This window comes from Salmo salar, chromosome 11, assembly GCF_965601325.2.
Source record: "Salmo salar chromosome 11, fSalSal1, whole genome shotgun sequence".
Lineage (NCBI taxonomy): Eukaryota > Metazoa > Chordata > Actinopteri > Salmoniformes > Salmonidae > Salmo > Salmo salar.
In genome coordinates, this window is record NC_138301.1 from 107,091,341 (window position 1) to 107,147,221 (window position 55,881).

General features: G+C 42.1%; 2 long non-coding RNA genes across 3 annotated transcripts; one reads left to right on the forward strand and one right to left on the reverse strand.

Moving 5' to 3' along the window:
• Positions 1-19,372: 19,372 nt before the first annotated feature.
• LOC106563425 (uncharacterized) lies at positions 19,373-33,774 on the reverse strand. The gene is made up of 4 exons (XR_001319256.3): positions 32,982-33,774; positions 22,830-22,889; positions 22,380-22,573; positions 19,373-22,200 (listed from the first exon to the last, which is right to left on the reverse strand). It is a non-coding gene; the product is annotated as an uncharacterized LOC106563425 (long non-coding RNA).
• A 12,386-nt stretch (positions 33,775-46,160) lies between these two features.
• On the forward strand, positions 46,161-51,187 carry LOC106563552 (uncharacterized). 2 transcript variants are annotated; one of them, XR_001319272.3, is made up of 5 exons: positions 46,161-46,921; positions 47,365-47,514; positions 48,658-48,747; positions 50,505-50,588; positions 50,947-51,187. It is a non-coding gene; the product is annotated as an uncharacterized LOC106563552 (long non-coding RNA). The 2 variants fall into 2 exon arrangements; XR_001319273.3 differs by lacking the exon at positions 46,161-46,921 and having other exon boundaries at positions 46,964-47,514.
• The last annotated feature ends 4,694 nt before the right edge of the window (positions 51,188-55,881 follow it).

Here is a 55,881-nt window from a genome sequence, read left to right on the forward strand (position 1 = left end):
AATGTATATGAGCAGTTCTGAGCTTAAGTTTTGTTAAATGTGGTGTCTCTGAGCCTATATACTGTATACTAGTGTCTATTTGTGTTAGTACTTCCATAAAGTCTCATTTCTAAGTTTATCTTTTTGTTCCTGTTTAAAATGTAGACTTGGGCAATTGCTGATTTGCTAATTTGCATGTATAATTAGCATCGTCTCAACAAAAGACCTGCTCCCTAATTAGCTCTGATCAATTATGAATGAAGTCTCCATCACAACAAATCCCCCACTGGCTATCTGTGATTCTGTGTCCACTGTTTTTCTCTCGGGATGTGATGTGAATCTTTATTGGGGATCGTAGCAGCATGCAGTTAACAGGAATAAATGAGCTCCCCGAAGTACAGCAGCTTAGTCTCCCAGCATGTTGAAGTCCATGTCGGTAAATTATAGCTGCTTCTGAGTTATTAGGATTTAGGGAGAGACTCAGATGTGCGATACAAGAAAGGATGAGCGTGTGGAGAGGAATATAAAAGGGATAGAGAAAATTGTTATGGTGGTATAGTACTGGAAGGAAATACTGAGAACATCAGACCATAATGTCTACCATGGCGGCATGTTTAGTGTAGTGAATTAAAAGCACCAGGACTCGGATGTAGAGACAGAGACTGATAGACGCTAAGTCTGTTTGAGTGTAAACAGGGTTGTGGTCTGTGGTCAGTGAGTGTTTGTGTTCCTCTCCTTGAACCACTTCCTGAGGAGAGAGAAAGGGAGAAGGACAACAACACAAATGCTGCTCCTGTGGTTACGGTGATAAATCATTAAATCTGCACTGACCATAACAACATCTCTTCCTACAGCTAAAAATGAACCTAATCGCTCTCTCCTTATATACAGCGCATTCGTAAAATATTCAGACCGCTTGACTTTTTAAAAATGTTGTTACTTAACAGCCTTATTCTAAAATGGATTACATTTCTACATTTGAATTTTTTTTTCTTCTCATCAATCTCCACATAATACCCCAAAATGACAAAGCAAAAACAGGTTTAGAAATTTTAGCAAAAAAATACAAAAAATATATTACATATATTAATTACATTTACGTAAGTATTCAGACCCTTTACTCAGTACTTTGTTGAAGCACCTTTGGCAGCGATTACAGCCTTGAGTCTTCTTGGGTATGACGCTACAAACTTGGCACACCTATATTTGCGGAGTTTCTTCAATTCTTCTCTGTAGATCCTCTCAAGCTCTGTCAGGTTGGATAGGGAGCGTTGCTGCACAGCTATGTTCATGGCTCTCCGGGCTCTCCGGGCTCTGTCTGGGCCACTCAAGGACATTCAGAGACTTGACCCAAAGCCACTCCTGCGTTGTCTTGGTTGTGTGCTTAGGGTTGTTGTCCTGTTGGAAGGTGAACCTTTTCGTCAAGGATCTCTCTGTACTTTGCTCTGTTCATCTTTCCCTCGATCCTGACTAGTCTCCCAGTCCCTAATGCTGAAAAACATTCCCACAGCATGATGCTGCCACCACCATGCTTCACCGTAGGGATGGAAACAGGTTTCCTCCAGATGTGATGCTTGGCATTCAGGCCAAAGAGTTCAATCTTGGTTTCATCAGACCAGAGAATCTTGTTTATCATGGTCTGAGAGTCATTTAGGAGCCTTTTGGCAAACTCCAAGCGGGCTGTCATGTGCCTTTTACTGAGGAGTGGCTTCTGTCTGGCCAGTCTACCATAAAGGCCTGATTGGTGGAGTGCTGCAGAGATGATTGTCCTTCTGGAAGGTTCTCCCATCTCCACAGAACTCTGGAGCTCTGTCAGAGTGACCATCGGGTTCCTGGTTACATCCCTGACCAAGGGCCTTGTCCCCCGATTTCTCAGTTTGGCTGGGCGGCCAGCTCTAGGAAGAGTCTTGGTGGTTCTAAACTTCTTTCATTTAAGAACGATGGAAGCCACTGTGTTCTTTGGGACCTTCAATGCTGCAGATCTTTTTTTTTTCTACAGAAAATTCCTTCGACCTCATGGTTTGGTTTTTGCTCTGGCATGCAGTGTCAACTGTGGGACTTTACATAGACAGGTGTGTGCCTTTCCAAATCATGTCCAATCAGTTGAATTTGCCACAGATGGACACCAATCTAGTTGTAGAAACATTTCAAGGATGATCAATGGAAACAGGATGCACCTGAGCTCAATTTCGAGTCTCAAAGCAAAGGGTCTGAATATTTATGTAAATAAGGTAAAACTGTTTTTGCTTTGTCATTATGGGTTATTGTGTGTAGATTGAGAAGGATTTTTTTTATTTAATACATTTTTGAATAAGGCTGTAACGTAACAAATGGGAAGGGGTTTGAATACTTACCGAATGCACTGCATCCTGTCTCTGACCGCCTCCCTCCATATCTCTCCCCCTGCTCCTCCCTCCCTCCCTCCCTCTCTTTTTCTCCCTCCTGATCTCTCCTCTCTCTCACTCTCTCTCTCTCTCTCTCTCTCTCGACACCCCCACTCTCTTTCTCTCTCCCTGTCTTCCACCGTTGCAAATTCTCTGTAAAACACGAAACACAAAGAATATGAAAGGCTGTAATTAATGTAACAGGAAGGGCTCTCAAGTGTGTGTAGATAATTACAGACCTGGATGAGCCTGTAAAATGATACAGAAACCTCAGGTCTGTAGTCTAGGTATGTAGTAGTAGTAGTAGTAGAAAAAGGTCTGTAGTCTAACAGGTCTGGATAACAGAGGTCTGTAGCAACAGAGGTCTGTAGTCTGTTCTCTCAGGATTACTCTGCCTTTCTCCCTTAAAGCAACAATAAGCCCAAGGCAGTGGGAGCGGAGCCTGAGAATCAGTTCAATAAAAAACAAGGCAATACCAGAGGAAGAGAGGAATGTGGGTTTTCGCTGAATGTAAATATTATATGTGAGCTCTGAGTCAGTTTATATGGTTCTGTCACAAAAAGACAGTTGTAGAAACCATACTTTCAAGCTTATACAATTAGAAATATACAATTAGATAAAAATCCATTATAAAGAGCACAATCCACTTGGAATCCCTTTTCATCTTGCTTGCTTCCTTTCCCATTATCTCTGTTGACTTCACTTTGCTTCATAAACATAGTAAAAACACTTCTCAGCCAAAACCTCACTTACAGCTAGAGAGACTAGCAGAAAACCTGGGAGGCAAGAGATAACGATATGACGATATCTTGTTTATTTAGCAACGTTTATAGTGCCCTCTAGAGTTTTATCCAGGACACACGCTATGTAGACCTTCAGACAGCTAGACATGAACCCATTTATGGATATTATCCTATTCTCAAGGTCTCAACTGTGAGAGGTTTTTCAGTGCCAGAGTAGGTGTTGTGTGTTTAGGTATATGCACGCGCTCGCGGCTTGTGTGTTTGGTGACCGTTCACCCTGTTCCATTGTATTCATTTCTGCTACATTGCAGAGTGTGAATAATACCTGTGTGTCTATCCTGGCAGTGTACATGGTGGGAAAGGAGCTATCTAGAGATCTGCCTTTGAACACTATCTAGGTCAGGGTGATCGCTCCACTCCGCCTGGAAACCATGGAAATACAAGACCAACACATTTTTGTCAGTGACCATCTCTCGCTCTAATCTCTACCACCTCTACTACCTCTCTGGCCTATTATCAAGCTACTGTAGATTTAGCTAATTCATTTACTCCGAACAGTGGTGTGGATAGAGCAGCTTGCTATGGAACAGGTAAGCTACACTATATATGCAAAAGTATGTGGACACCCCTTCAAATTAGTTGTCTATTTCAGCCACACCCGTTGCTGAAAAGCTGTATGAAATTGAGCACAAAGCCATGAAATCTCCATAAATCAAATCAAATTGTATTTGTCACATGCACCAAATACAACAGGTGTAGACCTTACCGTGAAATGATTACTTACAAGCCCTTAACCAACAGTGCAGAGTGATAAAATATTTGCTAAATAAACTAAAGTTTAAAAAAGTAACACAATAAAATAACAATAACAAGGCTATATACAGGAGGTACCGGTACCGAGTCAATGTCCAGGGGTACGGGTAAGTCCAGGTAGTAGAGGTCATATGTACAGTACCAGTCAAAAGTTTTGACACACCTACTCATTCAAGTTTTCTTCATTTTTACTATTTTCTACATTGTAGAATAATAGTGAAGACATCAACACTATGAAATAAAATAAATACACTTTTGACTGGTACTGTAGGTAGGGGTAAAGTGACTATGCATAGATAATAAACATTGAGTAGCAGCAGCTTTAAAAAAAAAAAGAAGAAGGGGGTCAATGCAAATAGTCCAGGTAGCCATTTGGTTAACTGTTCAGCACTACCCTCTGTAGTGCCTTGCGTCAGAGGCCAAGCAGTTGCCTCCAGGCGGTGATGCAACCAGTCAGGATGCTCTCGATGGTGCAGCTGTAGAACCTTTTGAGGATCTAAGGACCCATGACAAATATTTTCAGTCTCCTGAGGGGGAATAGGCATTGTTGTGCCCTGTGTTTGGACCATGATAGTTTGTTGTCTCAACCCGCTCCATTACAGCCCTGTTGATTTGAATGGGGGTGTGCTCAGTCCTCCTTTTCCTGCAGTCCACGATCAGCTCCTTTGTCTTGTTCACATTGAGGGAGAGGTTGTTGTCCTGGCACCACAATGCCAGGTCTCTGACCTCCTCCCTATAGGCTCTCATCATTTTCGGGTGATCAGGCCTACCACTGTTGTGTCGTTGGCAAACTTAATGATGGTGTTGACGTTCTTGGGCACAGAGACTATGGTAGTCTGCTTGGAACATGTAGGCATTACAAGCTCGGTCAGGGACAGGTTGAAAGTGTCAGTGAAGACACATGCGAGTTGGTCAGCGCAGGCTCTGAGTACAACTCCTGGTAAATTTTTTGGCCCTGCAGCCTTGCGAATGTTGACCAGTTAAAAAGGTCTTACATTGGCTACAGACAGCGTGATCACACAGTTGGAACAGCTGGTGCAATCATGCATGCTTCAGTGTTGCTTGCCTCAAAGCACGCACAGAAGTCATTTAGCTCATCTGGTATGCTCGTGTCACCGGGCAGCTCGCGGCTGGGCTTCCCTTTGTAATCTGTAATAGTTTGCAAGCCCTGCCAGATCCGATGAATGTCAGAGCCGGTGTAGTAGGTTTAAATCTTTGTCCTGTATTGATGCTTTGCCTGTTTGATGGTTAGTCAGAGGACATAGGGGGATTTCTTATAAGGATCCGGATTACTGTCCTGCTCTTTGAAAGCAGCAGCTCTACTCTTTAGCTCAGTGCGGATGTTACCTATAATAAATGGTTTCTGGTTGGGATATGTATGTACGGTTACTGTGGGGACAACGTCATCAATGCACTTATTGAGAAATTATGTGTTGTACTCCTCAATCCTATCTGATGAATCCCGGAGCATGTTCCAGTCTGTGCTAGTAAGCAGGAATCAGGAGGATAGAATTATGGTTTTGGAATGAGATGTTCAACGAGCAGGTGTCCACATACTTTTGGTCATGAAATGTAGTTTAACATGTTTGATGGACAGATAAGTGCAGGCGCGAGAAGAGACTGAAATTTCACTGGTGGGGAGAGAGCGGGAGAGAGGGGTGGACATGGAGGAGGCTTGGCTTGAAGTGCTGAACATGATCATTACGTGACGTGAATTGGAATGTTTTTAGGCTATTACTAGCATCATAACTTCACCTAAATGACATCATAACCGCCATCGATAAGAGACATTACTGTGCAGCCGTATACATCGACCTGGCCAAGGCTTTCGACTCTGTCAATCATCACATTCTTATTGGCAGACTCGACAGCCTTGGTTTCTCAAATGATTGCCTCGACTGGTTTACCAACTACTTCTCTGATAGAGTTCAGTGTGTCAAATCAGAGGGCCTGTTGTCCGGACCTCTGGCAGTCTCTATGGGGGTGCCACAGGGTTCAATTCTCGGGCCGACTCTCTTCTCTGTATACGTCAATGATGTCGCTCTTGCTGCTGGTGATTCTCTGATCCACCTCTACGCAGACGACACCATTCTGTATACTTCTGGCCCCTCTTTGGACACTGTGTTAACTAACCTGCAGACGAGCTTCAATGCCATACAACTCTCCTTCCGTGGCCTCCAACTGCTCTTAAATACAAGTAAAACTAAATGCATGCTCTTCAATCGATCACTGCCCGCACCTGCCCACCCGTCCAGCATCACTACTCTGGACGGCTCTGACTTAGAATATGTGGACAACTACAAATACCTAGGTGTCTGGTTAGACTGTAAACTCTCCTTCCAGACTCACATTAAGCATCTCCAATCCAAAATTAAATCTAGAATCGGCTTCCTATATCGCAACAAAGCATCCTTCTCTCATGCTGCCAAACATACCCTTGTAAAACTGACCATCCTACCAATCCTCGACTTCGGTGATGTCATCTATAAAATAGCCTCCAACACTCTACTCAACAAATTGGATGCAGTCTATCACAGTGCCATCCGTTTTGTCACCAAAGCCCCATACACTACCCACCACTGCGACCTGTACGCTCTCGTTGGTTGGCCCTCGCTTCATACTCGTTGCCAAACCCACTGGCTACAGGTCATCTACAAGTCTCTGCTAGGTAAAGCCCCGCCTTATCTCAGCTCACTGGTCACCATAGCAGCACCCACTCGTAGCACGCGCTCCAGCAGGTATATCTCACTGGTCACCCCCAAAGTCAATTCCTCCTTTGGTCGCCTTTCCATCCAGTTCTCTGCTGCCAATGACTGGAACGAACTGCAAAAATCACTGAAGCTGGAGACTCATATCTCCCTCACTAGCTTTAAGCACCAGCTGTCAGAGCAGCTCACAGATCACTGCACCTGTACATAGCCCATCTGTAAACAGCCCATCTATCTTCCTCATCCCCATACTGTATTTATTTATTTATCTTGCTCCTTTGCACCCCAGTATCTCTACTTGCACATTCATCTTCTGCACATCTACCATTCCAGTGTTTAATTGCTATATTGTAATTACTTCGCCACCATGGCCTATTTATTGCCTTAACTCCCTTATCTTACCTCATTTGCACTCACTGTATATAGACTTGTTTGTTTTCTTTTTTTGTACTGTATTATTGACTGTATGTTTTGTTCATTCCATGTGTAACTCTGTGTTGTATGTGTCGAACTGCTTTGCTTTATCTTGGCCAGGTCGCAGTTGCAAATGAGAACTTGTTCTCAACTAGCCTACCTGGTTAAATAAAGGTGAAATAAAAATACATTACAGAATTATATACTTGGAACAAAAAGGAACGTTAGTAACAAGTTCTCAGGAAAAAAAATGAATGGTTCAGTTCCTGATCACTTTCGTTTCCTGTTCTGTTTCCGTTCCTCAAAAAAGTTTGTTATTTTTTGTCTTTTGGTTGTGTTCCGTAAACGTTTTTGAACCCCTGGTCGTTTTCCTCCTTAACTAGCTTTACCAGTGTGACACTGTGAAAAATATGCGTACCGTCTCATTAGAACACAATTTTCCAACACCATTTCCAGATTTTTTGACAACTTCCGGATGTTGCACCTCACGTACAGCCAATCAGGTTGCAGCAGTCTGTTGTTTACCCCTGGCTGAATATGGTGGCCAACATCAGGAAGTAGCATTAGCCACTCTAGCATGGTGGTGGAAAATTGTGTTCTATTAAGACATATTTTTTCAGTGGCACACCGTTAAAGCTAGTTCATTTGTAGTTCTGACTGTGCTCTTCAAGAGGTGATGATATTGCAACCAAATAGTTATAACGTTTATTTAACAGTCCTTTGAAAATGGCACGCAGTTGTCAATGCTTTTAGCAGAACTGGGGATCTCCTTACCCCCCAGCAAGCAAATCAAATGTTCTGCACCTTACTGTGATGTTCAGCTTACAAACTAATGAATCAGTGATTCCTGATGCTGTTAAATCAGATGGACTCTGCCTTACAGATGCTTATACCATTATTATTACTACTGCAGTTATTACAGTACTTTAGAAGGGGATTACTGTACTATCAGGGCCGTAACTAGGGTTTGAGTTTTAGTGAGGTCCTCCTTCCAACTTTTTGAAAGTTGAAGCTCATTTACTGCATTTCTTTACAATTAAAATGCTTTCAAATGCTATTTGGAGAACAGACCCCAGCCATTATCACCTTGACTGCTGTAGGTTCATTCACCTCAGTCGATCTACAAACACATAGCCTATTAGCTATACAATTGTAATGTTATACCCCTTAAAGGGGGTGAAATATGAAAAATTATTCACATTGACACGTAGCACCAGCGACAAAACGATAACATATTACATTTTTAGAGCTGTGTTGTTTGCATCTTGCTTGCATTTTAATGTCGGCCTAATCTAGGTTACCCAGAAGTCAAATTCTCACAAAGTTGTCACTTCCCGTTTGTCATGATGGAGACAAGGCAATGAATTATCCGGTTTAGTTAGTTTAATAACTCTTAAATCAGACAATTAACATGCAGTCCACCGAGCTACTATATGGTAGCCCTCATTGCTAGGTTAGACATATCCGATTATGACGATGACACGCATAACCAATCCATTATTGAGATATCTATCAGACATCACTATATCTCCCCTTTTCAGAGAGAAATCAAAACTATAACTTCCTCTCTACCTAATACAAATATTCACCCTGTGGACCGTTTCAATACAAACTATTTATATTTCAATGACATTTTTTTTGTAACATACATTTGGTTTTTCTTTAACATCAACAATACATATAACTGTGTCAACTAGGACATCGGGGTAGACAGCCCTTTGTCCACAGCAACATAAGGATTATTCTGCCCTGAAACAGTCGCTGTTCCTATACCGCTTTCCTTCTTTTCTTTTCTTTTCTTTTCAAGTGTCTCTGAACCTCAGTGGTAGTTTTACCTCTTGACCTCTGGAGGTCATTCTCACCAGTTGTGGTGAGGCTGGCTGAGGTGGTGGACTGAGTGAGGGGATAGGAGTTGGCTGACTCACAGGTGGGGCCTGTGTGCCCTCACTAGTATACTGGGTGACTCCTTTGTTGTTCTGCTGCAGTCTCTCTGGAGTAGGTGGCTCTGGAAAAGCCTGAAGGTGTCACCTGTTTCTCCGAGCGATGGTGTTGTTTTCAGTTTCCACAACGTAGGATCTCAGCTCTGGAGATTTGCTGATGATAACTGCTGGGGTTTTCCATCCTTTCTCTCCATTCAGCTTGACTCTGACTCTCTGTTCAGGGTGTAATTCCGGTAGGGGGCGCACTGAATGCCTCCTGTTATAGAAGAACTGGTAAGCTACATTGGCTTTCTGGTCAAACAAACAAACAAACAAATGTATTTATAAAGCCCTTCTTACATCAGCTGATGTCACAAAGTGCTGTACAGAAATCCAGCCTAAAACCCCAAACAGCAAGCAATGCAGGTGTAGAAACACAGTGGCTAGGAAAAACTCCCTAGAAAGGCCAAAACCTAGGAAGAAACCTGGAGAGGAACCAGGCTATGAGGGGTGGCCAGTCCTCTTCTGGCTGTGCCAGGTGAAGATTATAACAAAACATGGCCAAGATGTTCAAATGTTCATAGATGACCAGCAGGGTCAAATAATAACAATGGTCCTTCTGTTTAACACTATTGTGGCTGATGCGTTTCCCATCCAGTAAGGCGGCCGTCGTCTAGATCTGACGTCCAGTCATGAGTTGCGCTGGTCTTGCTCCTGTTGCGCTGATGGGTGTGGCTTGGTAGCACATCAGAGCCATGTGTGGGTCTGATTGTTTAAGAATTCGCTTAGCTGTCTGCACAGCTCTCGACGCAGCTCCATTTGCCTGCGGGTACTATAGGTGGTATGAGCGAAACCATTCTTCTTTCTGAGCTCCTTGAACTCAGTGCAGACAAACTAAGTAGCGTTGTCGCTAACGAGCTCGGTAGGTATCCCCCATCTTACAAACATACCTTTGAGGTGGGTGATGACCTGCTGGCTAGTCGTAATGGGCAGGTGAGCTATTTCTATGTCCCTAGAATAGTAGTCCACCACCATGAGGTATTTCTTGCCCTCGAGCTCACATGGGTTGGCTGCGATCTTCTGCCACGGACCCTTGGGTAAATCAAATCAATCAATCAATCAAATTTATTTTTATATAGCCCTTCGTACATCAGCTGATATCTCAAAGTGCTGTACAGAAACCCAGCCTAAAACCCCAAACAGCAAGCAAAGCATGTGAAAGAAGCATGGTGGCTAGGAAAAACTCCCTAGGAAAAACTCCCTAGAAAGGACAAAAACCTAGGAAGAAACCTAGAGAGGAACCAGGCTATGAGGGGTGGCCAGTCCTCTTCTGGCTGTGCAGGGTGGATATTATAACAGAACATGGTCAAGATGTTAAAATGTTAAAATGTTCATAAATGACCAGCATGGTCAAATAATAATAATCATAGTAGTTGTCGAGGGTGCAACAAGCACGTCCGGTGAACAGGTCAGGGTTCCATAGCCGCAGGCAGAACAGTTGAAACTGGAGGCATTAGCAATGCGTTCTGCTTTGTGTGGTGTATACATTGGATTTATCGAACGTATGCATCAACTTGTATGCGTAGACGGCTTGACAGAAATGGTAGCAGAAGGTGAATGTTGAACTTTGTTGCATACATATCCAGATGATGCTGTGTACCATTTGGCAATGATGTTGTAGGTGTAATCCAGGCGTTAGGCTGCTGCAATAGAAGTCTCTGTCTCAGAGAGTTGGTTTTTGTTTTGGGGATGTCTGTAGACATGACAGCAGTCGCGGGACTGTTTTAAAATTGCCTTTTGTCTGGCATCAAGCAAACACACTGTCATCAGCTTTCTTGATGACTCAAACTGAGTTATTCTGCTGCTTGTTCACTACATTGTGGAGAAGAAACTAACGCCTCGATCACACCGACAGCATCATTGCGTTTTGGTACACCAGAAGTAGATTAATTTCCAATGGGACACTGTGTTTGCCTTGCGTTCTGTGTGGTGCATACATTGGATTAATCAAAGGTATGCATCAAATTGTAGGCTATGCGTAGACAGCTTGACAGAAATGGTAGCAGAATTTCCATCAAGCCTTCTATGCATACAATTTGATGCATATGTTTGATAAATCCAAAGTATGCACCACACAGGATACACTGCAACTGCCTCTGCAACGCAATGCTGCAAGGCAAACACAGTGTTCCATTGGAAATGAATATATTTCTGGTTTACCAAAACGGAACGACGTTGTCGGTGTGATCAAGGCTTAATGTCTGTGGGCTTGGCAAAGCATTTGCCCCGAGCAGGGGGTTTGGGTAGCCAGGCCACTCAGGTATAAAAAACTGGAGACAGCATCCAAGATGGCCAACCGTTGTTTTCAACATCATAATGTACTCAGTTTCGCATGGGCTGTTTTGTGGCTGGTGGCATCTTGCTAATTCTGGTTTTACTGGGACTACTCCACCTGCACACTAGTACCAGAGCAGCATGAACACTAGCAACAACATCATCATGAGCATGAGCGCTGAGCACAGGAAGCTTTTGGCCATTCTGTCAGTGTTGCCAGGGGGAGGTGAATCTGTGTGGGTTGCTGGATCTGGGTGGGTTGCCAGGGGTAGGTGGAGCTGCGTGGGTTGGGGGAGGGGAAATCTGCTTTTGCACCACCACCAGTGGGGGAGGGGATCTCAATCACAACAATACATGTGACTTGTTATAAAATGAAAAGTTGGTGAAAGAAGTTTCTGCTAAAGTTATGCCGTTATGATTTGCCTGTTAATCATTTGAACTGTGTCCCAATGAAGCAGTCAATTAATCAGTAAAATGTCCTGGTATAACAACATTAACACAAATTTAAACCATGCATTTCTGTGACAAGCTGTACATCCAGTAGTGCTGCATTTCAGCCTCAGCTGAGCTCCTTCATGCATAGATTTTTATTTTCGCCACTTGTTTGCCATTCCTCCTTCATAAAAATAGCCTTTATTCCAATGAATTACATTTATCCGTTGACTTATCATTGTTTGCTTTTGTCAGTCAGCTGTTTAGAGCACTCATCACTGGGTATAGCTCTATTTGAAGTTCCTGGTAATACACATTGTAGCCTAGTTCAGTAAGTTGACAGTGTGTGCTAGGGTGACCATCCTATTTTCTTAACTTTTTGGAGTGATTTGTTTGACAATCAGATTAAACTATAATGACTGGTTGTGTTCATGCCCCATTAAAAGGTCATTCCTTTTTACCGTTGAAATTACGTCTTTATTACTACGGCCAATTATTAGGGCAAGTGTGTGCACTCAATTAGGGGGTCCAGCCTTTCTAACCCCTGCCAAGACATCTCTTCAACTTGTCTTTTCAACATGACTACAGCATGAGGTACTTTATTTCTGTCCTGCTATTCAAAACATCAACTAGTGCTGCATCAGAGTTAACAGGATATATACACAACCGTTCAAACGTTTGGGCTCACTTAGAAACGTCCTTGTTTTTTAAAGAAAAGCACATTTTATGTCCATTAAAATAACATCAAATTGATCAGAAATACAGTGTAGACATTGTTAATGTTGTAAATGACAATTGTAGCTGGAAATGGCAGATTTTTTATGGAATATCTACATAGGCGTACAGAGGCCCATTATCAGCAACCATCACTCACTCCTGTGTTCCAATGGCACGTTGTGTTAGCTAATCCAGGTTTATCATTTTAAAAGACTAATTGATCATTAGAAAACGCTTTTGCAATTATGTTAGCACAGCTGAAAACGGTTGTGCTCATTAAAGAAGCAATAAAGCTGAATTTATTTAGACTAGTTGAGTATCTGGAGCAAAAGCATGTATGGGTTCGATTACAGGCTCAAAATGGACAGAGACAAAGAACTTTCTTCTGAAACTCGTCAGTCTATTCTTGTTCTGAGAAATGAAGGCTATTCCATGCGAGAAATTGACAACGCTGTTTACTACTCCCTTCACGGAACAGCGCAAACTGGCTCTAACCAGAATAGAAAGAGGAGTGGGAGGCCTCGGTGCATAACTGAGCAAGAGGAAAATTACATTAGAGTGTCTAGTTTGAGAAACAGACACCTCACAAGTCCTCAACTGGCAGCTTCATTAAATAGTATCCGCAAAACACCAGTCTCAATGTCAACAATGAAGAGCCGACTCCGGGATGCTGGCCTTCTAGACAGAGTTCCTCTGTCCGGTGTCTGTGTTCTTTTGCCCATCTTAATATTTTATTTTTATTGGCCAGTCTGAGATATGGCTTTTGCTTTGCAACTCTGCCTATACATTTTCACAAAGTCTGCTGCCTCTGTTTGTAAGACGGCAATTTGCATATACTCCAGAATGTTATGAAGAGTGATCAGATGAATTGCAATTAATTGCAAAGTCCCTCTTTGCCATGCAAATTGCTGAATCCCCCCAAAAAAACATTTCCACTGCATTTCAGCCCTGCCACAAAAGGACCAGCTGACATCATGTCAGTGATTCTCTCGTTAACACAGGTGTGAGTGTTGACGAGGACAAGGCTGGAGATCACTCTGTCATGCTGATTGAGTTCGAATAACAGACTGGAAGCTTCAAAAGGAGGGTGGTGCTTGGAACCATTGTTCTTCCTCTGTCATCCATGGTTACCTGCAAGGAAACACGCGCCGTCATCATTGCTTTACACAAAAAGGGCTTCACAGGCAAGGGTATTGCTGACAGTAAGATTGCACCTAAATCAACCATTTATCGGATCATCAAGAACTTCAAGGAGAGCAGTTCAATTGTTGTGAAGAAGGCTTCAGGACGCCCAAGAAAGTCCAGCAAGCGCCAGGACCATCTCCTAAAGTTGATTCAGTTGCGGGATCAGGGCACCACCAGTACAGAGCTTGCTCAGGAATGGCAGCAGGCAGGTGTGAGTGCATCTGCATGCACAGTGAGGCAAAGACTTTTGGAGGAAGGCCTGGTGTCAAGAAGGGCAGTAAAGAAGCCACTTCTCTCCAGGAAAAACATCCGGGACAGACTGATATTCTGCAAAAGGTACAGGGATTGGACTGCTGAGGACTGGGGTAAAGTCATTTTCGCTGATGAATCCCCTTTCCGATTGTTTGGGGCATCCAGAAAAAAGCTTGTCCGGAGAAGACAAGGTGAGTGCTACCATCAGTCCTGTGTCATGCCAACAGTAAAGCATCCTGAGACCATTTATGTGTGGGGTTGCTTCTCAGCCAAGGGAGTGGGCTCACTCACAATTAGGCCTAAGAACACAGCCATGAATGAAGAATGGTACCAACACATCCTCCGAGAGCAACTTCTCCCAGCCATCCAGGAACAGTTTGGTGACGAATAATGCCTTTTCCAGCATGTTGGAGCACCTTGCCATAAGGCAAAAGTGATAACTACAGTGGGGCAAAAAAGTATTTAGTCAGCCACCAATTGTGGCCAAGACCAAAGAGCTGTCAAAGGACACCAGAAACAAAATTGTAGACCTGCCCAAGGCTGGGAAGACTGAATCTGCAATAGGTAAGCAGCTTGGTTTGAAGAAATCAACTGTCGGAGCAATTATTAGGAAATGGAAGACATACAAGACCACTGATAATCTCCCTCGATCTGGGGCTCCACGCAAGATCTCACCCCGTGGGGTCAAAATGATCACAAGAATGGTGAGCAAAAATCCCAGAAGCACACGGGGGGACCTAGTGAATGACCTGCAGAGAGCTGGGACCAAAGTAACAAAGCCTACCATCAGTAACACACTACGCCGCCAGGGACTCAAACCCTGCAGTGCCAGACGTGTCCCCCTGCTTAAGCCAGTACATGTCCAGGCCCGTCTGAAGTTTGCTAGAGAGCATTTGGATGATCCAGAAGAGGATTAGGAGAATGTCATATGGTCAGATGAAACCAAAATATAACTTTTTGGTAAAAACTCAACTCGACGTGTTTGGAGGACAAAGAATGCTGAGTTGCATCCAAAGAACACCATACCTACTGTGAAGCATGGGGGTGGAAACCATGCTTTGGGGCTGTTTTTCTGCAAAGGGACCAGGACGACTGATCCGTGTAAAGGAAAGAATGAATGGGGCCATGTATCATGAGATTTTGCGTGAAAACCTCCTTCCATCAGCAAGGGCATTGAAGATGAAACGTGGCTGGGTCTTTCAGCATGACAATGATCCCAAACACACCGCCCGGGCAACGAAGGAGTGGCTTCGTAACAAGCATTTCAAGGTCCTGGAGTGGCCTAGCCAGTCTCCAGATCTCAACCCCATAGAAAATCTTTGGAGGGAGTTGAAAGTCCGTGTTGCCCAGCGACAGCCCCAAAACATCACTGCTCTAGAGGAGATCTGCATGGAGGAATGGGCCAAAATACCAGCAACAGTGTGTGAAAACCTTGTGAAGACTTACAGAAAACGTTTGACCTGTGTCATTGCCAACAAAGGGTATATAACAAAGTATTGAGATAAACTTTTGTTATTGACCAAATACTTATTTTCCACCATAATTTACAAGTAAATTCATTAAAAATCCTACAATGTGATTTTCTGGATTTTTTTTGGTCATTTTGTCTGTCATAGTTGAAGTGTACCTATGATGAAAATTACAGGCCTCTCTCATCTTTTTAAGTGGGAGAACTTGCACAATTGGTGGCTGACTAAATACTTTTTTGCCCCACTGTAAGTGGCTCGGGGAACAAAACATCAATATTTGGGTCCATGGCCAAGAAACTCCCCAGACCTTAATCCCATTGAGAACTTGTGGTCAATCCTCAAGAGGCGGGTGGACAAACAAAAACCCACAAATTCTGACAAACTCCAAGCATTGGCTGAGCTCTTTAAACACCACTTTATTATGTCAGGAGTCCTATTTGACTCAGCCATGCCTCCTTGCCCACCCAACATTTCCTCATCTCCCACACCTTCTAATGCGACTAGCCCCGATGCTCCTTCCTCTTTTCCCCTGCCCCGCTACAAAGTTTCTCCCTGCAGGTGGTCACTGAGTCTGAGGTGCTAAAGGAGCTCCATAAACTTAATTCCCCAAAAAACATCTGGGTCAGATAGTTTAGACCCTTTCTTCTTATGGTTGCAGCCCCTATCATTGCCAAGCTTATCTCCAACCTTTTTAACCTGTCTCTTCTCTCTGGGGAGGTTCCCATTGCTTGGAAGGCAGCCACGGTTTGTCCTTTATTTAAAGGGGGAGATCAAGCTGATACTGTTATAGGCCTATTTCTATTTTGCCCTGTTTATCTAAAGTGTTGGAAAAACTTGTCAATAATCAACTGACTGGTTTTCTTGATGTCTATAGTATTCTCTCTGGTATGCAATCCGGTTTCCATGTCACTGCAACCTTAAAGGTCCTCAATAATGTCAACATTGCCCTTGATTCTAAGCAATGTTGTGCTGACATTTTTATTGACTTGGCCAAAGATTTTGATACGGTAGACAATTCCATTCTTGTGGGACGGCTAAGGAGAATTGGTGTCTCTGAGGGGTCTTTGGCCTGGTTTGCTAACTACCTCTCTCAAAGAGTGCAGTGTATAAAGTCAGAACATCTGCTGTCTCAGCCACTGCCTGTCACCAAGGGTGTATCAAATCAAATCAAATGTATTTATATAGCCCTTCTTACATCAGATGATATCTCAAAGTGCTGTACAGAAACTCAGCCTAAAACCCCAAACAGCAAGCAATGCAGGTGTAGAAGCACGGTGGCTAGGAAAAACTCCCTAGAAAGGCCAAAACCTAGGAAGAAACCTAGAGAGGAACCAGGCTATGAGGGGTGGCCAGTCCTCTTCTGGCTGTGCAGGGTGGATATTATAACAGAACATGGTCAAGATGTTAAAATGTTAAAATGTTCATAAATGACCAGCATGGTCAAATAATAATAATCATAGTAGTTGTCGAGGGTGCAACAAGCACGTCCGGTGAACAGGTCAGGGTTCCATAGCCGCAGGCAGAACAGTTGAAACTGGAGCAGCAGCACGGCCAGGTGGACTGAGGACAGCAAGGAGTCATCGTGCCAGGTAGTCCCGAGGCATGGTCCTAGGGCTCGGGTCCCCCGAGAGAGAGAAAAAAAGAAAGGGAGAAAGAGAGAATTAGAGAGAGCATACTTAAATTTACACAGGACACTGGAGAAATACTCCAGATATAAAAGACTGACCCTAGCCCCCCGACACATAAACTACTGCAGCATAAATACTGGAGGCTGAGACAGGAGGGGTCAGGAGACACTGTGGCCCCATCCGATGATACCCCCGGACAGGGCCAAACAGGCAGGATATAACCCCACCCACTTTGCCAAAGCACAGCCCCCACACCACTAGAGGGATATCTTCAACCACCAACTTACCATCCTGAGACAAGGCCGAGTATAGCGCACAAAGATCTCCGCCATGGCACAACCCAAGGGGGGGGGGGGGGGGGGGGGGGGGCGCCAACCCAGACAGGAAGACCACGTCAGTGACTCAACCCACTCAAGTGAAGCACCCCTCCTAGGGGCGGCATGGAAGAGCACCAGTGAGCCAGTGACTTGGCCCCTGTAATAGGGTTAGAGGCAGAGAATCCCAGTGGAGAGAGGGGAACCGGCTAGGTACCCCAAGGCTCGATCCTAGGCTCTTCTCAATTTACATCAACAACCTAGCTCAGGCAGTAGGAAGCTCTCTCATCCATTTATAAGCAGATGATACAGTCTTATACTCAGCTGGCCCCTCCCCAGATGTTGTGTTAAACGCTCTACAACAAAGTTTTCTTAGTGTCCAACAAGCTTCCTCTGCCCTTAACCTTGTTCTGAGCACCTTCAAAACAAAGTCATGTGGTTTGGTAAGAATAATAATAGTGGGATTACTGCCTTTGAGGGTTTAGAGCTTGAGGTAGTCACCTTATACAAGTCTTGGGAGTATGGCTAGACGGTACACTGTCCTTCTCTCAGCACATATCAAAGCCGCAAGCTAAATTTAAATCTAGACTTGGTTTCCTCTATCGTAATTTCTCCTCTTTCACCCCAGCTGCCAAACTAACCCTGATTCAGATGACCATCCTACCCATGCTAGACTATGGAGACGTAATTTATAGATTGGCAGCTGAGGGTGCTCTCGAGCGGCTAGATGTTCTTTCCCATTCGGCCATCAGATTTGCCACCAATGCTCCTTATAGGACACATCACTGCACTCTATAGTCCTCTGTAAACTGGTCATCTCTGTAGACCCAATGGTTGATGCTTATTCATCAAACCGTCTTAGGCCTCACTCCCCCCTATCTGAGATATCTACTGCAGCCCTCATCCTCCACATACAACACCCATTCTGCCATTCAGCTAGTGACTGGAACGAGCTGCAACAAACTGGACAGTTTTATCTCCATCTCTTCATTCAAATATTCAATCATGGACACTCTTACTGACAGTTGCTTCGCGGGATGTTGTGCTGCCCTTTGTGCTGTTTTTTGTGCCCAATAATGTTTGTACTGCTGCCATGTTGTAACGGTTGTCTGGAATGGAGGACCAAAACGCAGCAGGAATGTGGATGCTCATCTTGATATTTATTTTAAAATAACGAGAACACCAAAACGAAGAACGCACGAACAACAAACCAGTCTTGTCATGCTCACACAGGCAAAACAAGAAACAATCTCCCACAACACCAAACCAAACAATTACCCATATATAGGACTCTCAATCAGAGGCAACGAGAAAGCACCTGCCTCCAATTGAGAGTCCAACCCCCCATCAACCTAAACATAGACATACAAAAGACCAGAGACCACATAGAACATTACCCAAAAACCCGGAAATAATAAATCAAACGCCCTACTAAATAAACCACCACCCTGAACCACATAAAACAAATTCCCTCTGCCACATCCTGACCAAACTACAATAACAAATAACCCTTATACTGGTCAGAATGTGACACATGTTGTGCTGCTGCCATATTGTGTTGCTACCATGTTGTTGTTATGTTGTGTTGCTACCATGCTGTGTTGTCATGTGTTGCTGCCATGCTGTTGTTGTTGTTTTAGGTCTCTCTTTATGTAGTGTTGTGCTGTCTCTCTTGTCGTGATGGGTGTTTTGTCCTATATTATTACTTATGTATTATTGTTTTTATCCCAGCCCCCGTCCCCGCAGGAGGCCTTTTGCCTTTTGGTAGGCCGCCATTGTAAATAAGAATTTGTTCTTAACTGACTTGCCTAGTTAAATAAAGGTTAAATAAATTAAATAAAAACAGGAGAGACAGGGGAGAGGAGTGACAGAGAGGACAGGAGAGACAGGGGAGAGGAGTGACAGAGAGTACGGAGAGACAGGGGAGAGGAGTGATAGGGGAGAAGTGACAGAGAGGAGAGGAGTGACAGAGAGGACAGGAGAGACAGGGGAAAGGAATTGTTGGGTGGTCCTTTGCATGGGGGGATGTACGTTTCCTTTAACAATCAGTCTTCCAGATAGATGACACAGACACAGGAACCTTGGTATAAAACTCTTTAGTAATAAAATGCAATTGCAGACAGAAATTTACATACAGAATACCTCAGTAGTCTATAGTAAAGATCTGTGTGGCGAAACAGGAGACCACACTCTTTATACAACCTACCGTCAATCATATCTTAACATTGTTGCATTGGATTAGATACAAAGTATCTAAGATGAGAAAACATGTCTAGACTGTGGTTTCTCACTCTACTATCTCTGCCTTGAGCCTGTGTAACTATTAGTAGGTGTAGACCATTCTCAGCCTGAGAACTAAAGCAGTACATCTCCATTTACCCAGTACTTTTCCATCATTGTGCATTGCAAGCATACAAAGGTTATCACGTACATTTCAAGTCGGAAGTTTACATACACCTTAGCCAAATACATTTAAACTCAGTTTTTCACAATTCCTGACATTTAATCCTAGTAAAAATTCCCTGTTTTAGGTCAGTTAGGATCACCACTTTATTTTAAGAAGGTGAAATGTCAGAATAATAGTAGAGAATGATTTATTTCAACTTTTATTACTTTCATCACATTCCCAGTGGGTCAGAAGTTTACATACACTCAATTAGTATTTGGTAGCATTGCCTTTAAATTGTTTAACTTGGGTCAAACGTTTCGGGTAGCCTTCCACAAGCTTCCCACAATAAGTTGGGTGAATTTTGGCCCATTCCTCCTGACAGAGCTGGTGTAACGGAGTCAGGTTTGTAGGCCTCCTTGCTCGCACACGCTTTTTCAATTCTGCCCACAAATTTTCTATGGGATTGAGGTCAGGGCGTTGTGATGGCCACTCCAATACCTTGACTTTGTTGTCCTTAAGCCATTTTGTCACAACTTTGGAAGTATGCTTGGGGTCATTGTCCATTTGGAAGACCCATTTGCGACCAAGCTTTAACTTCCTGACTAACTTCAATATATCCACCTAATTTTCCTCCCTCATGATGCATCTATTTTGTGAAGTGCACCAGTCCCTCCTGCAGCAAAGCACCCCCACAACATGATGCTGCTACACCCGTGCTTCACGGTTGGGATGGTGTTCTTCGGCTTGCAAGCCTCCCACCTTCTTCCTCCAAACATAACGATGGTCATTATGGCCAAACATTATTTTTGTTTCATCAGACCAGAGGACATTTCTCCAAAAGGTACGATCTTTGTCCCCATGTGCAGTTGCAAACCGTAGTCTGGCTTTTTTGTGACGGTTTTGGAGCAGTGACTTCTTCCTTGTTGAGCGGCTTTTCAGGTTATGTCGATATAGGACTTGTTTTACTGTGGATATACTTTTGTACCTGTTTCCTCCGGCATCTTCACAAGGTCCTTTGCTGTTGTTCTGGGATTGATTTGCACTTTTCGCACCAAAGTACGTTCATCTCTAGGAGACAGAACACGTCTCCTTCCTGAGCGGTATTGTCACGACTTCCACCGAAGGTGGCTCCTCTCCCTGTTCGGGCGGTGCTCGGCGGTCGTCGTCGCCGGCCTACTAGCTGCCACCGATCCATTTTTCCTTTTCGTTTGTGTCTGTGTTTTGTTTTACACCTGTGTCCTACTAGTTAATTTCGGTGGGTTTATTAACCCCCACTGCCTGCTATTCTTTGTGCGGGATTATTTTGCTGTTGCTGCTACGGTAGGGGTGCGTTTTTGCTCCACAGGGTTTTTTTTCTCACAGTCGTGTTGTACCGTTGTAGTTTATTTAGGAGTAGAGGTTTCTCCTCCATGTGTTACGTTTATTTCCCTGTGTGTGGCGACTTCGTTGGGTGTGTTTCCCCACCTGTTGTTGTAGTGTTTGGGACGTTCTATTAAACGTTTGTGCTTCTGGAAATCCTTGCTCTCCTGCTCCTGACTCTTGCACCTACCTCTCTTAGGAGGCACGTAACAGGTATGACGGCTGCATGGTCCCATGTTGTTTATACTTGCATACTATTGTTTGTACAGATGAACGTGGTACCTTCAGGCGTTTGGAAATTGCTCCCAATGATGAACCAGACTTGTGGAGGTCTACTATTTTTTCTGAGGTCTTGGCTGTTTTCTTTTGATTTACCCATGATGTCAAGCAAAGAGGCACTGAGTTTGAAGGTAGGCCTTGAAATACATCCAAAAGTACACCTCCAATTGACTCAAATGATGTCAATTAGCATATCAGAAGCTTCTAAAGCCATGACATCATTTTCTGGAATTTTCCAAGCTGTTTAAAGGCACAGTCAACTTAGAGTATGTAAACTTCTGACCCACTGGAATTGTGATACAGTGAATTATTCTCTGTCTGTAAAGAATTGTTAGAAAAATGACTTGTGTCATGCACAAAGTAGATGTCCTAACCGACTTGCCAAAACTATAGTTTGTTAACAAGAAATTCCATATCTAGGAACTTTCATCATAGTGTGGGTGTTATGACAGAACCCAGTCGTCCAAATCAAAGTTACGAGTTGGATTATTTTCTGTGGGAAAGGGACCATCAACACAGTTTTAATAATAACTTTTAGAAAACAGTACAGTATGTAAGATTTATGGATAGCATTATCAAAAGTTTGTGTGTTATACTTCTAAAGCCACATGGTTATGCCTCTCATCAAAGCTCATAAAAGATCTTAGATGCACACAAGCACCAGTGTCAATCTAAATGTAGAGGAGAATATAAAAGAGAATCTTTGTATTTAACCAAGACGCTGTACTTCTATACCATTGAGAATATGCTGCATGGTTTGTTGTATTGGATCCTATGCTCAGCTGAGGTGTGGGAACATCGCCTGGTGATGTCAGCGGCCTGCCGCTCCACTGTAGTCAGCCAGGTAGCTCTCTGGTAGGAAGGCAAGGAATCAGCAGCGGCCTGGAACACACATTAAAGAACATCCTCTGTGTTCTGTTAGGTAGCTCTTTATATACAATATAGCAGTGGGTGTAAAGCCATAACACATACGTTTTTCTAGCAGTAGACTATCGATAATGTCAAAAGCCCCACTGAAGTCTAACAAAACAGCCGGTAGTCCAAAATGATAGTCCACTCACGCTAATAAAGAAGTATGGGATAGAGAGGAATAGAGAGCGTGGGTTTGTGGGTATTGGATTTGGATCTTCTCTGCTCAGCTGAGGTGTGGGAACAACGCCTGGTGAGGTCAGCAGCCTGCAGCTCCACTGTCGTCAGCCAGGTAGCTCTCTGGTAGAGACAAGGAATCAGCAGCGGTGGCAGCGTTGCTTCAAGACTGAAACACACAAGAGGACCTCAGGTAGGTGGCATGTGAACACAAATGAATCTTCCCTCTGTGCAGAGCTTCCTCCTCTGCAGATACCAGCCAATTCCAGGCCGCCAGGTAGGTAGAGCTGCCACACTGTTTTCGAGTCAGGGCACCTGAATATAACAAAAGCTGCCATAAAAGCAGACCTAGTGGCACACAATAACAGTAACACTGGAGTAGTATTCATAGTTCAATTCACAGTCGATATCCAATAATTACTCACTCAGTCATGTTAAATAGTTAGGTTGCAGCTGTGACAGTTACACCTGGATCCATAAAAGTCCTGCAGAAGGGAGAGAGAAAGGGAGCATACACACAGATGGTTATCTGAGCCTTCTAAAGTCATGAGAAATGAATGGCCTGTCTTGGTTTAAAACATCTTAAATATAACTAAATGAAATCTACAAATCCCCAAAAGTAATTATTTATCATGAGACGGCCATAAACAATAACTAGTAAAGCTGCATACTCCAAGAAAAGGTTAAAATCTCACCTTTCTGGTAAAAATAGTTATAAATTGCTGAGGTGTAGTCACTTTTGAGGACACAAGCTCAAGTACACATTATAAAAATGATAAATAAAATATGTAAATATGAAATAAAACTGTATGAATAAGGCTTGAAATGACTTTTTTCAAATTATAGTATAATCAATAAAACAAATAACTAACTATAATATTTCACCTTCTTTATAACTGTAAATTACATATTTGTATATTTAGTGCTAGAAAAAATTTGCATATTTTCTAAAGTTCTCTCTTGATCAAAACGTCTGCCCCCATCGCTGTAAATGTCTCACAGAGCTCTAGCTTGGCTTCCTGAACTCTTTAGGAACTCACCTTTCATATTAATATTGTCCCTCTAAGACAAAAATAACGTGTTTTTTGTTTAAAATCCCAGAATAGTTTTTTATTGCTGGCTATAAATCAATCTCCGAATGTGCTATAGCCATGAAACCTGTCCTGTTGGTATGAATGATTAGGGAGACAGGCACAGGAATCCGTAATAGTGTTTTTTATTTGACCAAACATTACGGCGTGCCATGGAAAGGCACGGGGACGAAGACCAAACAAACACGTAACAAAACATAGGGTAGAAACCCAAAACAAAAGAGCGGGGAGTACCTCGAATAAATAACACACGCGCAAAATGATTAACACACGGGACGAGAACCGTAATCATCTGCGCAATCCACAATGGCACGAAAGCCAAAACACACAGCACAGGTACTCACACACACCAACGGACAGAGTAACAATAATTGACCCCCCAATGGAAACCAAAAGGCACATATATACAAATAGTAATCAGTCGGAATAGGGGACAGGTGTGCGTGATGAAAGTACTGGTGTGATCCGTGACAAAACCATTCTCTCTTGTTACATTATGATGTAAGGATTCCAGGCATATGAGTTGTTAGTGGCTGTGACATAGGGTTCAGCCAGGACTTGATGGACAGTCGGAAGATAAGAACTTCGGGACATCAGAACTGGGATTACTCACAACGGACTGGAAGAAGCATTTTCCTTTAACGAGTCCAACGAGAAAGATATACTGCTCTCCCGGGAACAGGCCCTGACCACGCCTTTTGCAAGAAGAAAAGACGGAGGAAAAGAGGACACAGATCAGGCTGCCATTTGAGAATCCGTAGGTGAATGAGTAAACTCCCATTGCCATCAATTCTACTTGCTAACATGCAATCATTAGAAAATAAAATGGATGACCTACAATTATGATTATCCTACCAATGGGACATTAAGAACTGTAAAATCTTATGTTTCACCGAGTCGTGGCTGAACGATGACACAGACAATATAGAGCTGGAGGGATTTTCAATGCACCGACAGAACAGAGAAGCTACATCTGGTAAGACGGGGGGTGGGGGTGTGTGTCTTTTTGTCAATAACACCTGGTGCGCATGTCTAATATTAAAAGAAGTCTCGAGGTATTGCTCGCCTGAGGTAGAGTACCTTATGATAAGCTGTAGACCACACTATCTACCAAGAGAGTTCTCATCTATATTATTCGTAGCCGTCTATTTACATCCACAGACCGATGCTGGCACTAAGACCGCACTCAACCAGCTCTATAAGGCCATAAGCAAACAAGAAAATGTTCACGCAGAAGCGGCGCTCCTAGTGGCCGGGCACTTTAATGCAGGCAAACTTAAATCAGTTTTACCAAATTTTTACCAGCATGTCACATGTGTAACCAGAGGAAAAATAATTCTAGACCACCTTTACTCCACACACATAGATGCATACAAAGCTCTCCCCCGCCCTCCATTTGGCAAATCTGACCATAATTCTATCCTCCTGATTCCTGCTTACAAGCAAAAACTAAAGCAGGAAGTACCAGTGGCTCGCTCAATACGGAAGTGGCCAGATGACGCGGATGTATGCTACAGGACTGTTTTGCCAGCACAGACTGGAATATGTTCCGGGATTCATCCGATGGCATTGAGGAGTATAGCACCTCAGTCATCGGCTTCATCAATAAGTGCATCAACGACGTCGTCCCCACAGTGACCGTACGTACATATCCCAACCAGAAGTCATGGATTACAGGCAACATCCGCATTGAGCTAAAGGCTAGAGCTGCCACTTTCAAAGAGCGGGACAATAATCCAGACGCCTATAAGAAATCCTGCTATGCCCTCAGACGAACCATCAAACAAGCAAAGCATCAATACAGGATTAAGATTGATTTTGTGCACAAATTTGTTCTCATCCCTGTTAGTTAACATTTCTCCTTTGCCAAGATAATCCATCCACCTGACATATCAAGAAGCTGATTCAACAGCATGATCATTACACAGGTGCACCTTCTGCAGGAGACAATAAAAGGCCACTCTAAAATGTGCAGTTTTGTCACAGATGTCTCAAGTTTTGAGGGACCGTAAAATTTGCATACTGACTGCAGGATGTCCAAGAGAGCTGTTGCCAGAGAATGTAATGTTAATTTCTCTACCATAAGCCGCCTCCAAAGTCATTTTAGAGAATTATGCAATACGTCCAACCGGCCTCACAACCGCTGACCACATGTAACCACGCCAGCCCAGGACCTCCACATCTGGCTTCTTAACTTGAGGGATCGTCTGAGACCAGCCACCCGGACAGTTGATGAAATCGAGGAGTATTTATGTCTCTAATAAAGCTCTTTATTGGGGAAAAACTAATTCTGATTGGCTGGGCCTGGCTGTCCAGCAGGTGGGCCAGTCTTCCAATGGCTCACCCATGGCTGCGCCCCTGCCCAGTCATGTGAAATCCATAGATTAGGGCCTAATGAATTTATTTAAATTGATTGATTTCCTTATTTGAACTGTAACTAAGTAAAATCGTTGTGATTGTTGCTTTATATTTGTGTTCAATATAGTTACGGCCATGAGTACTATTACAGCTGTTATAATATTACAGTACAATTATTAATGTTATACGCTGCTCAAAAAAATAAAGGGAACACTAAAATAACACATCCTAGATCTGAATTAATGAAATAATCTTATTAAATACTTTTTTCTTTACATAGTTGAATGTGCTGACAACAAAATCACACAAAAATAATCAATGGAAATCCAATTTATCAACCCATGGAGGTCTGGATTTGGAGTCACACTCAAAATTAAAGTGGAAAACCACACTACAGGCTGATCCAACTTTAATGTAATGTCCTTAAAACAAGTCAAAATGAGGCTCAGTAGTGTGTGTGGCCTCCACGTGCCTGTATGACCTCCCTACAACGCCTGGGCATGCTCCTGATGAGGTGGCGGATGGTCTCCTGAGGGATCTCCTCCCAGACCTGGACTAAAGCATCCGCCAACTCCTAGACAGTCTGTGGTGCAACATGGCGTTGGTGGATGGAGCGAGACATGATGTCCCAGATGTGCTCAATTGGATTCAGGTCTGGGGAACGGGCGGGCCAGTCCATAGCATCAATGCCTTCCTCTTGCAGGAACTGCTGACACACTCCAGCCACATGAGGTCTAGCATTGTCTTGCATTAGGAGGAACCCAGGGCCATCCGCACCAGCATATGGTCTCACAAGGGGTCTGAGGATCTCATCTCGGTACCTAATGGCAGTCAGGCTACCTCTGGCGAGCACATGGAGGGCTGTGCGGCCCCCCAAAGAAATGCCACCCCACACCATGACTGACCCACCGCCAAACCGGTCATGCTGGAGGATGTTGCAGGCAGCAGAACGTTCTCCACGGCGTCTCCAGACTGTCACGTCTGTCACATGTGCTCAGTGTGAACCTGCTTTCATCTGTGAAGAGCACAGGGCGCCAGTGGCGAATTTGCCAATCTTGGTGTTCTCTGGCAAATGCCAAACGTCCTGCACGGTGTTGGGCTGTAAGCACAACCCCCACCTGTGGACGTCGGGCCCTCATACCACCCTCATGGAGTCTGTTTCTGACCGTTTGAGCAGACACATGCACATTTGTGGCCTGCTGGAGGTCATTTTGCAGGGCTCTGGCAGTGCTCCTCCTGCTCCTCCTTGCACAAAGGCGGAGGTAGCGGTCCTGCTGCTGGGTTGTTGCCCTCCTACGGCCTCCTCCAAGTCTCTTGATGTACTGGCCTGTCTCCTGGTAGCGCCTCCATGCTCTGGACACTACGCTGACAGACACAGCAAACCTTCTTGCCACAGCTCGCATTGATGTGCCATCCTGGATGAGCTGCACTACCTGAGCCACTTGTGTGGGTTGTAGACTCCGTCTCATGCTACCACTAGAGTGAAAGCACCGCCAGCATTCAAAAGTGACCAAAACATCAGCCAGGAAACATAGGAACTGAGAAGTGGTCTGTGGTTACCACCTGCAGAACCACTCCTTTATTGAGGGTGTCTTACTAATTGCCTATAATTTCCACCTGTTGTCTATTCCATTTGCACAACAGCATGTGAAATTTATTGTCAATCAGTGTTGCTTCCTAAGTGGACAGTTTGATTTCACAGAAGTGTGATTGACTTGGAGTTACATTGTGTTGTTTAAGTGTTCCCTTTATTTTTTTGAGCAGTATATTATTACAGTTCCATTACAGTTATTCAAATGCAGTGCTATTAATGTACTACTTTCAAGGTGATTACAGTGCTACAGTGTATTATTTCTGCTGTCTGTTTATTAGAGAGACAGAGAGAGGAGAGACAGAGAGAGGAGAGACAGAGACAGAGACAGAGACAGAGACAGAGACAGAGACAGAGATTTAAGGCTTTATTGGCATGGGAAACATATGTTAACATTGCCAAAGCAGGTGGAGTAGATAATAAACAAAAGTGAAATAAAGAATAAAACTAAAAGTAAACATTACCATCACAAAATTTCCAAAAGAATAACGACATTTGAAATGTCATATTAGTACAAAAGGGAAAATAAATCAATATGGGTTGTATGTACAATGGTGTTTATTTTTCACTGGTTCCCTTTTTCTTGTGGTAACAGGTCACAAATATTGATGCTGTGAAGGCACATTGTAGTATTTCACCCAATTGATATGGGAGTTTAGCAAAATTAGGTTTGTTTTAGAATTATTTGTGGATCTGTGTAATCTGAGGGAAATATGTCTCTCTAATTTGGTCATACATTTGGCAAGGGGTTAGGAAGTGCAGCTCAGTTTCCACCTCATTTTGTGGTCAGTGTGCACATAGCCTGTCTTCTCTTGAGACCCAGATCTTCTTACGGCGGCCTTTCTCAATTGCAAGGCTATGCTCACTGAGTCTGTACATAGTCAAAGCTTTACAGTGCCTTGCAAAAGTATTCACCCCCTTGGCGTTTTTCCTATTTTGTTGCATTACAACCTGTAATTTAAATGGGATTTTTATTTGGATTTCATGTAATGGACATACACAAAATAGTCCAAATTGGTGAAGTGAAATGAAAACAATTACTTGTCTCAAAAAATTACAAATAAAATAAAAACGGAAAAGTGGTGCGTGCATATGAAGCCCCCAAATTTGATCTGGTGCAACCAATTACCTACAGAAGTCACATAATTACTTAGATTGCACACAGGTGAACTCTATTTAAGTGTCTCATGATCTGTCACATGATCTCAGTATATATACACCTGTTCTGATAGGCAACCAGAGTCTGCAACACCACTAAGCAAGGGGCACCACTAAGCAAGCAGGACCGTGAAGACCAAGGAGCTCTCCAAACAGGTCAGGGACAAAGTTGTGGAGAAGTACAGATCAGGGTTGGGTTATAAAAAAAAATATCTGAAACGTTGAACATCCCACAGAGCACCATTAAATCCATTATTAAAAAATGGAAAGAATATGGCACCAAAGCAAACCTGCCAAGAGAGGGTCGCTCACTAAAACTTACGGACCATGCAAAGAGGGCATTAATTAGAGAGGCAACAAAGAGACCAAAGATAACCCTGAAGGAGCTGCAAAGCTCCACAGCAGAGATTGGAGTATCTGTTCATAGGACCACTTTAAGCCGTACACTCCACAGAGCTGGGCTTTACGGAAGAGTGTCCAGAAAAAAATAAGCAAATATATTTGGTGTTTGCCAAAAGGCATGTGGGAGACTCCCCAAACATATGGTAGAAGGTTCTCTGGTCAGATGAGACTAAAATTGAGCTTTTTGTCCATCAAGGAAAACGCTATGTCTGGCGCAAACCCAACACCTCTCATCACCCCAAGAACACCATCCCCACAGTGAAGCGTGGTGGCAGCATCATGCTGTGGGGATGTTTTTCCATCGGCAGGGACCGGGAAACTGGTCAGAATTGAAGGAATGATGGATGGCGCTAAATACAGGGGAATTCTTGAGGGAAACCTGTTTCAGTCTTCCAGAGATTTGAGACTGGGATGGAGGTTCACTTTCCAGAAGGACAATGACCCTAAGCATACTGCTAAAGCAACACTCGAGTGGTTTAAGGGGAAACATTTAAATGTCTTGGAATGGCCTAGTCAAAGCCCAGACCTCAATCCAATTGAGAATCTGTGGTATGACTTAAAGATTGCTGTACACCAGCGGAAGCCATCCAACTTGAAGGAGCTGGAGCAGTTTTGCCTTGGAGAATGGGCAAAAATTCCAGTGGCTAGATGTGCCAAGCTTATAGAGACATACCCCAAGAGACTTGCAGCTGTAATTGCTGCAAAAGGTGGCTCTACAAAGTATTAACTTTGGGGGGGTGAATAGTTATGCACGCTCAAGTTTTCAGTTTTTTTGTCTTATTTCTTGTTTGTTTCACAATAAAAAAATATTTAGCTTCTTCAAAGTGGTAGGCATGTTGTGTATATCAAATGATACAAACCCCCCCAAAAAATCTATTTTAATTCCAGGATGTAAGGCAACAAAATAGGAAAAATGCCAAGGGGGTGAATACTTTTACAAGCCACTGTAGGTCAGTCAAAGTGGTCAGGTATTCTGCCACTGTGTACTCTCTGTTTAGGGCCAAATAGCATTCTAGTTTGCTCTGTTTTTTTTTTGTTAATTCTTTCCAATGTGTCAAGTAATTATCTTTTGGTTTTCTCATGATTTGGTTGGGTTTAATTGTGTTGCTGTGCTAGGGCTCTGTGGGGTCTGTTTGTGTTTATGAACAGAGCCCCAGGACCAGCTTGCTTAGGGGTTCATCGCTCTGCAGGTGATTGCTTTGTTATGGAAGGTTTGAGAATCGCTTCCTTTTATGTGGTTGTAGAATTTAAATGGCTCTTTTCTGGATTTAGATTTTTAGCAGGCATAGGCCTATATCTGCTCTGCATGCATTATTTGGTGTTTTAAGTTGTACATGGAGGATATTTTTGCTGACTTCTGCATGCAGAGTCTCAATTTGGTGTTTGTCCCATTTTGTGAATTCTTGGTTAATGAGCGGACCACAGACCTCACAACCATAAAGGGCAATGGCTTCTATAACTGATTCAAGTTTTTTTTTGCCAGATCCTAATTGGTATGTCAAATTTTATGTTCCTTTTGATGTCATAGAAGGCCCTACTTGCTTTGTCTCTCAGATTGTTCAGAGCTTTGTGGAAGTTACCTGTGGCGCTGTTTTGGCCGGGGTCTTGTTATATAGATGGTATTCTGATGCCTTGGACAGTCTTTGGTAAATATAACCATCATCGGGTTTTATGTCTCCATGACAAACACTAGCTGAATGCGTTTATATCTTCGTTCACAAAACTCCAAAGAGAGACAATAATGGGTATCTGAGGAAATAAAGGCTACAAACAGAGTGGTATTCAATAACATTTTTACTACCAATATTGCCAGTTAAGACATTTAATATGCAATACATGTTTGACAGTGCAAAATACTTCTGGTTTCCATATTCCATTTCTGAAGTATTATAAGACAGATGAAAGGGGAAACCTTTCTTTAGCTATGGGCTGGTTATCATAAGCTTTCATTATACTTTAATACAACAGCGACACTATGTGGTGTACACACGAAGTACAACCACACAAACACATCCAGTCTTTGTAATCAATCGTTGAGTCACCGGTTGGTTTAACGAGACCGGGATTGATTCGTCATGCCCTTATCGTCTCCAGACAGTCTGTTCCAATGGGTGCGTTCGACTTGTTTTGAAAGCTCGGAGCCGGAGCTAAATTTGATTAAGGGGTTTGAAAAAGATGCCGAACGATTTAAGATAATGGTGTAGTTGACGGTATAGCCAGCGAGTAAGCGACTTTAGTAACATTAGGAGGACTTCCTCTCACTACCATATTTGTGACTGTAGTTAATGGCGAGCTGTTTGCGATGCGTGTCGTGACGTAGTCCAGCTAGCTACAGGCAACTGCCAAATAAACACTTGAGTAAATGAGGGACAAAGTATAGGCCCCTTTCTGTGTTTACAAATATTGCCGCACGAGGGCGATGCGCGCACGTTTGTGTCTTAACTATTGTTATGGGTGTAAGATGGCACCGTGATGCCATCTGTTGGTAAATGTTAATTACTGCAACTCCAGTGTTTTTACCGGTGTGCTGGAGATACCCGGATGTATTTATAATGTACTGAACAAGACTGGTTACTCGTATCAATGCCTCTGTCTCGTATTTAACATTCAAACATTGTGTCAGAAGCGCAATAACTAACCATGCTTTCCGCATATTAGAGTCACCTGTTCTGGTTTACCCCCCAAAAAATGCTTATTTGAGTAAAACTTCGCCGGACGCCGGAATTGTCCTTAGCTAGAGTGAGTTTGCTAGTTAGCTTCAGTTAGACATGGCAGCGAACATTCCCCCTCCCGCCGTTATGAAGCTCAGCGGAGATTGGAGCACAAACTGGGATACGTTTAGAGGTGAATGGGAGGACTATGCACTAGCAACGGGACTTCTGGAAAAGGACGATGAGGTAGTGGCTGCCACTTTGAGGACTATAATGGGAGCTGAATGCCGACACGTATACAAACACAACCTGAACCTAACAGCAGCTCAGCAAGGTAACGCTACAGCTATTCTTGATGCTCTTGAACATTACTTTAAGCCAGCAAAGAACGTTATCTACGAGCGTTATGTTTTCGGTTGTTGCAAACAGGAGGACGGGGAGTCCATTGACAGCTTTGTCACTAGGCCAAGGTAAAAAGGCAGCTACATGTGACTATGGTGCTTTAAGAGATGAACTGATCAGAGATAAGATAGTGCTTGGCATAACTGATGAGGGCACCCGCAGACGTTTGCTGGGAGAACCTGACCTGACGCTGGTCTTGGCAGTGGAGACGTGCAGTAGAGCTTACTGATATACGGATAAGGTCCATGGAACTAGAAAGGCAACATATGGACAATGTCAATGCTACATTCAGGCAGCCAGTAAAGAAATCCACTTTGCCACAGCTAATGCTAATACTACAGCCAACTCTGCAGTAGACAACCCCAATACATGCCGATATTGTGGTATTTCTCATGGACGAGGAAAATAACACTGCCCAGCCTATGGAAAAATATGCAAATCCTGTGGTACAGCTAATCACTTCGCAAGGGTCTACATGAAAAGCAAGAGAAAGGAGGGTAAAGTGCACTCCATTGAAACAAACACAGATGAAGGGAACAACAGCACAGAGGATGTATATGCTAGCGAGTGCATGGGGCAGTGAGGGCAAAAGGACAAAAGTGGTTTGTCACTCTGCTACTTAATAATAAACCACAGCAATGCCAGCTAGATTCAGGGGCCACATGTAACGTTATGAGCCTTAAAGATAAAAGGAGGCTCGCCTGAAACTGTATTCAGGCCAGTTCATGACCTCTTTAGGCCTGTTTGTGACAGTGTGTTTTACGTGGCCAGAAACACACCCTTGAGTTTGAAATAGTTGAGGCTAGTCAACAGCCATTACCAGTACTCTCCTGGAGCTATGTGTGGTGACAGACGTGCTGGTGAAGCTACGTCACAGAAGACAGGTCTCCAAGTTCATCTATGACAAATCAGCAAAAGACTTACCTGAGCTCAGGGTGGGTGAAACGGTGCGGATGAAGCCACTACCAGGGGACCGAACGGGCCTCTGGAGACTCGGATCCTGTGTACAGAAAGTGGCACCACGCTCCTACTTGGTCGAAGTGAATGGATCACTGAACCATCGTAACAGGGTTGACCTTCGGATTGCTGAGCCAGCACCTACTCAGAACCCTGAAGGTCAAAGGGGTCGCATGACAAAAGACAGAACCCCAGCAAGTCACATGGGGCCTGATGCTCTGGGCAAAGAGCCAGGGGATCACAGGTCGGCCGCTCCCTCGCCCATCAATACTCCCCTTAGACAGTCAGGTGACACGCCTGTGCGGGAACCCGCAGTCCTCGCAGACAAGCCCCCTGTCTTTTCACGCTGTGGGTGTCTGTCCCAGCCACCAAAAATACTTAATCTGTAGGTTTCCCATTAGGGATTGTTGACAGAGATAAAAGTGAAGAGAGTATCAAAATGTGTTGTTACCTGAATTAAAAAACCCAAAAAAACAAAACTGTTCATGTTGGAAATTATTACATGGTTTGTTTTGTTAGTGAATTGACAGCTTCTGTCCTATTTTATAAAAGGGAACATGTTATGGGTGTAAGATGGCACAATGATGCCATCTGTTGGTAAATGTTAATTACTGCAACTCCAGTGTTTTTACCGGTGTGCTTGAGATACCCGGATGTATTGTAATGTACTGAACAAGACTGGTTACTCGTATCAATGCCTCTGTCTCGTCATTTAACATTCAAACAACTATGGGGCGTTTAACATTATGTAGAATGCCACAACAACAAAAAACTATTTACATGTTGCATTTCACACTACTGTTTTTTTAGGCTCATATGAACGTCCTGTTTAATGTTTGTCATCTTCGCAAATCAACTGCATTATACTTTTTAAAAAACACTTCAACCAGTAAAATGGCTCTTCACCTAGCTTTTGCTACAGCCTATGTTAATGAGCGTTAGCATTTTAGATAACTGCTGCGTCCAAAAATAGTGTATTTTGCAAAGATCACAACCAAATATAAACTTAGCGACTGTTGAAGCAAGAATCAAAACATAATTGTAAGCTTATGAGAACCCCAAAAAGTTATTTTGTTTAGAAGTAATAACGTAAATGTAGTCTGTTGAGCAGATGGCGATGGCTTTTCATACTGCAGCTGACGCGCATCTGTGCATGACGTCAGTGTGTCGTGTGCTGGAAAGGGCTCTATATTGAAAGCAGGTACTTCCACACAGGTGTGGTAAGCAATTAACATCACGTCATGCTTGGGGGAGAGAGGAAAAGGGTCCAATACCACAGCCAAAAGTCATAAATCCCACCTATTTCTACAATTTCTCTAATTAAAATGTGATTTTTATAACTAACCCTAACCACACTGCTAACCTTATGTCTAACCTTAAACTAAAGGGATACGTTGGGATTTTGGCAAATATCTACTTCCCCAGAGTCAGATGAACTTGTAGATTCTATTTGTATGTCTCTGTGTCCAGTATGAAAGAAGTTAGAGGTAGTTTCGTGTGCCAATACTAACTAGCGTTAGAGCAATGACTGGAAGTTTATGGGCATCTGCTAGTATGCAATGACTGGAAGTCTATACCCATACTTCCAGTCATTGTGATAATGCTAGTTAGCAATTGCGCTAGTACTAGTTACCAACTTCCTTCAAACTGCACGCAGATACATGAAAATGGTATCGATAAGTTCATCTGACTCCTGGGGAAGTAGATAAAGGGCCTCATTGCCAAAATCCGGAAGTATCCCTTCAAGACCAAACATTTATATTTTTTAATTAAAAAATGAATTTTTTAACTAGACAATTTTGACTTTGTCTGTGATAACTAGTGGAAACCGAGGAAGAGGCGGCGCGAGAGGTTTTAATCTGCCGAAAATCTGTCCGTGATAAATAAACCCACGAATTGAGGAACATAGGGAGGTCAATTTGGTAAACAACATACATTAATTGATAATTAAAGCTTATTTGATCTAATAGAAATGTTGTAATGGTTAGGTTGTTATGAATGCACAGATACATCATTGCTTGTATGTAAACCCTGGATTGCTGATGTTATTTATTGGCTATTGGTTAAATAATAATTATAATAATTTTGAAAGGCTTTGAAGCCACCGGTCAGCCATATTGGCACTCCCTAGTAGGAGCAGTCCTCCATAGAGCCCCACAGTGGAGTTGTCATAATACCCATAAAATCTAGCGGTCAAACAGGGAAACGGTTCCAATAGTTTTTCCACCATTTTCGATTTCTGAGAGTAAATAGAGACGACTATATTGATAAGTCACCTTGTCTGAAAGAGATGTACAAGGTTATCAAAACGTCATGCCAGGGTTAGCCTACACAAAACACAGCCCTTATTTAACTGTTCTGGAACCATTCCATCTGACCGCTAGGTTTTATGACTCATAATGTGGTATTCTATAGGAATTCATGGAATTCTACAGTATTTCAAGGACAAGATATATATTTTTAGGAAAATATTTGTATATACTTTTGTTTTTATTTTAACCCATTTAATATAATTTAAATGCATGCATTAGTGTCTGTAATAGAATAAAAGTAGACATTCATAAATGCATTGCCATTACTTCCAAAATGTTTTTTACAATTGAGGAGGAGTACCAAGATGGCTGTGTGGTGGCTTCAATACAGCCCCCGTCAGTCATCCAGAGTTAATACACATCATTGGATATAAGTGGAGCACTTGGCATTTCGGCAACTTTGAAAAAAACTGCTTTATATTGGAGTTGTGCCTATTGTCATTACGTGTGTCTTTTGAGGCCTTTGTATAATCTGTAATTTGTTGTACCCCCTAGCTGCTAGCATACAGTTCAGAAAGTATTCAGACTCCTTAACCTCTACGGGATCAGTGTCCCTTAACTTCTTCCACATTTTGTTACATTACAGCCTTATTCTAAAATTCACCATCTAAAGTGTAATTAATAACTTCAGCATACTCAAAGGGATATTTAATTTCAGCTTTTCTTTTTCTTCATCTACCAATAGGTGCTCTTTGGAGGCAGTCACACACACACACAGACACACACACACACACACACACACACACACACACACACACACACACACACACACACACACACACACACACACAGCTCTTCTCTCTGTCCACCTGTGGAATCTCACCTGTCCTCTCTGTCTGTCTGCCTGTCTGTCTGCCTGTCTGTCTGCCTGTCTGTCGAACCGTGTCAGTGCACAGAACCGCACGGCTGTGATGTGTGCTTCAGACATGGAAGAATAGTGTTGCCTTAATCTGGACAACCTGGTCTGTTAACTTTCGACCCAGGTACCACATTACCCATAAACCTCTATTCAACTAGAATACACTACCTATAACCACCTACATCTATTATACTACACTACCCATAACCACCAGCTCTTTTGTGCAGAGCCGTTAGTGATAACACTGGCTGGAAGCTCCCCACCAGAGACCGGGGTTCAATCCCTGTGTCCATCCTTCTCACTTTTTCTCCTACCTGCCTGTATCCTCTTCTCATAACGGTCTAAATACATGTTCTACATTGTGTGTGTTCTCCTCAGGAACTTAGCAGTAGAGATGGTTGAACGGGAGCTGCTGTTTGATGGAAACGGAGAACGGAAACCTACCGGCCATGAGGGATATTTTCAACAAAGTATTAACACACACACTGCACACTCTAACACAGGAACTAAAACCAACCATAATGTTAAGAAAAGTGCAAGGGTGACAATATATTTGGCCACAACTGTATCTGTAGAACCAACCATGATAACATAGAAAATGTAATGTCTACCTCTATGTTTTGATGGTGCCAACAGTGCCATGTATAACATAAACAGTTCAGATTATTATATCATGTTGGACTGCCGTGGCAAGAAATTGCTGTTTCTGACAATGTATGCAATAGAATATTATTTCTGCGGAATACAGAGCCTTATAGTTGTCTACTGCTGTTGTCGTTCCCCTTGCTGTGAATGTGGATACTGTGCGACACTGTAAATTCATGGAACACAGGAAGGCCTATGAAATGGTCTGGACCCAGGGACTTGGTGATTTCATGGGCACGTACAGTATGGACCTCAATTGCTTGTGGGTCCCAAATGCCACTCATCAAATTATATTTGTTACGTTCACCAGCAAGATAACCAAAAACTTCACTCAAACCGAAGTCACTGATAACCTAAATGAAACAGGTGGGGTTTTAGGAGGGCTTCTGAAAGACACTCATGGGGGTGTCCACTGAAAGTTGCATAGCAACAACAACTGAAACTAAAAGACACCAACCATGAGCGGACACTAAATTTGCCCAACAAAAGAAAAACAAACACCAAACTTAAAGACAGGAAGAAAACCAAAAGGTGAAGCAATACAAAAACACTAAAGGTGTTAACCTTCCACATCTCTCAAGACAACTGGAGCACTGGGCCAGCCACTCTTAAATATCACCTGGGACAGCACAGGTGAAACACCTTCCGACTAACAAGATGAACAAGCCAGCACGTGTAACATGTACTGACTAACGATGTGACAGCAATCGGTGCGCCCGACGTGCTAACGTCCAACCTCAAAAGGTAAAAGGAAAAACCAAAGCCTGTAGCATCATAACAGAACATTTCCATTTCGGAGCAATTCACAATTCTCCTTTATGATTTCACTAACAGTCAAGATAACATCAATCAAGCTCATTTGGAGCTCTTCATGATGAAAGGAACAGAAAAGGAGCGAATCCTCCCACAAATGATGCATTTGTGCAGCACATCAAAATCAATTATTACAAATTGCCCTTTTCACAACTATTGTCACTGAGAGCTTTACAACAAACCAGCCTAGAACCCCAAAGAGCAAGTGGCAGCAAAGTACACATTAAAAGATGGAAACTAGGTGAGACAAAATGTCAATATTCTAGACTTCAATCCACTTCATCACATTGGGACTGAAGTCCATAATGAGTGTATGTCTGGATCTTCTGAGAACGTGACCAAGCCACCAGAGTCATAGTCTCTTGATGTGCTCTGTGACATTTTGACAACTGGTCTTCTTGTATAGCTTACTGTAGTGTATTTTATTCGGCCAGAAGATTCTGTTGAGACATCCACTGCTGAAACACTCCATCCTTCTCATGTCGTTCTTGACAACACGGCGACACTCCAAACTATACAGCAGAACAGATTTGACGTTGCTGTTGTATTATAGGTGGATATTTGTTTTGAGGCTGTTCTGCTCAGACCTCCAAAATGGGACAATGAGAGATTGTTGTCTAGAGATCTTACAACTGGGGAGAACAGGGTCCACTCAATACCTCTGGGTTGTAGGATGTGGTTTTGGCCATGAACCAGTCAGTGGTAATAAGGCTGTATCACAGGCTGTATCACACCCGGATGTGATTGGGAGTCCCATAGGGCGGCGCACAATTGGCCCAGCGTCGTCCGGGTTTAGCCGGGGAGGTTAAATAAAGGTTACATTTAAAAATATATATATATTTATTTATATATATTTTAAATAAGGAAGAGGATAGGAGAGATGAGTGTCTCACTACAGACTGCATAGGGAACCACCTGGAGATGGTACTGCCAAAGATGCGCATGTTGCTCATGTGCAAGCCGTCAAATCAAGATTATATCAAGTTGTTTTTGACCAATGAAAACGTATCAGTTTGTCACTTTCACAAGTTTGTAGTAACGACATGTTCAGCTACTTGAGACATTGGCTTGAATATAGGTTGAGAGAGAAGCAACTACTAAGAAAGAAATGTTCACTAATCCCGTTGACTCCCCAAACCCTGTGAAGCAGGTCTGTTGAGTCTGCTTCACAAGACGTTCCGGTAGTATTGGCCACTTGGAACTCTGGGTTTGAAAACTCTTTGGTTTTGCCCATAAGGACACTACATTTTAAGTAGTTGAAAAATGGCCCTATGATTGAATCAATCTTGATTAGTATACCATAGAATCTCAGAAACTTCCAGCCTTTTCTTTCTGTGTTATCAGGTTTAAGGTTAGCATTGTGCAGTTGCTCCTGCCTTAGCTTGGTGTCAATGTTGACTACATGCATAGATTTTTGGTAAAGTACAATCAGAAGAAAAAAAACCCAGTGTAATCCAATTTTCAAATCAACAGAAATAATATTATATTGCGTACATTGTCCGAAACAGCGTTTTCATTGGATTTCTTCCCATGGCTGTCCACCATTACATAATAATCTGAACTGTTTTTGGTATTTTAATAATTGGCCATCAAAACATGGGGGTAGACATATTTTCTGTGTTATCATGTTTGGTTAAACTGATATAACAGACAATACATTGTCCATTTATGGCAGAACAGCAAAATGGCCGCCTGTAGTTGTTTCTGATGTAGTCCATGCATTAAGGGGACTTGTGAATTGCTACAAAATGGAAGTGTTCTCTTCTGAAATATAATTTGAGAAGTGGTGGGTGGCATTTGGGACCCACAAGCACTTGAGGTCCATACTGTACGTGCCCATGAAATCACCAAGTCCCTGGGTCCAGACAATATCAAAGGCCTTCCTGTGTTCCATGAATTTACAGTGTCACACAGTAAACACATTCACAACCAGGGACAAGACGACAGCAGTAGACAACTGTATGGCTCTGTATGCCACATAAATAATATTCTATTGTGTATACGTTGTCAGAAACTGTGATTTATATAATAATCGGAACTGTTTATGATGTTGTACACGGATCCGTCGTATTCATTGACCTGAGGTGTAGACATCAAAACATAGGTGTAGATATCAGATATGACGGAAATACATTGTCCGGTTACGGCGGAATAGCAAAATGGCCGCCTGAAGTCGTTTTTTATGTTTTGCATGGCATTGTTGTAGTCCTTGACCATCAACATAGACATTGCCTTTTCTGTGTCATCATGTTCGTTCATGAGATGTGACGCAAAATACATTATTTGGAAAATGTCCGCCACGGCAACCAGGAGGCGTTTTTGCAATGGCTCCATATTTGAAAATGTTCCGGGCCCCAACTGTACAAGTGTACCAAGTTTCATGCTTTTATGAAAAAGTGAATATATCACCTTAAAGTTTGGCACATATCGCCTGGACTAGCAGAGGAAACACAGGATCTTTCTCAATTCATCTTTCTGCTATTTCTCACCTCCTTGTCAACCCCATTGGTGGAGAAGGTCTTAGGTCCCTCCCCTTGGACCTTCTCATCCAATGTGCTTTGATTTGAGGAGGAGAGAGGATGTGAGGAATCAACAGCCTTTTCTCAGTTGGATTTGCTCAACTCCTGTGTCCTCTCTCCTATGTTCTTTCTCACTTCCGTTTAAAAAAAGGTCAATTGTAATCGGAGAGAGAGCGTGAACAAAAATGTGCTGGTATGAAATTAGACTCTCCTTCTCTACTCATGTGTTATCAAGCAAAAAACATTTACAGTGGTGGATCCTAAAATAAATGTGTTAAGTGATAAAAACAAATGAAGTTAGTCAAATCAAATCAAAGTTTATTTGTCACGTGCACCAAATACAACAGGTGTAGACCTTACAGTGAAATGCTTATTTACAGGCTCTAACCAATAGTGCAAAAAAAAAAGGTGTGTGTGTGTGTAGTTTTGCAATACAAAAAAATTAAATAAGTAGCATGTGGTTTTTAAATATGTACATGCTTTTCTCCGCCGACAAAACAAAAGCTGATTCAAAAGGGGGTGTGGAAGATTTCAAAACTCTTCTGTTTGCCTACTAATAAATTGACAACTCCTCGACCACTTATCGGTTTCCGGGTCATGGAGGAGAGAGGAGGGAGTAGAGAGGGTGGAGGACAGACTTTTGCCCAAATAAGGAAAGGCAGAGGAAAGATGAACTGAGAAAGATCCCGCAGTCTTAAACATGTCTAGATTGATGTCCACCGTGTGCTTTCAATGACAAATTTACAGTGCATTCGGAAAGTATTCAGACCCCTTGACTTTTTCCACATTTTGTTACGTTACAGCCTTATTCTGAAATTGATTAAATACACATTTTTCCTCATCAATCTACACACAATACCCCATAATGACAAAGCAAAAACAGGTTTTGAAATTTTTACTTATTTACATAAGTATTCAAAATCTTTACTATGAGACTCGCAATTGAGCTCAGGTGCATCTTGTTTCCATTGATCATCCTTGATGTTTCTACAACTTTATTGGAGTCCACCTATGGTAAATGTAATTGATTGGACATGATTTGGAAAGGCATACACCTGTCTAAATAAGGTCCCACAGTTAACAGTGCATGTCAGAGCAAAAACCAAGCCATGAGGTCAATGGAATTGTCCGTAGAGCTCAGAGACAGAATTGTGTCGAGGCACAAATCTGGGGAAGGGTACAACAACATGTCTGTAGCATTGAAGGTCCCCAAGAACACAGTGGCCTCCATCATTCTTAAATGGAAGAAGTTTCAAACCACCTAGACTCTTCCCTAGAGCTGGCCGCCCGACCAAACTGAGCAATTGGGGAGAAGGGCCTTGGTCAGGGAGGTGACCAAGAACCCGATGGTCACTCTGACAGAGTTTGAGTTCCTCTGTGGAGATGGGAGAACCTTCCAGAAGGACAATCATCTTTGCAGCACTCCACTAATCAGCCTTTAAAGTAGAGTGGCCAGACGGAAGCCACTCCTCAGTAAAAGGCACATGACAGCCCGCTTGGAGTTTTCCAAAAGGCTCCTAAAGGACTCTCAGACCATGAGAAACAGGATTCTCTGGTCTGATGAAACCAAGATTGAACTCTTTGGCCTGAATGCCAAGTGCCACATCTGGAGGAAACCTGGCACCATCTGTAATAGAAAATTGTAATTGTATGTGTCCACATAACTGAGTATGTAACTAACCTTGTGAAACTGTCCTATTATAATCTCCCGTTCTTGGGAGTATAATCCTGTGTTGCAAGCCAGCGGTGTCCTTTTATAGATAAAAGGGAACTGAGAGTCCGCCCAAGAACAGGAACTATAAAGATGCTGTACCAGTAAAAAGTGACTGTCAAAATCTCTGCATGTGTGGTTCCCACTGTGAAGCATGGAAGAGGAGGTGTGGGGGTGCTTTGCTGGTGACACTGTCTGATTTTATTTAGAATTCAAGGCACACTTAACCAGCATGGCCACCACAACAGCGGCTCTTGCAGCTTCAAGGGTAAACTGCCGGCAGAGGCTCATTGCGCTGTGAGTCTAGCTTAAATTCCTCCTTGTCAAACGAGGGAAAGGAGAGACCCGCCTGACGTCCACGGGAGTTGAGGGTCAGCTATCCCTCAGTCAATGTTTTATTAAGTTGGTGGGTCATCATTAGAATATTCTTTGTGAATGAAATCCCTTTGCGCTAAGTGATAGAGAAAATTATAAGTGAAATAAAAGGAATTGTGCATTCCTAGATCACTTTGCGCTAAGTGAGAGAGAGCATGCTCTACCGCATAGTGCATCGGTTAAGACGTCATGTTTGACTAGAATATCAGGTTAGTGATACACTTATTAACCAGTGGACAGGAATAACTGTTTCTCATACAGTTGAAACTAAGAATCATAACAAAACTGTGTTTTGTCAAGCAAATAACTGCCGGTCTCACAGCAATTGCCGGTTAATTAACATAAACACATTTAGCATCTCCTGGCTTCCACACCTACAAACCACTGATATTGACCTTTGGAACATCTACATTTTAAAAAGTATAATACATCCATTTAATAAAGCCTACACCGTCACAATATATCCAATATTTATTTTAGACAGGTCTAAAGAAACATGATATGAAGAAAATGCAGTCTACTCCAGAAGAACAGAATAGCATACTCTGAGTTGTCCTTATGTTAGGTCCTGATCTGGCTATGCCATATGGCTGTGGGCTACATTAGTTCATTTAGCAGACAACATTTGCTTAGAATTCTGTCGCATTATTTTATAGTATGAAGAACACAATTGAACAAAGCTGAATAAAATAGGATATTTTCTCCAAACGATTTGAGGGAGTGCACACGCGGCTATTCTGTGTTGAGCGGTTAACAAAGAAGTAGGTATTCCTATATGCTTAATTTAGAGTTAATGTAACTTTAGTTGTTCTACGAACGTTGGGCTAGATGTTTTGATTTTTAATACATTGTAAGGCTGCATGAAGCAACTCAATGATGATTTGAAAAAAGTAGTTGAAAGGCATGAGCTCTGCTTTGTTTTTTGCGCAGGCTGTACACACTTCATCAGTCACTCATTCACAATTTGACAAGCACTTGATAATGCCTAGAATTTCACGGCGGTATCCCCTTTGTGGTCATAATGCACCCTAAAAAAATCCATGCCTTTGCAGCCGGTGGCCTGCGTGATCGGGTCATTCTCACAGGCTACAAGTAAAGACGGACACATCGGGGAAGCAACTGCGCACGTCCTTATCCATTTCCGAGGTGCATATTGAAGATATTGGAATAACTGTCCACATTTACTTTCGTCAGCCAACAAAATGAGTAGGCCTAACCAACAGCAAAAGCGCTAGCCTATGTCAATCTACTATCCCCCTTAATACAAAGGTCTACCTATTATATTCTGCGCGAGAAATACATATTCCAAACATAGTCTGGGACAGTAGTGGGATGCAATACATCCCAGATTAATACAACCACTAGCATTATCAAAAGTGACAGCAAATGCAATTATGCATGTAATGCTTTTATAATAAAGGTGCATTTTTATGGTGAAAATGATCTTCCCTATACAACTCACGAGCTGCTTATGTATGCCAGGTAGGCTGTACACCCCTTGTAAAGCGGATGAATGTGCTTCATTTTAAGAAGTTAGTTGTGATACAAACCTTATTAAAACATATAGGCCTATGGGCTAGGCTACATGAGGTGTGCAACTATGATTCAGAAAAGTTGCAGAAAAAGCATTTTCTTTAGGAATGTAGTGAAGTAAAAGTTGTCAAAAATATGAATAGTAAAATGAAGTATAGATACCCCAAAAAACTACTTAAGTGGTAGTTTCAAGTATTTTTACTTTACACCACAGCTTACAATGCACTTCTAAATTTAGTCATGGTCGAAGGCACCATTTGTTTGAATCACTGTGGCATTGTGAGACCGAGCAGGAAGAGTTGGCTGATGTGAACTTAACCATTGAACATCAACAGTTTCTCTGTACCCCAATCAGTTCCCCATATCTCTATCTCCAGTATAGAGGATACCAAGTGGGAATAATTTGGTACATGGGTGAGGGGTGTGAGGTTGGCAACGGACTGGGAGGCTCAGCCAGACGGGAGAGAATTGTCCTCTGTGGTTGGGGCTCACAGAACATATGTGAACAGCACGCATGTCGTGCGCAGAGGGGACAATGAAGTCCCTGTTCCCCTTGCACCTAACCAGCCCGCCCCTGACAGCGCACTGTTGTCTCAGGTTTCGGACTGTTTATGGGCAAAGGATAAATATGACATAGGGAAAATGAGAGGAGCAACACCTGTAACAGTCTCTTCTAAAGGCACATATTAGCCCCACAAAGCACTGTACCCCTTGTGTAAGGAGGCGGGCAAAGGTAAAATCCTGACCTCTCTGCTGAGCAGGGGGCCTGTTCTCACCTGTACGTCATCATCATCACATCAATTTGACCTGTTAGAAAAGCATCTGATGAATGGAGTCTGGTACAAGATCTTAGAGCTGTTAACGATGCAGTGTACGCCAGGGCTCCAGCTGTGCCCATCCCAGTCACTATCCTTTCTTCTGTCCCACCAGATTCTAATTGGTTTACAGTTGTTGATTTGGCTAATAGATTTTTTAGCATTCCTGTGCACACAGATTCTCAGTACTGGTTCGCATTTTCTTTTCAAGGACAGCACTATCAGTGGGCTGTTCTGCGCCAAGGTTACGTTGAGAGCAATTTTTGTGTATGAATTGAGCGCCAACTTGCTGTAATTTGTGTCCCCTAAAGGGAGCACCCTTGTACAGTACGTTGACAACCTCCTTCTTTGCTCCCCTGACAGAGAATCATGTGAAATTGATAAAGTTGCACTGCAAAATTTTCTAGCTGACAATGGCCACAAGGCCTTTGAAAACTAAGTCATATTGTGTCCAACAGACAGTGAAATATTTGGGCCATGAGATTACACCAGGGGGCAGGAGTTTGGCTACAGACAGGGTTAAAGCTATTTTACAAGTTCCTAAACCATGTACCATGGAACAAATGTTGTCACTGCTGGGAATGGCTGGCTATTGTAGAGTTTAGTTAATTGCTTAAGCTGAAATTGTCCAACCTCAATCATTTGAAACCCATGGCCATGGGGGATCAGATTGAGTGGATTAAAGATGGTGAAGAAGCGCTAATTCGGCTTAAACAGGCACTCTCGTCGTCGCCTTGTTTGGGGTTACCTGATTACTCCAAACCATTCTATTTGTTCGTTGTGTTTATGTCAGCAGTACTGACACAAACTGTGGGTGGTAAGATGACACCTGTTGGTTTCTACCGGAAACGTCTCCATACTGTTGCATGCACTGCTCCCTTGCCTCCGCTCTGTGGCGGCAGCAACAGAGGCAGTGTTGGCCTGTGCTGACATTGTAGCTATGCGGCCCTTAACTGTTCATGTGCCTCATTCTGTCTTCTCCCTTATCTCACAGGCAAGGACAGCACATCTCACCCCCGCAAGACTGTTACATTAGTGGAATATGTTATTAACAATGTCTCATGTTACTCTGAAGTGCTGCACTGTCTTAAACCCTGCAACCTATACAGTCTGACGGTGATGCACATGACTGCAGTGAGGTGGTTGACCACGCCCTGATCTCCAAGATGTGCCAATTCCTAACAGTGATTTAATCTATTTTGTTGATGGTTGTGCTAATCGTTCTTCTTCAGGTGATCCAGTTGCATCGTTTTCTGTGTGTACACCCCACAGTATTGAGGAGGCAGCCAGACTGCCCTCCCACTTCTCTGCACAGACAGCAGAGCTGGTTGTGTTGGGAAAGGGGAAGTCCCTCACAGTGCACACTAACTCAGTACTATTTTGATGCCTGTCACATTTTTGGAACCCTGTGGCAACATACTCCCTGAAGTGTTTTTTCCCTACGTTGTGAATTTGTCACATGGTTTGGACCATGTGTCAAAGGGAGGATGTCTGTATATGTTAATAGATTTTGCCAATTTTAGTCAATTGTATCTAATCATTAGCAGAAACTGGCAAGTTAGAACTGTATATGATGTGTAAAGGGTTGAAGGTTTTAAACTCAGTCTCTCAACGGATGAGATTTAGAAGGAAGAATTGGTGGACTACAGGATATTGTGCCTTTAGAAGCTTGCTACATTTAAAATTGATTAAATAATTGTTAAGGGATTAACAAAAGGGAACATTTTAATTGTATATGTCCACATTTCTGTGTATGTGACAAAATTTGTGAAACTGTCCTATTATAATTTCCTGTTATTGGGAGTATAATCCTGTGTTGCAAACCCAAAAGGGAACTGAGTCACGCCAAATAACAGGAACTATAAGGATATGTGCTTACCACCCAATGCTTCGGAATTCAGACTGTCTACACTGCACTGTGTAACTGTTATTCTCTCTGAGCTCAGAAATAATCTTGGTTTGACTTGGACTCCAGCCGATCCTCATTTTTATATATCCACCACACATCCCTACGGTGAAGCATGGTGGCAGCATCATGCTGTGGGGATGTTTTTCAACGTAGGAGTGGCTTCGGGACAAGTCTCTGAATGTCCTTAAGTGGGCCAGCCAGAGCCCAGACTTGAACCCGATCAAACATCTCTGGAGAGACCTGAAAATAGCTGTGCAGCGACGCTCCTCATCCAACCTGACAGAGCTTGAGAGGATCTTCAGAGAAGAATGGGAGAAACTTGTCAAGCTTGTAGCGTGATACCCAGAAGACTCGAGGCTGTTATCGCAGCCAAAGGTGCTTCAACAAAGTACTGATTAAAGAGTCTGAATACTTATGTAAGTGTGATAGTTCCGTTTTTTTATGTTTTAATACATTTGCAAACATTTCTAAAAACAACATGTTTTTGCTTAGTCATTATGAGTTAGTGTGTAGATTGATGAAGGAATTTAACATTTTAGAATAAGGCTGTAATGTAACAAAATGTGGAAAAAGTTAAGGGGTCTGAATACTTCTCGAATGCACTGTATACACATACGCACGTAGTTTACAACCCGTACAGTAGGTGGCGGCATGCACCTCTAACAAGAATATGGACTGGGGGAGAGAGAGATAGGGCCAGCAATTGCACTGGGGAACGTTCCTCCGTGGCTGTTTCCGAAACCAAGTGTAGATGTCGACATGATCTGAAGGGTCTGAATACTTTCCGAATGCACTGTATGTTCAGTATATTGTGAGTTTTGACTGTATGTATGACATCTGTCCTGTATTGTGTTGGAAGACTCAGGGATTGAACCCCTGCTACTAGGATTACATCCTGAGTCTGGATCACTACACTACCACTAGACCAAACTCAAACTAGTCATGGAACAGATAAAGTCATTATTTTACAGTTCAACCTGACCAGAGGTCCACATGAAGGAGAAGCAAGGTATGTTGGACCAGTTTTACTCACTATTAAACTTGAGGGGCAGTGTTTCCAGACTCGTATTAAGCCTAGTCCAAAACTAAAACACTTTTAATGGAGATTCTCTATTGAGAATTTGTGGGATCAAATTTTTGGGCAAATCTTTTTAACACCGCAATGTATGCAGGATAAATTATTTTTTTTAAATATATATAGAATTTAGTTTGTACATCACTAGGTTCACCGGCAGATACTTAAGTCTCTTCCGGTAATATCTACCACGCTATAGAAGCCCCAGTTAGCAAGGGACGTAGCTTTGTCAAAGTAAAAAAAAAATTCAGTTCAATATTCAACATAGCCTGTTGTACCATGGTGGTAAGTTTATTAGCTAATATCATATGTTGTTAAAGGTTTACCATTGTATATGTTGTGAACTGGGAGTATATCATTGAAATTTCTCTGATGTACAGCGGTATCCATCTTGTGCAGCACAAGTGATTGCAGAAATTTCCCGACCATGCTAAGTTAGCATTGACTAAATTATAACAGATACTACCTATGAATGTTGTAAATATATGTGGTGATATGGCTAGTCAGCAGACATCCAGGCTACAGTACTTTGTTCTGATCTGATGCTTGTGATAAACATTTGAATGATTAGAAGGTTTTAAGTTTTGGACGAGGCCTGCTAATGACACAGCAACACCGCGTGTCGAGCAGTTCAGCAGACCGAAGAGGGACAAAAAGTTGTGATTCACACATGCAGTATATTACAAAACAGCTTTTAGAAAAATTAACAGGTGTTTAGATTTGGCCTTTTTTGGGGTTTCAGACACCATTGTCTAACTCAGAGCTGGGACTGACATCCTTAGCCTAAAATGTGGCAGTTTGTAAAGATAATATGGGTCTATTATTATGAAAATGTGTTGAGGCTAGATACTGCTATTTTACAAGTGTAGTAGTATTGTGTATTAAGTTTGGTTTATTGCAGCCAATGTTTCATCTCCATTTCACTGCCCGACGAGAACATGGTGACACAGACTTAGAATAACGATGTCTCAGATACATCTTTATTTTTGGCAAATTAACAGTGACTCTTTATGATTAATAAGTTTTCAGACACATTGATACTGTAGGTTAGTATGTTTACTATGTGTTGTGTTTCAGGGACCAGTCCAGTGTGAAGACAACCCCTCAGGTGATCCTGGAGAGGTGGTCTATGACAAAGACACATTTCCCATCGGACATCGGCCTCTTGTGAGTAAAGTGTGACAGTTCAGAGACCTTCAGTTCATATCAGCTGTTGTTTGGTTGTCTGACTGCTGTCTGTGAAAAAATAGGGGTAGGGTTGTAGAGAATCGAAGGACTATGAATGTAATAAGAAACCTTAGGTGCTGGCTTAAGGCCGGTAGCAACCACTTTAGAATGTCCGGTCAGAACAAGGATGAGGCGGCTGTCCAGGTTAAGGGGAGTTTAACAGAAGAAGATGTCCGCATTCACACATCACACACATCTGACCACTCATGGTTCATATCACTGAGAATCATGTCCAGTGATAACTGACATTAGCTATGTGTTGTTTAGATGCATGCACAATTAAACATCAGACATACAGGGATTCAGTCCACAGGAGGAAAGGTGCAACAGGAGGGTAAACTGTGGAAGTGCTCATCAGGATAGGGAAAGCACGTTTCTGACCACACAGAGTGCTGGGGTCAGACTAACTAAAACTGAAGTCCCGGGAATCAAGGCTGCTGATAGGCTGAACGAGATGTGGTGATAAGTATTTGGCGTGACCTTGACCAATAAGACATTAACAAAAGTGGGGGTCCTCTGAATAGGAGACTAACACCATACCCAAACCGGCCGCGGGTGTGCGCCATCATGCGCAAATAGATTTTTTTTTTATGATTAAAACCAGTTTTCAGAAACATTGATACTGTAGGTTACTATGTTTACTATGTGTTGTGTTTCAGGCAGGGGCGGAAATCCAGGGGTGGACGGGGGGGGACACGACCCCCCCATCCTGGGAAAAATATGATTTGTCCCCCCCAATATATCACTAAACATAACTATGTAATTTAAATAATATTAATAATACGCAATGAAAGCAATTGTGCTGATTATAGACACTTAATAGCGCGTTAAGTTTCAAAAGATTGCGACCCCCCCAATGCACGTAACTGACGTGAGGTTAATCCAGTCAATCGCACCATAGCAATGTTTTGTTTTATGTTGGCAGGGTTCACACACACTAGCTGAATTTGCAGAGCTAGCGCGCAAATATTAACTATTAATCTAGCTAGTACCTATTCCATTTGTGGCGTCGTCAAAGATGGAATCTTTGCTATCGTCAATTTATTCCAAGATCAGCATGCAGATGATGTAAGTTAGTGCTTCAAAGTCCCTGTGATAAGGTTAGCGATAAACTGAAGTCCAAACTGAACAGAACTACACTCTCTTCTACCATTGTCTTAAATATATTTAATGGTCTCGTTGCAAAAGCTAAATTGTCACAAGGGAACTTTTATTTATTTATTTATTTTATTTCACCTTTATTTAACCCGGGTAGCAAAGATTATAGCAAACACCACTGAAACGGAATTGGTGCTTGCTAGCTTTGCAAATTAAGCTATTGTTGGAAGCCAGCCAATATGAAACAAACTATTAAAATTACAAAAGGTTGCAGCATATGTTGTGTAAATGGTGAACTCATACAGCTGTCAACTCTTGTCACTGCAATCCGTTTCACATTTGCTAGCTACCTTTTAGATCGAAGCCCAAATAGAATGATAGAAGATAAGATGATAGAAGCCCATCTCCTACTGTAAATAACTTACCAGCCAGGTAGAAAAATGGCAGAAAAAATAAAAGATGGACATCAGAGTATTTTTCAGTACACCAAAACACAAAGTAAGAACCCTAGTAGCCTAATATCTCAAAGACTAGTTGATAAAATGTTCATAAGAAAGAAGTGAAATGCTAATGTAAATGTTTCACAATGATGTCATTAGGCAAAGCAGGCAACAGATGGCACACAGACAGCAGAGCTGGGGACAGATATGCAGGGACAGACTGGCAGAGACAGGGAGTCTCAGGTAAGTTTGTTGAGTCTTTGTTTGGCAACATTATGAAAGGTTCTCAATTTTTTGGACTTGTAAAATAGGAACATAATTGGAAAATGCCATGGATACCCCCACTCTCAACTTAAACTGGTGACTGAACTAAGATTTGTTAAAGGCAATGGTATTGCTGTTGTGTAGTTTTGGTTACCGGTAGTTATGAGTACGGCAAACACCTTATTTCTTTGGCTCCTCAATATACATTTACCATATTACAATGTAGGCTATGTGTTACAGCACTACTTTTGCTGTACCCCTCAGGAATTGCTCTTGAGAAAATTTCCTGGAATTGTCCCCTCCAAAGTTGATGTCAGATTTTCGCCCCTGGTTTCAGGGTCCAGTCCAGTGTGAAGACAACCCCTCAGGTGATCCTGGAGAGGTGGTCTATGACAGACACATTCCCATTGGACATCGGCGTCCTGTGATTCTCCTAGATCTGTCCGCTGCCTTAGACACCGTGAACCATCAGATCCTCTCACGGTTAGGTGCCTCAGGCTCTGCACACTGTTGGATTGCAGATTGTAAATTAAACAAATATTTTTTCTAAAATAAAGATTATATTATTGATTGATTGATTATGGCTTTTCAAATCACCCAGTATTGCTATCTGCAGCGTTAGTTCTAGGCAAATGTTGCATTTCTTCAGCCATTCCTGGACCTGTGACCAAAAACGAGCTACATATAGACAGGACCAAAATAAATGATCTAATGACTCTGCCTCCTCTCAGCAAGATCTGCAGAGCTTGGTTGCAAGAATTTTGTATAGTAATTTAAATTGAAAAATTCAAAGCTTTGAATCCAGCGTTGTTTTGTGTATCAATTTGCAGGCACGACATACAAGTTCCTTTTTTCCCCTTCTACTTGCCTCTTCCATTTTTGTGGCAATGCTGCAATTAATTGGTTGTAATTTTGGGTAGAGCAGACATTTCCATATGTCTGTGTTAGCTGCATGTGTGACATAACTCCACCAGTCCTATTTATGATATCATTCACTAAAATTATACCTTTTTTAAACATTTCTTCGAAAAAAACGTCTTTTTTTTTATCAATTAGTATATTCGAGTTTAACCACAATATTAGTTGTATTATTTGTTCTGTCTTTTCAGGTGGATTAAACTGAAATTGGCTTGTTTAAAAAAAAAACAATATTTTGGAGATGATTTCCTTTTCAAACACCCAAAAGTGAGCAGGTGTAATCTGAATAAAGGGGAAAAGGCCATTCTTGAACATAGCATGAGACATTCCTACCAATTTACTAGAAAACAAGTTTGGATTTAAGTATAACTTTTGTATGACTGATGCCTTTAGTGAGAGGTCTAATGCTATAATATTTAATCATTTCTGCCCTCCGAATTCATATTCGTTATATAAAGAGGCCTTTTGCCATTCCAAATAAAATGGAATATTTTTTGTTGATATAATTTAAAAAGCAGGTCACTAGGTGTAGGGAAAACCATAAGCAAATAGGTAAACTGGGATATGACTAAAGAGTTAATCAGGGTGATTTTTCCACAAATAGACAGGTGTTTTCCCTTCCAAGTTAGCAAGATCTTATCTATTTTTGCTAACTTTCTATAAAAATGTATTGGTGTGAGAATTTATTTATTTTGGGATTTGTTTCCCGAGTATGTCTCCGTCAGACCATTTAATTGGTAAACTACATGGTAATGTAAAATTTGTTTTTTTTTGTGATCCAATATGTAATATAGTACATTTATCATAATTTGGTTTTAATCCAGAGAGGATAGCAAAAGTATCTAGATCCTCTATGAGGCCGTGGAGAGATTCTAATTGTGGTTTTAAAAGAAAACATGAATCATCGGCGTACAATGACACCTTCGTTTTTAAACCACGGATTTCTAATCCCTTAATATTAATGTTTGATCTAATTTTAACAGCTAACAACCTTGTTTTACTCCTCTAGATAGTTGAAATCTTTCTGAGATGTACCCATTATTTACTATTTTACACCTAGGGTACTATACATAACTTTAACCCATTTTATAAGAGATTCCCCAAAATTGAAATATTCTAGGCATTTATATATAAACTCCAGTCATACTTTATCAAAAGCCTTTTCAAAATCACCTATGAAAACCAGGCCTGGTGTCCCCGATATTTCATAGTATTCTATTGTTTCCAGGACTTTTCTTATATTATCTCCAATGTATCGTCCATGTAATAAACCTGTCTGATTAGGATGAATAATATCTGACAATACATTTTTAATTCTATGCACCAAGCATTTTGCTAGGATTTTTGCATCACAACACTGACGTGTAAGAGGCCTCCAATTTTTTTTAAATAGACTGGATCTTTATATATACCACTTGGGTCCTGTTTCAGTAATAATGATATCAGACCTTGTTGCGTGTCTGATAATCTACCATTTATATAGGAGTGGTTAAAACATGCTAATAATGGTCCTCTGAGTATATCAAAAAAAGTTTGGTATACTTCCACTGGTATGCCATCCATCCCTGGAGTTTCCCAGCTTTAAAGGCTTTAATGGCATCAAGAAGTTCCTCCTCTGTAATTTGGCCTTCACACGAGTCTTTCAGTACAGATGTTAATTTTACATTATTATTAGGAAAAACATCCATACAATAAGTTTCAGTTAGTGGAGATGGAGGAGACCGAAACGAAAACAGATTCTTAAAGTACTTTACCTCCTCTTTCAAAATATAATTCGGTGACTCCATCATTTGTAACAAGTTTCAATAAAAAAAAACTGTTGGTAGCATTTCTATATTGAAGATAGAAAAATCATTTGGTGCATTTTTCCCCATATTCCATCCAGTTCGCTTTATTTTTATAATATATTACACTGGATCTTTCTTGAATAAGTTCCTCCATTTCTTTTGGTTTTTCCTCTAACTTATTCTGTGTCTCTATGGTACCGTTTTTATTGCTATCAACTGTACTGTTAGTCCTTCAATTTCCTTTGTTAATATGGACTATTTTGATCTAAATAGCTTTTGTTTTATAGATGGGTACTGAATTGCATGGCCTCTAAAGGCACATTTAAAAGTGTCCCATACAATAAGGGGATCTGCTGTACCTATGTTATGTCTGAAAAAGTCTTATAAATTATTCTGTCCTAGTTCTAAACAATTTATCATCTAGTAGGCTTTGATTAAATGTCCAATATCCTCGCCCACGTGGAAATTCTGTAAGAGTAATATATATGCCAATTATGTGATGATCCGACCGCATTCTGTCCCCTATCAACACTTTTTAAACTTTCGGTGCCAGAGAGAATGGCATAAGAAAGTAGTCAAGACGATTAGCTTGATAAGCCTCCACCATGTACATCTCACTAGGCCAGGGTATTTAAGCCTCCATATATCCACTAATTCCAATATATCCATGACATTCATGATTTCCTTAAGTGCCTGAGGGTGATAGTTTGTAGTGTGATTTCCTTTCCGGTCCATAGAGGTATTTAAAACCGTATTAAAATCTCCCACCATAATAATAGAGTCTAGTGTTGCTTATAAAGTTGATAAATTCTTATATATATTTTCAAATAAGATTGGATCATCATTATTTGGACCGTATAGGTTAATAAGCCATATCTGTTTATTGTCCAATAACATATTTAAAATAATCCATCTACCTTGATGACAATTTGCACATTTGGATCAAAATTACTGTTAATTAAAACAGTCACCCCTTTTGAATTTCTTCGCCCATGGGAGAAATACATTTCGGGATGTGACTTCATCTAAAATTGTTGAATGAGTTTCCTGTAAACAATATATTATATTCCTTCTCTTTTAGCCAGGTAAATACTGATCGTCTTTTCTTATTATCTGCTAAGCCATTACATTTGTAACTGGCTTTACTTATTTCACCACTTCCCAGAAAGAGTTGCATCCTGATAGGCCATGTATCGAGCTAGAAAGATCGGCGGATGTACGGTGGAGTTCAAAATCAGGGTCAGTGAGTAAAGTGCTGTTACTGCTAGATGTCATTTTAGAGGTCTGCTAAATGACTTAAATGTAAATGTAGAGGTTCTTGAGTTTCAGAGGCTTGTGGACAAACCAAATTTCAGAGGCTTGTGGACAAACCAAATTGTATTCCTGTTAGTCACGTTTAGTAAATTGTTTGACACTAGTGATTTTGCTACAGTACGAAGCGATTACAAAGCTCTACATTGTCTATGACTGACTGTATTGGTTGAACTGAAATCCTGAAAAGCAGCTTTTCTACGTTCAGAGATAACTCAGGGGAGACTTTGATAAAGTTATCAAGCTAACTGAAGAGATGATGATTAAGCATTATATTAGTAATTGGGATGGGAGCGCATCACGGTAGCGAAAACTGCCTGTAAAATTGGCAGACAGTGTAGTCACAACTTCATTAGTGAAAGCATCCAGCATCAAGAGTGACAGTGACCTGAGGCAATTATGGAACAATATTCTAGAAAGACAGATTAATGAGTTGAACTCAAGATTTCAAGAAGACACATAGGGGATCATGCAAGGGCAGCCTCCTTTTCCAAAGAATCCCAAACCTGCGGCCTTAAAGAGAACCTGAAGACCATTTTTCCTCATTACATCACACACATAGTAACTCCGCTCAATGACTCATCCCCTCTGGTATTTAGCCACCGTTATCTTATTGCCTTGCACTAATTTTAGTTTGGTTTCACATTAGTGCATGGAATCTTTAGAGTCATAACAATGTTTCAAAAATAAACAGTCATGATTGATTTGCACTTTCCGCACCAAAGTACGTCCATCTCCAGGGGACAGAACGCGTCTCCTTCATGAGTGGTATGACGGCTGCATGGTCCCATGGTGTTTATACTTGCGTTCTATTGTTTGTACAGATGAACGTGGTACCTTCAGGCATTTGGAAATTGCTCCCAAGGATGAACCAGACTTGTGGAGGTCTACATTTTTTTTCTGAGGTCTTGGCTGATTTATTTTGATTTTGCCATGATGTCAAGCAAAGAGGCACTGAGTTTGAAGGTAGGCCTTGAAATACATCCACAGGTACACCTCCAATTGACTCAAATTATGTCAATTAGCCTATCAGAAGCTTCTAAAGCCATGGCGTCATTTTCGGGAATTTTCCAAGCTGTTTAAAGGCACAGTCAACTTAGTCTGTGTAAACTTCTGACCCACTGGAATTGTGACAGTGAATAATAAGTGAAATAATCTGTCTGTAAACAATTGTTGGAAAAATTACTTGTCATGCACAAAGTAGATGTCATAACCGACTTGCCAAAACTATAGTTTGTTAGCAAGAAATTTGTGGA